The sequence below is a fragment of the Ipomoea triloba genome, chromosome 3 (assembly GCF_003576645.1).
Source record: "Ipomoea triloba cultivar NCNSP0323 chromosome 3, ASM357664v1".
Classification (NCBI taxonomy): Eukaryota; Viridiplantae; Streptophyta; class Magnoliopsida; order Solanales; family Convolvulaceae; genus Ipomoea; species Ipomoea triloba.
In genome coordinates this window covers 27,105,810-27,169,825 of record NC_044918.1, presented here as the reverse complement: position 1 = coordinate 27,169,825, position 64,016 = coordinate 27,105,810, and the positions used below count along the sequence as shown (strand labels likewise).

The following is a 64,016-nucleotide window of genomic DNA, read 5'->3' as shown; positions in this document are numbered from 1 at the left end:
CCCCCCCCCCCCCCCGTAAGCTGGAGCATGAAGGTTTTGAAGGCCCAGCTTATCATGAAATCTGTCAAACAATGGCTTAGGCAAAGCTTTGGTGAAACCATCTGCGATTTGTTTGTTTGATGGAATCCTTAGTAGCTTGATGACTCCTTCATGGACTTTCTGCCTCACCACATGGCAATCTATCTCGATGTGTTTAGTACGTTCATGAAACACCTGATTTTCACCTATTGCAACAGCAGAATTATTATCGCAAAACAAGGCAATGGGACCAGCATTACCTGCTCTCAAATCTGCCAACAAGTATAATAACCACTGAATTTCACATACTGTGGAAGCCAAAGCTCTATACTCTGCTCCAGATGAAAACCTTGATATGGTGGCTTGTTTCTTGGTTTTCCAAGATATGAGAGAATCCCCCAAGTAAATGCAATAACCTGTCACAGACTTTCTGGTTTCACTGCAAGTAGCCCAGTCTGAATCAGAGAAACCTTGTAACTTAACTGAAGAATTGGAAGCATAAAACAATCCTTTTCTAGGAGAGCCCTTGAGGTATCTTAGGACTCTATGTGCTGCAACTAAGTGTATGTCTCTAGGTTTGTCCACAAACTGACTCAATTGCTGCACAGCATATGAAATGTCAGGTCTTGTGTTTATCAAATATAACAGTTTGCCCACCAATCTTTTGAACAGAACAGGGTTTTCAAGCAATGTGCCTTCTGTATTGTTGAGTCTTTGTCCTGTTATGCATGGTGTTTTTGCAGGCTTGGCATCCAAGAAGCCATTTTCTTGTAAGATTTCCAGTGTATATTTCCTTTGACAGAGATTGAGACCATTGGGAGTTCTCAGTGCTTCAATCCCCAGAAAATAGTTGAGCTGACCAAGGTCTTTTATCTTAAAAGATCTATCCAACATCTGTTGCAGGGCTTTGATCTGGTTAGGATCTGTTCCTGCCACCAGAATATCATCTACATACACAAGCAAGGCAAGGAAAGAGTTACTTGAAGCTTTAGTGAACAGAGAGGGATCAGCTGTGGACTGTTGGAAACCATCATCCTGTAGTGCTTTGGTGAGCTTAGCATTCCATTGTCTGCTGGCTAGCTTTAAGCCATATAGGGATCTTAACAGTTTGCAGACTTGGTTAGGGCTGTCACTTTTGAAACCAGGAGGCAAGACCATGTATACTTCCTCCTCTAAATCTCCATGCAAGAAAGCATTGTTGATGTCAAGTTGTTGGACATCCCAACCTTTAGCCACAGCCACAGCTAGGAAGGTTTTGATGGTGGTCATCCTAGCTACCGGAGAGAAAGTTTCAAGGTAGTCCACTCCTAGTTGCTGAGTATAACCCTTGGCAACTAGTCTAGCCTTGTGCCTTTCTATGGTACCATCTGCTTTGTGCTTGACTTTGTACACCCATCTACACCCAATGGGTGATTTTCCAGCTGGTAAGTCTGTTATTATCCAAGTATTGTTTTGAACCAAAGCCTCTATTTCCACTTGCATAGCTTGTCTCCATGCTTCATGTTGTACTGCCTCATTATATGATTGTGGTTCATGTGTGGAAGATATGGATGACACACAAAATCTATAACTGGGAGATAAGCTGTCATAAGAAATAAACTTGTTGATGGAATGGGGGGAAGTTCTTCTACCTGATTTATCCTCCATCATGGAGTGGCAGTAATAATCATGCAATCTAGGAGGGACAGTCCTCATCCTTGTTGACCTCCTTGGTTGTGATTGGTCCAGATTCTGTGGGGGTTGACTAGCATGAACTGTGTCAGCACATGTCTCACTATCTGATCATCACTTCTATCATTCTCAACAGTTGCCACAGGGCTGGCAGGATTCCCAATCTGTTCTGAATAATTGTATTCTTCAATGGAAATAGGAATCAGAGGCAGAGATGGATTGAAAATCTCAGGTGGATCAGCCTATGTATGTTCTTTGAAGGGGAAAATGTGCTCATAGAACCTGACATCTCTGGAGACAAAAATAGAATTGTCAGTAAGATCATATAAAATGTAGCCTTTCACATTTGCTGGAAACCCCAAAAAAAAACACATTTCCTTGCTCTTGGCTGCATTTTGTTTCTTCCTTGTGAAATAGTTGCTCCAAAACACAAGCATCCAAAGGATCTAAGCTCACCATAATCCACCTCTCTTCCTGTTAATAGCTTGTGAGGAGTGTTGCCTTTAAGAACATTAGTTGGCAACCTATTAATGAGGTAAGATGCATGCAACACACAGTGGCCCCAAAACTTAGCAGGTAAATCAGACTGAAATTTTAGAGCTCTAGCTACATTCAAGATGTGCTGATGCTTTCTCTCTGCTACCCCATTCTGTTGGGGTGTATGTACACAAGATTTCTGATGTACAATACCCTTATCATTGAAAAAATCATTCATCAAAAATTCACCCCCATTATCTGATCTTACTGTCTTGATTTTAGTTGAGAAATGAGTACATACATAATTGTAGAAGCTTTGAAATATGGACTTCACTTCTGATTTGTTTTTCATTAAGTGCAGCCAAGTGAACCTACTGCAGTCATCAACAATAGTCAGAAACTAATGTTCTCCCCTTAGGGATGCCACAGAGAAAGGACCCCAGATATCCATGTAAACCAAGTCAAAACATCTCTCAGCTCTAGAAGTGCTAACTGGAAATGTGGACCTCTTATGCTTAGCAAAATGGCAAGTTTCACACATGAATTCAGATTTTCTATCAAAAGAAACATGTTTTATTCCATTCAAGAGAGGTATCTTAGGAACAGGATAATGTCCTAACCTGTTATGCCACAACTCTATTGTCAAACTATTACAATACATTTCATCAACTCTATTAGTATTTCCAGCTTTCTTCATGACAGGTGGATTACTGATCAAGTATAGACCATCCTTCTCCTTAGCAAAACAAGCCATTGTTCCAAAAGGTCCCTGAACATCACAAGAGTCAACTTCCATGATAACTCTACAACCTGACTGTTTGATCAGCTTACTGACAGAAATAATGTTGAAGTCAAAAGAAGGAATGTATAACACATTTTGAAGCAACAAATTCTCATCAATTCTGATCTGTCCTATGTGAGTAACAGTTACTGCCTCTCCATTAGGTAGTTTAACAGATATTCCATGAGTTTTATGACATATTTCAAAATACTCTAAGGAACATGCAATATGGTCTGTTGTTCCTGAGTCCAAAATCCATACAGTCTGTGAATTCAGAACAGCATTAATATGAGCATTAGAAATGAAACTACCTTCACTGTGAACTTCTCCAGATTCTCTGAAATCTGGTTTGATTCCAGAGTTTGAAACTGTCATCACAGCACTGCTAGAAGCTTGATTTCCCTTGTTCTGATTCTGTAAAAGGGACAGCAGCTTCTAAACTTGATCAGCAGACAGACCTATGTCACTTATTTGGCTCACAGAGGCACTTGATCCTTGCTGTACTTCCTGTTGTTGTCTGTTCTTGGCCTTGTAGCCTGCCACCCAACCGGGTGGATATCCATGTTTCTTGTAACATTTCTCGATTGTGTGGCCAAGCATACAACAGAATGTACATTTTGGAACATTTTTCCCTCCATTATTAACAAATTTCTTCTTAAAATTGGAGGATGACACTGCTACAACAGACTAATCCTCTCCAACTTGCATTTGGCTACTTTGAACAGCATTAGACTGTACAATCTCTTCACATTTCTGACTCATAGAACTCTTGATTTTCCTCTCAACTTTTAAAGTCATATTAAGGACCCTTTCCATGTCTGGAATGGGCTCCATAACCAGAACTCCGGACTTAATACTTTCATATTCTTCATTTAGACCTTCTAAGAATCGGATTATTTGATCCTCCTCTCTTTGTTTCTGCATTCTACTCATTAGAGTGCAGGAGCACCTAGGAGCGCATTCGCACAAGAGCAAAGGCCTTAAGGCATTCATTCATTTGTTGCCACAGTGCATTGCTCTTGGTGAAATACTCATTCACAGTCATAGTACCTTGAGTATTTCTAAAAATTTCACTCTGAATTTCAGAAATCTTATGAGGATCAGATTGCATGTACCTCTTTTGCAGCGCATTCCAGATGTCTGAGGCCTTGTCGAAGTACATTACACTATCGGCAATGCTAGGGCTAAGAGATTTTAGGATCCACGAACAGACGATTCGGTTGCACCTTCTCCAAGACGCAAATCTCGGATCGTCCTCTCCTGGATAAGCAATGGCTCCGGTGACAAATCCAAATTTGTTCTTAACCTCTAGCGCAATTCTCATTGACCTACTCCAAGAGGAGTAGTTGAGCTCGGTGAGTGGAGGTGAGACGAGGCCAACATTCGAATTCTCCGTTATATGAAGATATAGAGGATCGTCAAATTCCTCACTTCGCTGGTGATTCTGATTCATCGGAGCTTGAGTCGATGATGTTCCTATCCGATCAGCTCCGATTTCATCGCCGTCCGTCTCTGCTACCAACGCCGCCGCGTAGCTCCGGCCGCCGCGGTGCTCTGATACCATGATGAACTAGGCGGAGAGTAATGGAATGAAGGAAAGCATAGTGAACTTAGCAGAGAGTAAATGAAAGAAGAAAGAACTTGGATTGAATATTTTGTCTGATTACATTGACTTTGACGGAGCAACTGCTCCTTTATATATGCTGTTGTAAGTTGGTTGAAACTAAGGAAAAGACATAAAAGCCCTTTGCTTTTGAAACTACACGTATGTTACTTCATCAAATTCGAGGTCTTGGCCGACGACTAAGTCTTGGGCGAAGGAGGCAATGATCCAGCAGGTAATTTAAGGGTAAAGTGACGCTGGAGACTGGTAAGAGCTCCAAAACCAAGTCTAAGCCACCCAAGCATCCTCCCCAGAATCGCCAACCTCCAACTACCGAATGGACAACCACGTCTCGAGCCAGTGGCTGTCAGGTCCCTAAGGCTCATGCGAAGAGTCACGGGGGTAGCCAGGTGAGTTCAAGAGGGAGAGCTAAGTTTTCTAGTAAAGGTGGTTTTGCTGGTTTTTCATAGGGTCCTAACGTCACTAACTGGCGTGGGCATTTTGATCACCAGAGTGTGTTTCAATTTGGGAATAGTGAAGCTGCTATGAACAGCAGTACGAACCTGAACTAATCTGGTCCGGGTTGTTCTTCACGTTTCACGCCCGGGGATGGCGGTGACCAAACCTCCCATTTGGCGTTGGTTTCTCCATGAAGATCATCTCATGGAACTATAGGGGCATCGTCAATGGCCGTGTTAGGAAGCATGTTAAAGAGTTTCTGACCACTCCTAGGGCCGATGCCATTTGTCTCTAGGAAATTCGTGATACAACCCTGAGGTTGTATGGGTTGCTCTTCTTCGAGTCAAGAGCTAAACTCCAATGGCTGTGCTTCGAGTGGCAGCCCAACTCCAAATAACTATGCTTTGAGTGATAGTCTAACTCCAGAAAGGGAATGTCTCCAGACATAATCCATTAATTATATTCTTCAGTGCCTTTTTCCATTTACATAGATAGCTATTTATATATGATAATAAAACTATACCCACAACCCCATTAACCATCCACTATCCAACTACATGCTATAACTACCCATGAAGTACCTAGAATAGTGATTATCCCACCATATAATAATAATAATAATAATAATAATAATAACAATAATAATAATAATAATAACTGCCGCAACACCACGAGTGTATCAATTCGCTTGGCTAGAGCGAATAAAAGGGTCTCTAAGAACACGTTTATGACGGTTATTGACAAAATGCGGAAAAAATTGAGCACGTGGAAGGCTAATTCCCTAAGTATGGCGGGAAGAAGAACGTTGGTTCAAGCTTCGCTTGCAACAGTCCCAACTTACTCCATGCAAGCTATGGCCTTCCCGGTAAGTAGTTGTAATGAGATTGACAAAATCTGCAGGAATTTTTTGTGGGGGCATGACGACAACACAAGGAAGATTCACACTGTCAATTGGTCCGACATCTACAAACCGCGAGATGTGGGGGGATTGGGGCTTAGAAAAGCTCATGACTTTAACCAAGGTTTCCTTAAGAAACTAGTATGGCAAATCTTCTCTAATAATGATAAGCTCTGGGTTAAAGTTCTCCGGGACAAATAAATACGTCAAAGAAGCAGACTTCATTCACCTCCCAGCCGGCGTGAACAAATCATGGGGGTAGCAGAGCATTATTAAAGGGAGAAACACATTGAGGGACGGTCTCAAATGGAAGATCGCGAGTGGAGACTCAATCGACTTTTGGCACGACTGGTGGATGGGCAGTGGACCACTCATTTCATCCACTCCTATTATCATGCCGACATCTACGGTTAATGCCAAAGTGAGCGACTTCATTTTTGAGCAAAAGAATTGGAACATCCCCGCGCTGGAATGCATCCTTCCAGCCAACTATATTAATGACATCCGAGTAGTGCTTATCCCATCACCAGTTCACAAAGAAACAAACTTGTTTGGCCTCATTCAGAATCAGGTACGGTCTCGGTTTCTTCCGCTTTCTCGTTTATTGCAGGTTATAATGAAGAGGAGACGTCCATGCTTGGATCTGGCAAGTCGACTATATAGAAAAATTCAAATTCTTTATATAGAAAATCTCAACCAACGGATTTATGGTCAATATGGAAAGAATGCGATGTGGCTTAACAGAGGTGGCCCATTGTCCAAAATGCGGCGTCGAAGAGGAATCAATGGATCACCTGTTCAGACATTGTGAGTTTGCCATACGTTGCTGGAATCTTGTGGCTCCGCCTCCCGGGGTATCAACGACTACCCATCTCCCAATCATGCAAGGTGCATAGAACAAGGTTGCATGAATAATCTCCAGTGCGATCTTGGAATCAGATGGAAAATTTTATTCCCGTACATGCTTTGGAACCTCTAGAAAGCTAGAAACAGAAACAGTGTCACCTTCAACAACATTCATCTCCCAGCAAGCGAAGTCGTGAAAAGAGCCGAGGGTGAAGCCCACGAGGTGTTGCGTTATCTGATCAAACGGAATGGCCCCCTTTCAGCGAAGCTGATTTGGGTTGCTTGGTCACCACCCCCTCCTGGTTTCGTGAAGCTTAATACTGATGAAGCAAGGTAGGTAAGCTCAGGGATGGCCAGCGTAGGAGGCCACATTCGCAACCATAGGGCCAGTTGGATCGTTGGCTTTTCTTCCAACATTGATAATACAAACAGCTTCATCGCTGAGGTATGGGGACTTCGGGGAAGGCTCCTGGTTGCGAAGAACCGTGGGTTTGAAAAGGTTTGCATTGAAACAGATTCCGAGGCGTTAGTTTATGCGCTTGACAAGAATCTGAGTAACTCATCGGACTCTAACACCTTGGTTTTGGACTGTCACTACAAAAAAACACGGAAATAACGGCGGATTAATTCCGTTGCTAATTTAATGACGGAATAGAGATGGATTTAATTATTTTCAAAAAATCAAAAGTTAGCGACGAAAAACGTTTGTCGTTAAATCCGTAGCTAATTTTAGCGGTAAATTGCCGAGCATAAAATTGCGACGGATTTTTGGCAGACTGATTAAATGATGTTATTTGCTAAGGTTTAAAGCATCTATTTTTTTTACAACGTAGCGACGAAATAGTGATGGAAAATGGTATCCGTAGCTACGCAGCGAATATAAAAATGTCACGGTTGTATGTGGATGTTGTTGGCGGGGCAAAAAAAAAAACAGCGTATTTATGGCTTAGGGACTAAGGGATCCTCATTTATCAATGGAAATAGTTGTAGTTCATCTGCTACCTCACAACTTCATCAAGATGCAATGAAAGAGATGATGAACCAACAGTTAGAGACTATGCGAGCTGAGATGGAGGCTAAACTACAAGCTGAGATGGATGCTAAACTACAAGCTGATAGAAATCAAATGCAGACTCAAATGCAGGCTCAAATACAAGCTCAGATTACAAGTTTGATGGATGAGTTGCGTCGCAATGGGATACTATCCACTTCTATGCCACCACCTCAAAATACTCAGCAAGCTGAACATTCTGTTAATTCAAATGATGAAAACCTATGAGAGGATTAGATTATGTTTATGAGTATGAATGTTATTGTTTCTAACGATGGATACTTGGTACTGTTTCTAACGATATTACTTTACTTTTGTTATTGTTTATGAGTACGAATATTTTAATATAATATATTTTACAATTATATTATTGATATATTATATTATAAGTTTAATGCAGGTATGTGATATTAATTAGCGGGTATATTTTTTTTAAAAAAATTTTACAATTTACCGACGGATAAATATTGTAGTAAATCCGTAGCTAACTATCTAATAAAATAAAGAATACTAACGTAATAGCGACGACAAATTCGTAGTTAACTTTAGCGACAGATCATTCCGTCACTAAACCGTAGCAAATAACATCAAATTCAAATAATAAAAACGAATTAGCGACGACAAATTCGTAGCTATTTCCTCGCAAAGTTCGTCATCAAATTGTCGTCGTAGCAGTCTAGCGATGGAAATGATGTGAGTTTAGCGACGGATATTCCGTCGCTATACTTAGCGACGGAAATTTCCGTCCCGACTCCTTCGCAAAAATCAACGTCGAAATCGTCGCTTGAACGAATATAACGACGGATTATTTTAACGTAGCGACGGAAATAAATTGCGTCGCTAAATTCTAGCGAAACCCATTTTAGCGACGGACGATTTCCGTCGCTAACCAGTTTAGCGATGGAAATTTTCGTCGTTATTTTCGCGTTTTTTGTAGTGTGTAAATATCTCATGGTGGCCTTTCACGAGACCCATATCAATCATGTGTTTCGTGAAGGTAACCAGTGTGCAGACTGTTTAGCGAAACTTAGGCAAGACTCAGCCTGGGGAACTACCCTATGGGATGATCCTCCTAACGGTCTGCGAGAACTTCTCGACCGTGACGTTCATCTATTCGCTACTAGTAGGTGGCGATAAGTTTCTCGCTTCTTCCGGGACCTGTGGTCCCTTCCATTGACAAAAAAAAAAAGAAGAATATAAATTATGTTTCTAACTCAAAACACATAAATTGTATGTGTTAACATTGTGTGTTTGTAGTATACAAATTGTGAATTTTTAAAAGGTAAATTGTAAACATTTAGTATGTAAATTGTGAACATTCACATTGTGTGTCCCTAATATACAAATTGTGAATTTTTAAAAAGTAAATTGTGAACATTCAAAATCCGGGTCTACAGAATAATTTGTCATTAAACTATAAATAGGTTCAAGTTGTTCATTCCTTCTTGGCCCAATCTATGTGGCCCAATCCCTTTTGGTTAATTGGTCTGTCCGATCAGCTTAGTATACCATCCATCAATTATTATCACTTTTGACAAAATGACAATATATATGGACAAAAATAAAAGAAAAGATAAAAAATAAAACATTAAACAAGAGTTTGTAGGTGTGAGTATCATTTTTCAAAAAAGAATAATGTAGTGTTACAACTGAAAATTGAACAGAGTCCTGTCCGATCCTGTGCATTACAAAGAAAAACATAAAAACAAATGAACACGTACTAAGGATTAAAAAATCTAGAAAGAGTTTATTATCGAAATGGTCCCTCGACTATTACGAAATTTTTAATTTTGTCTTCAACAATTTTTCGTGTTCAATTAAGTCTCTCGACTTTGAAAATTTTAACCAATTTGGTCATCCATATATTTTGTCGTTAAACATCCGTTAAATCATGACCAAATTGGTAATTTTGTTATAGTCAAAGAACCAAATTGGTAATTAATTTTTCATTGAAATGGTCCCTTGACTATAGCAAAATTATCAATTTGGTCCCGATTTAACGGATGTTTAATGGCAAAATAAATGGAAGACCAAATTGGTTAAATTTTTCAAAGTCGAGGAACTTAATTGGACACGAAAAATTATCGAGGACAAAATTAATAATTTCACAATAGTCGAGGGACCATTTCGGTAATAAACTCATCTAGAAATATACAACAAGAAGAACATGAGTTTATTGAGCTGAAAGTAGAGTTAGGTGTAGACACAAAATGAGGTGTTGTCCTATGAAATGATTATATATTGAAAATTAAACTTGCATTTACATACCGGCCGGCCTGCTCAAGTTTAAACGTACTGTAAATTTGGATTTGAAAATCTATTTTGCCATATAACTAACGAACTATTGGGGGTAATTTCACAGTCTGGGACCTTACATATAAACGTACACTGCAACTACGTGATCATGATTTCCTCCTGAATCAGCTTTGTAAGATGGAAGCAAGCATTATATATATTCTCAGAATAAAAAATTTGAGAGAATTTCTGTCCCTTCAGCACACTTGTCATGGACTCGCTTTATATTATCAACTGATTTGCAGATTCCACTGCAGCTCCAATCAAAAGATGCAACGCATGTATTCCCAGATTGGAGTTTCCATTCACATTCTGCAAATTAAATACAATTCCATATCTGATGAGTGAAATACAATTTAATTTGGTAGAGGAGAGGAGGCCATCCAGCTGCTAGGGATAGGGATAGGGATTGGGATACGCAAATTATATGGTGGACCATGGTCCACAATGCATTGTGGACCGTGGTCATGGCTGATACTGCAGTTGTGTTGAAAAGATACTGCAGTTGTGTTGAAAGGACACTGCAGTTACGCGGAACAAAGGTCGTTCATCCGTTTAACACAACTGCAGTATCCGTTCAACACAACTGCATTTACAGACTGATGAAATGGTCTCTGTTCCGCGCAACTGCAGTTTCCTTTCAATACAACTGTAGTATCCGTTTAACACAACTACAGTATCAGTTCAACACAACTGCAGTATCAGCCATGACTCATGGTTCACAATGTATTGTGGACCATGGTCCACGGTATAAGGACTGATTGGGATAGGGATAGGGATTGGGATAGGGCGGGCGGAGGATAAATTCAATTCATTAATTAGCATACCTGGCGGAGTTCCACAGCACATGTTTCGATCATCAATGTGCTCAACATCAAGCCCTATTAGCCATGCACCAAGTGATACATCTTCATTTGCATACTTATGCAGAAGAAGCCTGAAAACACAAGTTTATGTTAATACATTGCATTACTGCCTGGCCTGCCTCAACTACTCAAAATTTAATCCTTCTTATTCAGATATTATATATATTCAACACAAATTAAACAAAATACATATTCGTACTCATTGTCAGAAATGAACTTTGCGAGATCGTTAGAGATAGCATATATCTGTCCAGTTGCATGTCTGAAGTACTTATTTCCAGTATCTCCAAATTTCCAGTACTCAGGTTCATGGTATTTCACATTCCTACCATACCATTAAAAAAAATGTCAAGATAGAAAATTTACAAACTCCAAATTAAAAGAGAACTAGCTTAGCTAGCTACTTCAATTCATAACACAAGATTTTCAACTTGGAAGTGTAAAGTTTCAGATGAAAGTAAGTACTTTCTGTAAAGAACTGGTCCAGATTTCATACATCCAATATATATCCTGGGTTTAAGACGGTGCCGCGAAAGGGTTGTAGCAAGTGTACCTTCCATCAAAATTAATAGTTGACAATTAGTTTCTAAACTAAAATTTTTAGATATATAAAGAGTAGATCGAATTGAATTTATTAGCTGATGCTATAAAACTGAGATAGATAAAATTAAAAAGAACACACAAATACGTACCCAAGTTGACATGAACATCATCATCAACCTTGACATAGAACTCAGCATCCCATGTTGCAAAGGCAGTGGACATGAAAGATTTTGTCTTTGCAGACAACTCATGATACCCTTCTATGTGCTCCTGCACAAACGAGACAACCTAATTTAAGTTGGTTGGTTGCATGTGCTAATACTAGATGCTTCTTCAAATTAAAGACCCACTTACAAGCCTAAGAACATCCTTATGCTGAGCATCTTCCAGATTAATTGCTTGATCTAAAACGCTATTCGATGTCGCACTGCATATATGCATCATATCAAAGAGTATATATATATGGCTAAAAATATCATAACAGACTTCCCAATCATCCACTTCCATATATATATATGGCCCTGTTTGGTAAATGGCTGTTGGCTGATTGGGTTGGCTGTTTGGGTTAAAAGGTATGATTTGTTGATAATATTAATTGATTGTAGAAAATTGTTTGATAAATTAGCTGTTAGCTGATAGCTGTTTGGTATAATTTCTTTTCTCAAAAAGCTAATTGAAAAGGCTACTTTGAGTAGCCTTTTGAATTTTAGCATTTTGGAGTTAAAAAAGCTTATTAAACAAACAACTAATAGTAGTCAAATAAGCTAAAATTAGCTGATAGGCTGATTATTTACCAAACAGGGCCATATGTCATCATATATGATTCATGAAGCTAGCTGAAGTTCAAAGAAAAATGTATGTATGTATACCTGTGGCCTATCATAAAACGAACAACAATTCCCTTTTCTTCTTCTAGTTTAAGCAGCTTCTCACCTAGTAAAAACACACACACACAGAGAGTTATTGGTAGCACGAAATGAAATAAAAGCAATAGGCGGGCGCAAACTCCACCACCTTGAGGCACCCATGTCTGTCTAAGAGAATCGCGCCTCTTTCTGCTACTGAAGGCCGTGTTTATCCCAATAACCATAAAAGCCTTCTTCTTCCTCTTCTCGGTTTCCTCAGAATTATTTGAACTACTGACATTAGCAGCCAAGCTTTTAGATGTTTCCACATTGTCAGAACTACTCTTATTCTTAGACAAGGGCAGCTCCATTTGAATTTTGGCAAATGAATTGTCTGATGAGTTTCTGATAAATTAAACAACAGTAAAGCACGCATTATATATATATATTGGATCGATTCGCTGTTTTCTTTTCAATACAACCAACTAATTTAATTTCTCCATTAAAAATCGTGAATCAAAAATTAAAAAGATGAGAAGAAGAAGGAAAGCAAAGTTTTGATCATATCCATCCTCCATACAGCTTATATATATAGCTTGAAATGAGGCCGAATCGGAGATTTAATTAAATTAATAATACTCACTCAATGGATTCAAGAGCTTTGCTGTGTTCACCAATTGCACTCTCCTTGTCCTGAATATGAATAAAATTAGACGTACACTTGGAAATTAATACATACATACCAAAATTAGAAAAAGCTAAGGGATAAGCTAGGGTACGTAGGGCGGGGCTGGACCTGATGATTCAATTTCTTGTCGCAATCGTCGACCTTCTCTTGTCTAGCCCGCCGCCCAAACATGATCCGCCCGTCATTCAATTTAGGAGGAATCCACACTCTATAAAGGAAGGATTCATTTCGCCAGTTTCAACAAATAATAAATTAATTTGCATGAAAATATATATACACGTAAAAACAACAACAACAAAAATATAGTCAGACCTACCTGCTGGAAAAAAGCATGCCGGAGGCGAAGCTGAGGATGGATAAAAGGAGGATCCATTTAGGGGAAACTTTGCCGGTTCTGACGGTTCGGGTCTTCATATGAATTGTCGGAAGGATGGTACGAGGTTAATTGGTGTGTTTCAGACTCAGAGACACAGCGCGGGAGATTCTCCTGGGCGCATGCGCATGCGCATTTATTTATTATATATAATGTGAAAGGATGTATGCTTAATTAGCTTCTTGCAATTTCTATTCTATTCATTTTCAATTCTGAAAAGCTGATGGATAGATAGATAGATGTTTGTTGCCTCTCCTGCCTCCGGCCTGCAGGCCCTCACAATGTTAAAAACATGTTTCATGTTACATACGGTTGGTCAATCGGTCTCATGGTGAATGGTGATGCCTACCATCTTTTCCGATCCAGGCCAGTTTAATACTTTGATTTTTGGGTCTGTTAATTAGTTGGGAGAAAACAAAAGCATTACTCATCCTATATTTTGAAGTTGATACATTAAAAATATAATTATTGTACTATTCTAATTTTAAATTTTATAATTTTGAATTTAATCATGCATGTAATTCTTATTATAAAGGGAAAATAAATATTTTGATCTCTCAATTATTTCTTAACTGTCAATGTAGTCCATAATTTTTAATTTCAACTAATTTGATCATTGAATCGAATTGTTTAAAATTTTTTCAATTAAACCCTTTCACATATCAAATTGACAAAATTTTAAAAATATGAAAATCACTATTTTGATTTTTGAAATGGTTTAATTGACGAAATTTTAAATAATTTAAGGATCAAATTGATTGAAATTGAAAATTATGGACTACATTGATAATTGAAAAATAATTGATAGATCAAAATGATGATTAACTCTACTACAAATTTAAAAATTATTTAAAAAAGATTGTTATTATTATTGTCATTTGGAAGTCAGCTTTGTTAGTTTGCATTGTGGTGCTTGATAACAGCACAGCAGTAGCATCACATACATGAGATAGATACGTGTACCGTTGAATTATGATTTATCTATTTATAGCACAAGGTACAACACTTGTACATTGTACAAGTTAAACCGTCCTGTAGCCAATTAGTTTGTCTTGCCCGCTCGGAAAAGGAAAATATTGTCAAAATTATTTACACACGTATGTACAACTCAATTTGTATTGAAAAATAATTCTGTTTATAATATTTTAATTTTATTTATCTACCACGTATGTTTACCTACAATGCAAGAATGTTTTAGCCCAATTTTAGAGCTTATTAAAGTTATTACTAGCTATAATACACACATTGCCTAATTAAAAGCCCATTTAAAAACTCAAAAAATGACTTCAAAAGTCATTTTTTAGATTTTTTTTTCCTATTTGACTATTAACGAGAATGAAGATGATGTAAAATACTCATTCCAGTCAAAGGAAAAAGTGACCCACTTTGACAAAAAAAAATTTCTGACTTTTTACATAAAAATATTTTTTGGATTCTTATCTCAATCTTAGTTCTCTCTCTTTATATCTCTTTTAGTCGTATCAAATGCACGAGTTGATTCGCCATTTATATTACTACTAGTTTTATACGCGCATTGCACGAATGGGTTAATGCCCAATGTTTATATTTAAATAAATATTTGAAAGTATATCAATGCAAGATTATATAGGAGAAGTTTATACATGGGTAATTGAATGTCAAATTTTTTTATTTAAATATCTAACTCAAAGTATATAAATCCAAGATAATATAGAAAATTCATTATAATTATTACTAAAATAAATGTTTGCAACCTTGTAAAATTGATAGTCTAAATATTTGGTCTAAAATGATAGTCTAAATAAATAGTACTTTTAATTTGAATTTTTTTAAGTGTTCTTAATTCTCTTTTGAGTAACATTGTCATTGTCTTCATCTTTACTATTTGTTCTCTTCCTTTTTGTTGGTAGTGTGTTATTTGCAATTCGGATATTGTTGGTAGCATAGATGACAACGTCATGCAATGAGATTATGATATAGGAGCTATGGACTTTCCTTTAGGTGTTCTCCTTGGGGTTCATTTGGTTCAACCATTATTGTTGAATGAGTTATTGTGGATAAAGAAATCTCTAGTTTAAGAAAAAAGATTAAATTAATTAATAAAAATTTGAAAATTTAAAATATTATGTATTCCAAAGATATTAAAAGGTAGTTTTTCGCTTCAATTTACTAGGTAATGGGTTATTTGAGTACTTTCATTGTCAACAAATCCCCCAAGTAGTTAATATGATTGGTTTCAATTTTTTTTTTTCATGGTATTAAAGAAATACATAATACTTTTAGTATATTAGGCTGCGTGCCTCCATCCCTGGCTCCCTGCCAATATGGGATTGACAATATGATGTGGCAAATGTCACATCATTTATTTATTACTACATCCGTACCAAAATGGTTGTCTGGTTCGTTTAACGAGATTTGACTGAAGTAATTTTTAATCCAATTTTTCATATTATTAAGTTTAGCATTAATATATAAATTTTATATATTTAGAAACTACATTAAAAGTACTATTAAACACAAAAAATTAAATTTAAAAATAATAAAATATTACTAAAGAAAATAAGCAAAGAAGGAAGAGTTGGTTTGACCAATGAATAATAAATAAGATAGGTAAAATGGGACAGAGGGAGTATTTCTTTAGTGTGCAGAATTTGTGAATTTGCATCTTTTACAATTTTGCAAATCCTGTACAAAAGCTGTCGCAGCAATTGTTGCGGAAGCTTTTGTACTTTTTTTTTATTTTTTATTTTTTTATGTACTTTTTTTTGTTTTGTTTTCTTATTTTATTTTATTTATTTATTAATGTTTTAAAATTTAAAGTGATGTGATATTGAGTTCACTTTAAAAAATAAATTGAATTTGCAGGGATAATTAGTTAATAGTAAATGATTTGCAAATTGGGTGATGTGGAAATGAGACCCATTTTTGAGAGTAAGAGAGATTTTCAGAAATAAGGTCTATTTTAAAAATGTATATTGCATTCAAGGTCCACACAACTATGTAGGGCAAATTATGCTGTGGACCCAGGTCCACCTTGCAAGGTGGACCTGGGTCCAAAACTACGTCGTTTTTGTCTTTTCTTTTCTTTTTTTTTTTTTTTAGTAAACATGTTGCTGAATATAGAGTTGTCCAAAAATGTGTGAATGTAGAGATTTCAAAGTGTGAATGTAGAGTATAGAAATCGTGAATGTAGATTTATGATTGTGTGAATGTAGAGTTGCCCAGAAATGTGTGAATGTGGAGGTTTCAAATTGTGAATATGGAGTATAGAAATCGTGAATGTAGAGTTATGCATGTGTGAATCTGTAATAGAGTTAAGAAGTTCTAGCAACTTGTAGCCCTGTAATGTGTGAATGTGGAGGTCTCAAGTTGTGAATGTGGAGTATAGGACCTGTGAATATAGAGTTTTGAATGTGTGAATGTGGAGTTTACAAATTGTGAATGTAGAGTATAGTGTATGTGAATGTAGAGTATAATTACTAAACATATAATCCTGTAATGTGTGAATGTGGAGTTTACAAATTGTGAATGTAGAGTATAATGTATGTGAATGTAGAGTATAGTGAATGTGAATGTAGACCCAGGTCCACCTTGCAAGGTGGACCTGGGTCCACGACATAACAGTAGACTATGGTCTACACAATAATTTGCTAACCGATAAGGCAATAATTAATCTCATTGAAGTCTAGTTTAATTTGGGCAACCCAACAAGAAGTCCAAACGAAACATATAAAGGAACAAAATGCATAGTGTGTGCAAACTTTGGTAAAAGTTTGGTTAATCGACAAAATTAATTGAAGAATTTTGGTTAACCGTTTTTTAATCAAAATACTTTGGTTCAGTTAACAGTTGAAGGTTTTATAGAATTTCGATTAACGGTTAATTCAGTTCAAAAATATCGGTTAACTGAATTAACCGATCGGTTAACCGAATATATATATATATATATATATATATATATATATATATATATATATATTCTTTGGTTAACTATTATTAAATTTGTGCTTTTATAATTGTAGTGTTTTAATTTATTGTATTGTTTTTGTATTTTTCTTAGGCCATGTTTGGTTTGCAGGAAGTTGTTTTCCACGGGAAGTGGGTTCCTCAAAATCATGGGAAGTGTTAATTCCCATGTTTGGTTCACTGGAATTTATTTTCCAGTGGAACTCAAATTCCTCATTTTTGAAGAAAACAAAATCTGAGATAAACCCTCGGATTTTGTTTTCCGGGGTTGATGGGAAGAAAAAGCTATTTGACTAGACTATTTTACCCTTGTCTTCTTCTTCCCCCTCTCGTTTCAGATTCTGTCTCCCGTTTCAACTCTGCGCCTCCACCTCGTCTCCGCCAGCCTGCGCTTCGCCTCAACTCCGCCAGTCACCGTCGCACCTCCTCTAGTCGCTGTCGCGCCTCCGCCAGTCGCAAGTCCGTGCCTCCACCTCGCCGCGACGCTGCCTCTGCCCTCTTGTCTCTGGCTCTGCTGACTGCTTCGACAATCGGCTGCAGCTCTGCTGCTTTGACGACATGGATGAGTGAAGATGGAAGAAACCTAATTTTATTATCATTGGGCCTCAAATTGAAATAAATAATAATAGGAGTTGTGGGTTTTGGTTTACTGGTTTGGGCTTTAGGTATTTTTTGATAAGGGTAAATCACCGATTTGGTCCCTCAATTATTATCAAACTGTCAATGTTGCCCCTTAACTCCGTATTCATCGATTTAGTCCCTGAAAATAATTGTTTTTGGTCACATAACTCCATCCGGCCATATTCCGGCGAACACTCCGATTTAGCAGGAGTAAAGTAGTCTTTTCCTTTCTTCAATCCTCCCTCCCTCTTCGTAAAACACCAGGACAAAATCTTGCATATGATATCTAGGAATGGAGTCACCAACAAAGGCCAAAGCTTTGCCGCGAACGAGCTCGCTCCCAGAAGTGAAACGAATAAAAAACGGGCAGCTCGCACCTATCGGGCTTCCACCGCCTCCGGGTTAGGAACCCATTCTCTGGTGAAGGTATCGCAGTGGCTGACACTCTCTGCCATCTTAATATGCCGGGGTTCGAGCTTTTGCGGGCTCCTGCTCAGATCTGTCTCGATTTCCTCGATCGTCTGCTGGTTTGGCGGGTAAAGATCGACTTCGACATGTGGGGTTCTGTTGAAGGTGTAGTAAAGCGGGAAGACAGTGAGGAAGATGATGGTGAGGGCGAGTGGGAATGGAGATGGTTTATTAAAACAGACTAAAGATTTTGTTGAAATATTGGTAAAGAACTTCTTTCTAAGTCTCCGAATTTTCTCAGACATATGAGTTATGGAAATATCTGCATGTAATTTTCCCTTAATAAATTCATGGAAATAGACAAATTAGCAGAAGGGTCAGTCTCTTTTTCGTTCTTGTAACCAATCATGCCATCTAGAACAGCAATTTCATCGTCCTCGCTCCACACCCTGGCAAACTCACCAGAAGCCAAACTGGGCAACTTATTCTCCTCTACATTCCCATTTTCTTCCCTGGACTTGAGTTTCTTCCTCGCCGATTCTCTCACAGGGGTCTCCGCCGGCTGCTTTACGAGGGGCTTTGAGGCTGGAGGGGCATTAGAGGGGAGGTTAGGTTTGATTGTGAAGTCAGGGGTGTGTTGGGAAGAATCCGACCCTTCTTCGTCGGATTCAGATTCGAATCCGGATGAAGATTGTGGCTTTTCAACGGTGGGCTTCTTCGACAACAGCGGCAACGAAGAGGGAGGGAGGATTGAAGAAAGTAAAAGACAACTTTACCCCTATTAAATCGGAGTGTTCGCCGAAATATGACCGGATGGAGTTATGCAACCAAAAACAATTATTTTCAGGGACCAAATTGATGAATACGGAGTTAAGGGGCAACATTGATAGTTTGATAACAATTGAGGGACCAAATCGATGATTTACCCTTTTAATAATAATAATAATAATAATAATAATAATGATAAGGGCAAATAAGTCTTTTTACCTATTATTCATTACCATTATAAATCCAACCAAACAACAGAATTTATTTTCCCAGCAACTTCTTTTCCACCAACCAAACAACAGAATTTATCTTCCTGATAACTACTTTTCCACGGAATTTCCCACTTCCCTTCAAATATTTTCCGCGAACCAAACGAGCCCTTATAGATTTATTATTATAAGTATTGATGTGATTGGTAATGTTATTTTTTGTTTATAATTTTAAGGATTTAAAAATTTAACTAAAAATTAGAGAGGACCAAATTGGTAATTTTGCAATAGTCGATGAACTATTTTGATAATAAACTCTTGTTATAATATGAATTAAGGTTCATCTTACATTGTGGGCTCTGGTCCCAAAGAACATTCAAATTATGTATGTGTAGTTAACTATTTTCAAGTACATATTGACACATAATTAACTAGAATATCATTTTAGATCACACATAATTCACAATATGTAAAGTGGACTTGGTCCATGGTATAATTTACGGAATTTTAGTATCGTGGCAAAGAAGAGACAGGTACCGGAACGCACCAATATATGAATTCGTAGATTGATTAAACATTAGAATTTACAAAAGAATTTGTTGTTTCAAATATTGATATTCACATTTGTAATATGTTAACAAATACGGACTAATAATTTACAGACTGAATCGACATAAACAACTATAAAATCCTAGGAGGCGAAACTTCTTCGTTGCATATCGGGCAAACCTATTATAAACATGCAAGACAAAATAAACATCAAATGAAGTTTAGTGATAAATTACATTTCTTTTTAAATAATATATAATAGATATAAGTTTGGGTTTTATAACTTTTATCTCCATTAGATATATAAAATAAAATACAAAAAGACATTAATAATTATAACTACATTAAAAAGAAATTTGCAATGACATATGCCTTATAAAATTATACCTAAATCACTTGTCATATGCCAGGACCAGAAGTACAAAAGGAGAAAATAAAATAAAATTTGTAAAGTATGTACAGTAAAATTATAACTCATTTAAACACAATGCAATTCCAAATTAAGGAACAAAAATCTAATTTTATGATTAGAAATTACCAACCTATTGTGTGGACCAAATAGAGACCAAATTTGTATAGCAATGACAATATTATTATATGATGCGTCAATAAAAAAACACTCACTCATCAATATATATAATACTAAATGATTATCAATTTGTATGAGTCTAATAAGATTTCTACACAACCAATCATTTATTGACATATCAAGTAAGAATCTTTTCGTAGAATAGAAGTATTCCTAGCTACATGGTTGGACATGCAGATCCATCCCGCGGGGCACGCACAAAACTGTAATTGAATAAGCAAGGTGAATACCATATATACCTTCTTGATTTGGAGCCAGGTTGTAATGCATTCACAATGGTATGGATGATCACAAGGTAGGGCAACGAGCTTCTCTCCTTCGACATATTCTAACTGGCATACTACGCACCTGCCATTGTATTCATGCACCAATGTACGTACAATTAAGGTTTCCATGCATAATTATATTATATATTCCATCAATCAAATTGCGTATATATAAGCTTGCATTCCTATTAGAACCACCCTTAACTGCATAAACTACTGCATATGTGCACACAATCTACTATATAAATGCACCACAACTACTCTACTGCATGTATGCACACGATCTACTACATGAATACACCACAACTACTCCCAGGGACGGTGAAAACCCTGTAGTAGTTGTGGTGCGTTTGTGTAATAGATTCTGTGCACTTATGCAGTTCTCACGCAATCATATAAGGCATGGTTCTTATTTCAACGCAACTATATATATATATATATATATATATATATATAATCAAATAAGACCACCACTTTCAATGAGTTCATGAGACTCTTCATAAATGCACACAAGCTATTATACACGGATACACACAGACTATATTGTTTCCAAGCTGCCCAGCATGAATGAACACAGTGCACCCTGTATGCATTCGTGTAGTAGCTTGTGTACATTTACAAAGGGTCTCACAGGACTCACGAAAACATGTGAATGCACTTGAAAGCATATATATATATATATGGAAAAATTTATTTTTGGTCCTTTACTTATACCCGTGGTACAAACTTAGTCCGTGAGTTATATGCGTAACCATCTTTAATCTTTTAGTTATACATAGAGTGGCGATTTTAGTACTTGGAAGACCAAATCAGCCACTTTAATAAGTGACAAATTGGTAGTAGAAATAGTCTTCGAGGAACTAAAATCGCCACTTCGTGAATAACTTGTCCTGCTATATATATATATATAGGCTAGGGTACAATGAGATCACTTGTTTTGGTAAGATCGTGAAACAGATCTTGTGCATCCATGTAATATTTTTTAATGGTCTAGATTATTGATTGACACACGCACTCCGTTCGCACACATTTAATCACCGTTCGCACACACTTCAACTTTGAATCTTAATCAATCTAGACCATTAAAATATTTTTGAGATCAAATCTTGTACATCAATCTTAAAAATTTTAATGGTCTAGATTGTTTGACACGCCCACTGCGTTCGCACACATTTAATCACCGTTCGTACAGAGTTAATCACCGTTCGCACACATTTTATCATCGTTCGCACACACTTCTAACTTAGAATCTTAAATCAATCTAGACCATTAAATTATTACATGGATGTACAATATCTGATCTTACGGTCTTACCTAAACAAGTGAATCCTAACTCTCTCTCTCTCTCTATATATATATATATATAAAAGGTGCAGCTATATATGATGAATCATCTATCCATGTTAGCTAGGTTAGAACGAGCGTATACACGTATAGTACTGACCGATCAACGAGGGTTTTGGAGGCGAGGGATTGGAAGGTAGAAGGATGCAAAGACTTGGTAATTTCTGCTTCTGATAATCCTCTGCTCTCTACTCCAACTAACTCCCCCAGAGCTATCAACTCCTGTCAGTAGTTTATCTCATTTCAGAAAACAATAATAATGTATACAAGCCAGCTCCTAGGTGGGTATAGTATGGTTTACCTCGTAAGACAGCAAATCCGGATCGATGTCATCCTCCTCTATCTCCTAATTAAACAATTCCGGCCACCATATATATTTTTGAAAACATTAATTAGTCAACTTTCTTATATCTATCTAAATGGATAAATACAGATAAAAAGTTACGTTGATACAAATTACATAAGGAGTATATGTTAACTACATCAATCCGAGACATATATTAAAAATTGGTTATTTTATTATTATATAATAACATTTTTATTCAAATATAATAACATTATACGTATGTAATGATATCATATTATATAATTGACAAAGAAAAAGAATATAATTTTATCAAATAAAAATATATTTATAATAATATCATAATCCACGATATCGATCAGTAGAATTTGTTGAAAATATATACGGATCCTAAAAGATTAGGACAAATGGAGAGATACCTCATAATTGCTGTAGTCATCATAATCAGTATATTCTCCTGAGAAGAAACCAGGAATAGTAAAAATTAAAATAAATGAACAAGCTAAAAGTTCCACAACATAATACAAGAAACAAAGAAAATTGAAAAAATGTAAGATATTTACGATATCATTTGGTTTGCAAAGTCTTACCTACCTTATATTTACAACCTTGAAAATTTTTTGAAAATTTAATTATTAAATTTCTTTAAAAAAAAACAAATTCAAAGCAGTCTATAGTTAATTAAGTGGCGAAATATCTTGATTAGAGTTTGGGTTTTGAATGAAGTATTTGCATGTTTATTTATGTTGTTTGATTCATTGTCTGGTTGAATTAATTACCTTCAATCCCAGATCGTAGGGAAGAAGCTTGAAAACTATCATCAGAATATTCACTCATATCTTCGTCACCCTCATCATCCTCGCTTCCATCAGTTTCGAACATTGCAAGCATCACCGATGTCCTTTCCTGCACGTACAATTACCATTATTATATATTATATTGCCACACCAATATTACTTAACTAATCCACACCACATATCTTGTTAGAATTAGAAGTTAGTTTGTTGAGATTTTTAGTATTTTCTTAGATTTAATTGTTATTATAATAAATCTATAAAACGTCAGAACAATTATATAAATTTCTTAGTTTTATATTAATTCTCTTCTACTATATTTTATTTATCCTTTCCTGTAAGTGGTATTATTAGCCACCTGTCAGACCCTATTTAAATATATATATATTAGGGGTGGGCACTTCGGTTCGGTTTTACCGTACCGAACCAAACCGAACCGTACCGAAGTGGTTCGGTTCGGTTCGGTATAAACCGAAAGAACCGAATGGTACTTAATATAGAGAAACCGAACGGTTCGGTAAAATCGAACCAAACCGAAAACCGTTCGGTTTTTAAATAGATATAATAAATAATAATAATTAATATTGATCTGTGATGAGGGGATGATGGATGAACAAGATATTACTTTACAATTTGGATTGCTATGTTAATTTTGTGTTTGAATTGTTTTGTTTTTATATAATATTTATATTTTAGACTTTGGATTATGCGAATATGTATTGTTTGGCAGTGTGTTGTTTGAAAAATTAGTAAATGTTGAAAATTGAACATCCTAAACCGAACAGAATCCTGAAGCCAAATAATTCCGAGCCGAAACCGAACCATTTCATACCGAACCGAACTTTATTGTAAAACCGAATGGTATCATTTTTTGTAATACCGAAATACCGAAACCGAAAAAAACCGTACCGAATCTCGAAGTGCCCACCCCTACTATATATGTGTGTGTGTATATATATATACACACACACATACACCATAAGGATATCCGCATTTTACCGAATAAACAAGAACAATTTAACCTAATTTTGGTTTAGTTTCATTTGAAACAATTCTCTTGAAGGTATTGGTAAATACACAAGGTAAGGTTCAGGTTCAAATTCTAACGCTTTGTGTTTAATTATACATACATGTTGGAGAGTAATATTCGTGGATCTATTATATTAAACGTGGGTATAGGTTTTAGTAAAAAGAAAAGGAAAAATGAAGAGAAGAGATAAAAACCGGAAAACCTCGTCAAGATGATCGTGGAGTTCCCTTGATGTTGTTTTCCTCTGGTCGTCGTCAGCCATGGATTAGGTGGACTCGATCGATCAAAAGAAGCTAGCGACGCGAGCTAATTAATTAAGGTTCCTAGCGATTGGAATGAAGATCGATGGAGTTATGTTTGAATTGTGTGAGGATCGGATGTTCCCTTAGCTTGTAGAAATGATGGATCGGATCGGATCGGAGATAAAGATGGGATTTCAGGAATACAGAAAAGGCGGCGGCGGTGGGGGCTGGATATGATATTGGAGAAACTTGTGGATAAGGAGAAAGTTAAGACAACTTTAATTTGACGAAAAGCAAAGGTAGAAATGCTAATTAAAGACGTCTTTGATCGGCTGTGCAGATTCCATTAACGTTACTTGATTGGTTCATCCTCAGCTCATTTAACTTAACTTCCGTGCGTGTGTGAAACAGTTTCAGAATATTCCTTCTTCACCACACTTTTTTTTGGTTTCTTGCCCCATTGGATAACAACTTCTTGCCAATGCTTTTCCCAATAATCCAAACTTTTTGAATTAGTCCGTATATTTTTTAATCCATTATATTGTTTTTAGGCAAAGTACTACTTTGTACTCATTCTTGTTTAATCCATTATGTTTCAATTAAAAAATTAAAGCACATGCATCATATCAGAAGTATATATCTGTTCGGGGTTTAATTTGGCCGGTGTTCTTAGACGACTCTTCCTCTGTCAATTCATCAAGTGCTTGCAAAGGATTGTTTGGATGTTTTCTGATGTTTGAGAGTGCCAGTTATAAGAATCAGGTAATTTATTTATTTATTTATTTTTGGAGTCGCGCCGTCTTGTCATGAATAAGCAAAAACGGATGATCATGAAATTTGTTTAAATGACGTACGGTGCGGTCAAAGTGAGATTTCTGGTCATTGGCACGCCTTCTTGTAATGTATCCATGTGAAAAAAGAAAAAAAAAAAAAAAGATTAGACAAGTTAACTAAGGGCATCCTTATCAATGGGCTTATTTCACGATTTTTGAGCGATTTTTGTAAGTGTAATTAGGAAAGAGAACGTGGGAGGAGAGAAAAAAAATAAGATTTTTTTTTAAAAAATAAAAAAAAGCTGAACAATCCGGCACGCCTAACGCGCCTGAGTGGGCGCTGCTATGCGCGAATCACGCACAACATCCGTTCATCCCCCATTAATGCCCAACTCCACCTGTCAGCCATGAACCCCAATTTTGCAGGACCTTCCCAACCTTCTCTCTCCACCTCTCTCTCTCTCCTCCATGTGAACTTTGAATCTGACAATAACTCCAAAATATCCTCTGATGGCCTTGCTCTAATAGTGATGGAAAACCCACTTTAATTGAGAGCACAAATTATATCATAAATCAATATTCATCACGTATATTTTGAACCCAACTTGATCCAAATTATGTACTTATAAAAATGTAATTATCATAATATTTATATTAAGTTAACATATCTACTATACTAATAAGAGCCAATGAGATGTTAGTATTGTTATGATTATTATTATTATTGTTATTTATTCTATACACTTGTATTTGTGGTTGTAACTTAGTCTACGGTAATAGTCCTGTAGAATAGGAGAAGTTAGTGTCATACTCAAATAGGACACTCACTTTGTGTAATTGGTTACTGAATGAATTGTGATTCCTACTCTAATCTGGTATCAGCTAGCGATAGGTTAGGGGCTTCTCTTGTTTTCGTTTCCTTTTCCCGTTTTTCCTGCCTCACTTCCTTCCGATGGCCGCATCCAACCCTGACCGTGCGATCACCACCGTCACCCCAGCCACTCCCACCAATGCTCCTCCAAACATACCGAACCCTCTCATAGCAGCCCACCATTTTGTATCAATTAAGCTTACGAATCACAATTACCTCTTCTGGAGGACTCAATTAATTCCGTTTCTCCGGGGACAAAATTTGCTCGGCTTCATCGACGGCGGCACTCACTACAAGAATGAAGACATTTAGTGACAAATCTTTTGTGACACTTTGTAATTTAGTCACAAATAATACACTTTTTGTGACCAAAAAAATAATTCGACACTATTGTGTGGGATAATTGTGATAACTTTTTTTTGGTCACGAATAGTATGCTAATTGTGACAAGAAAGTATTTGTTATGAATAAGTTGTCACTATTACTAGAATAATAGTGTCGTAACATACATTGTCACTATTTGTTGTCACTAAATGTATGTGCATTTTGGTGGCATTATAATTATGGCGGGAACGACTGTAATTGTGACAAAATATAATGTGGACACAAATTTTTATACTTTTTGTGACAAATAGTTATTGGTCACTCTTGTTTATAATATTTGTGACAACTTTTTTTGTCAATAAAAATACAATTTGTTAGTATCATTAGAAATGAGAATCAATTGTGAGAAAAAAATACTATTGTCACTAATGTTGTCACTTTTTGTGATGAAATTGTTAAAAAAATATTTGTGACGCTATATAATTCCGTAACAAAAATTACTAAATTGGGACCATAATTGTGTTGATTTCAAGTTTTGTCACTGATTTATGATAATTGTGACGTGTACATTAGGAGTCATCCCTTCGTACAATTTTTGTACAAGATGGTTGTATAAAATATATAGGCCCTGTTTGGTAAAATAGTTAACCTATCAGCAAATTTTGACTTATTTGATCACTATTAGCTATTTGACTTGGTTAAAATATCAATATAAGTATTTGGTTAATCAACTTTTTGTAATTCCAAAATGCTAAAATTTAAAAGGCTGCTCAAAACAACTTTTTCAATTAGTTTTTTGAGAAAAAAAATTAAACCAAACAATTTTCTCCAATCAACTAATGTTATCAACTAGTTATATCCTCTAACTCAATCAGCTAACAGCTATCAACTAACATCCATTTACCAAACAGGGTCATAATATACAAATTTTATACATAATAAAATATTGATTAATTCGACCAAAATTAATTGAACAATTAAAGTATTGGTTTGGTTGATTAGGTAACAATTTTACTTACACAGTAATTCAATTTTAAATTAATCAAATTATTGAACAAGTTTAGTTTTTTGTTATTTATGTACATTAACAAAAATTAATTACTTAAAATATTAAATATAGTCAAATATTCCTTATTGTTATATATTATTTCTTTAGTAATTATTTAGTAAATTTGGAAAGCAAATGATAAAAATATATTGGTGCCTCTCTTTTTTAATCATTTAAATAGAATTTACCTCCAAAACTTAAGCAAAAATCGTATCTCTTCATCTCCCTCCGAATCCACAACTTCCAATACCAAATCCCATCGCCTCCAAATCTCCGCGACCACCCCACCATCGCCTGTCGTCTTCTTCGTACACTGTCTCCCCGATGACGTTAATCGTCCGCCGCGAAGACAGCCGCTGAGCCATCGTCACTGGTCCAAGACATCAAGCACCTCTCCGTTCGCGTTCTCCATCTTCGTCACTACTCCCATCGACGCCTGCCACTAACGTCGCCACCGCCACTGTGGTTCTCAGCCGCCGCCGACGCCATCTTGCTCCATCGCCACCGTCGCCAGCTTTCGCGATCGCTAATACGGTAAGTTTTTTTTTTTTTGGGTTAAAAGTATTTGTTTTATTTATTATTGTGCTAAATATCATATGTGACTGGAGACTATTTAATTTTTAGGTTGAGGCGAGTATCTACACTGATAGTTTATACTTTATATGAAGGCTTGCTGCTCTGGTATATTACTTAACAATAATACTGTGGAGTATTACTGTTCTGTACTGATGATCTGTTTTTTCTGAAATTATGCATTAGTATATTAGCAAATGCTTACTGATGGTGTTTGGGCATTTCCCTATTTCAATTTGATGAGTTGATGGCTAGAAAGGATACTCTTTTATTTTATGAGGTGGTTTTGATGGCTAGAAAGGATACTCTTTTATTTTATGAGGTGGTTTTGGATGTGTTAATATCCAATATGATATACAAAGAAGGCACCAAGATTATAGAAATTGCTTGGAATCCTGTTTCTTGACCAACCAGGGAATTATGTCTTGTGTTGAGAATATGCATGCTTATATTAGATATCTCATAAGTTGCTGCCTCAGCTATCTCTGTACAACTAGAAGTTGGAGACTAACTTAGAATAGAGGGACAAGCTATTTGACAATTGGCAGTAGTTGAAGCATATGAAGCTACTTCTGTTCAAATGTACAATAGCTGCTGTGTTGATTGGTTCAGTTTATGGTATAAATTTGAAGAGTTGAAATGCATTTTTTGTAATTATCATTTTAAGTGTACTTTTGATGGTTAAAATTTAATCTTCTTATATATAATATACCGTATACTTATATATTGTTGTTTTTTTATTTTATTTACTTTAGGAAAAAATTTAGAAGCAGAAGTTGCAAAACTTAGAGAAATTGCACAAGCAGTTTTAAAGAAACAAGTTGCTGAAATCAAGCAAATTTTTGCTCACTTATCAAGCAATCAAGGGCTTCCAAATATGCTAAGCAATGCATCTCCATCAATTACCTCAAGTGAAGAATAATGAAGACATTTTATTTTAAAAAGTTTTTATTTGGATTCTGTTGTATTTCTTACAATATATATTTGTTAGACAATGAGGTCTCTTTTTATATATATTTTAATTTGACGAGTAACATTCGTTGAATGAATTATTTTATTTCAGTTGGTAATTAAATTAAAACATTTAATTATGACAAGATTTTGAAATAAATAATTATATATTGTGTGCATTATTTGGCTAGTATTATTTGAATAATTGTGACCAAATAATGGTCACTTATAAAAACATCATTTGTTACAATGATTATTGCCACAACAAAGTAATTATCTGTTACTACTTTTTAGGTCACTGATAATCATTTTTGAGTTAAGAATAGTTCTCACAAATAAGTACAACAATTGTGACTAAAGTGTCGTCACAATAAAATAATTAATTGCAACAATTTTAGTTGTCACTGTATCAATTTTTTGTAATAACATATTTGGTCACAAAATGTACTTTTATTGTGACCACTATTGTTATCACTCAAATACTACTTTTAGTGTACGTAAGCATTGTCACAAAAGGCTTGAGTAATTGTGACGACTTTTGAAAAGTCGTCACTATTACAATAGTGACGGAGGATATAGTGACGACAGGTGACGACTTCAAAAATTGGTCACTAATTTCAATAGTGACCAAAATTGATAGTTTTGGCGACAACTTCTATTGTCACTAAATGTGAAATTTCTTGTAGTGGCTCCCTGTCCTTCTCCGACGATCCCTGCTCCGGCGGCTGAAGGCTCCTCCACTACCCCGGCAATCCCTCCGGCGGAAAACCCAGCGTATCACGCATGGGTTCAGCAGGATCAGTCGCTGCTTTCCATGCTTATATCGTCACTCTCCGACGAGGTGATGCCCCTCGCCATTGGCCGGACCACCGCCAAGGAGGTGTGGGATTCCATCACATCGGCATTCGCTTCATCGACACGAGCCCACTGCTTGAGTCTCCTCGGGCAGTTCCAAACACTGCAGCAAGGTAATGCGACACCAGCGGAATACCTTGGACGCGCACAGATGTTGGTGGAGGCGCTCTGCCTCGCAGGCCGCCACCTCTCAAAGGACGAACAAATTCTGTACGTCCTTCGCGGTCTTCGCCCGGAGTATAGATCGGTGGCTAGCTCGCTGACCGTCACGGGCACGGAGGTTACCCTGCCGCAACTCGCCGACATGCTGCAGGCTTAGGAGTTCATTCAGGCCGACGATCACATCCCGGCGGGCAACTCGCCGATTGATGGCCATGTTACTGCCTTCTATGCAGGCCACGGCAGACATGGCGGTGGCGGACAGTTTCACGGCGGTGACCGTAATTCACCGAACACTAGAGGTCGCCACAGTCGCGACAGAGGCGGCAATGGTCACGGAAGGGGTGGCGGACCACGGTGCCAGATCTGCCGTTCGCATGGGCACTCTGCGCTAAACTGTTTCCGCAGGTACGATGAGCGACCGGCGGCGCACGCGAACGTTGCAATCTCCGGCGAAATCAACTCCCCTGCGACTGCGGCAGATGCATGGATTCCCGACACTGGTGCATCCGCACACGCCACTCCAGCCGCGGACATGACGCAACAGTCCGAGAATTATGACGGAGGCGATGTTTTGAGAGTGGGTAACGGCACAGGTTTGGAAATTTCCCGTGTTGGACATGCGACAATCCCTTCTGCGTCTAAACCTTTAAAATTGTCACAAATTCTTCATGTTCCAAATTTGTGTTTACCATTATTGTCTGTTCATAAATTTACTACTGACAATAACGTCTTCTGTGAATTTCATAAAGATGTGTGTTTTGTGAAGGATTCCAATACCCGGGAAATTCTGCTTAAAGGTTCGGTCAACGGGGGTTTGTACAAGCTACTTATCCCACGTGTTCATTCCGCTTTTGTCACCTCTCGGGCCTCGTCGGATGTTTGGCATCAACGGCTAGGTCATCCTCACAGTCGTGTCCTCCAGCAAATTCTGAAAACTGTTCCGGTCACTACAAATAACACTAGTGCTGCAAAGTTGTGTTCGGCCTACCAACTCGGCAAGTCATCCCGTTTCTTATTAGATAGAGTAGATAGCACTAGTGAAAATGTTCTAGACTTAGTGTATACGGACATATGGGGTCCGTCTCCAATAATTTCGCATTCTGGTTGTCGTTATTTCGTTTTGTTTGTAGACGATTTCTCGCGTTTTACTTGATTTTATCCGCTTCGGTTAAAATCTGACATTTATAAAACGTTTGATTTATTCCGGGTGATGGTAGAACGACGGTTTTCGCGTTCTATCAAAGCCATCCAATCTGATTTAGGGGTTGAGTATCGTCGCCTACATAAGGTTTTTGAATCATTAGGCATCATTCACAGGCAATCATGTGCCTATACACACGAACAAAATGGTCATGTTGAGCGTCGGAATAGGCACATTGTCGAAACCGGTTTGGCCCTACTGGCTGAAAGCTCAACACCCTAACAATATTGGGATTATGCCTTTGAATCCGCAACTTACCTAATTAATTGTCTCCCTTCCACTGTCAAAGTGAGCCGAAACCCGCGGGTTGGCCCGCACCCGTCCCACCGTGGGGCGGGTTAGGGCCACAAGAGAGATGGACCGCGAAAATGCGGGCCTAACGGGCTTAGCCCGCTAAGGCTAACGGGCCAACCCCAATTTAAAAAAAAAAATTAAATATACAAATGTTACACAGCAAGGCAGTACACTGCCTTGCTGTGTAACAATATATATATATATATATATATATATATATATATATATATATATATATATATATATATATATATATTACAAATTTAATTTTAAAATTATTAAACACAAAAAAATTAATATTATTTGTAGACTTATTTTTTTAAACTTTGAATTAATATTAGTATTTTTAGACTCTACTTATTTTTTTAAAACTTTGAAGCAAATAAATAAATAAATAAGCCTGCGGGCCGGCCTGCGGGGCCCGCGAACCTGCGCGGGGCGGGTTAGGGTTGTATGAACCCTAGGCTGCGGGCTTGGCGGGCCGGCCCGCAAAAACCCGCCAGACATTAGGCCCGCGGTGGGGCGGGCCTAATGGGGCGGGCCGGCCCGCTTTGACAGTACTACCGGTTACATAAAACAACACCGCCATACACTTTCTTTCGAGTATTCGGTTGCACATGTTACTCATATCTTCGTCCTTATAATCAGCACAAAATGGAATATCGGTCTACTCCATGTGTCTTCCTAGGTTATCCTGTTTCCTTTAGGGGATATCGTTGCATGGACCTCACAACGGGGAAAATCTTTATCTGTCGTCACGTCCGCTTTGATGAAACCACTTTTCCCTTTGCCTCTCTACAGGTTAATTCTGAACAAAGCACTTCAGCTTTACCATGGGGAGTCAGCCCCGTACATATAGGTTCACAACCAGTCTCCACGGTTATTCCACTGGCTCCTGAACCCCCTCCGTTGTCGATAGAGGCACCTCAGACATCAACCACAGCACAGAACCCTCCTCGGGCTAAATCACAACACAACTCTCATGTCATGAGAACTCGGCGTAAAACACAGGGCACTGATGAGCAATTCTATGCCCTCACAACGAGCCTTGACCCGACTTGCTACTCTCAGGCTGTGGGCCACCCACAGTGGCGTGAGGCTATGGATCAAGAGTTCAATGCACTACTCCATAACAACACATGGTTACTAGTACTGGCTACGCCCCAAATGAATATTATTGGTTGCAAATGGGTATACCGCACCAAACGCAAAGCTGATGGTACTATTGAGCGTCACAAAGCTCGACTAGTAGCTAAGGGATTCAATCAAGTTGCAGGTGAAGACTTCTTCGACATGTTTAGCCCAGTAGTGAAACCGACTACAGTACGGATTCTCTTTGCTTTAGCAGTTTCGAACAATTGGACCTTAAGACAGCTAGACGTTCACAACGCTTTTCTTAATGGGCATCTGTCTAAGACCGTGTATATGAAACAACCACCGGGATATGAGGATCCATTGCATCCCGGTCATGTCTGCCATTTACAGCGCTCGCTTTATGGCCTGAAGCAGGCACCATGTGCCTGGTTTAAACGCCTACATAACTTCTTAACTACTACAGTATTTAAATCTTCAAAAACTGATGTCTCGTTGTTCTACTATACTCTTGGAAACTCCAAGGTTTTCTTGCTGGTTTACGTTGATGATATCATCATGATGGGCAACGATACTACTCTGATTTCCACACTGTTACACCGACTGTCAACTACTTTCAAGATTCGAGATCTGGGCACTCCAAGTTTTTTTTCTCGGAATTGAGACTGTGTCGGTAGATGGTGGTTTTATGTTGTCACAGCGGCGCTACATGAAGGATATCCTCATACGTGCGGGAATGGCTGATTGCAAGCCACTGTCTACTCCGGCAGCCATCTCACAATCCGCTACGCCGTCTTCTGACTTGTTTGATAATCCGACTCAGTATCGCCGTATTGTTGGGGCTCTTCAGTATCTAACAATCACTCGCCCTGATCTTTCATATGCAGTTAATAGACTCTGTCAGTTCACGCATTCTCCCACGGTAGATCACTGGGGTCTGTTGAAACGGGTTCTTCGTTATGTTAAAGGGACTCAGGATCATGCGCTGCGTATTTCTACTTCGGCGTCTACTGAAATACATGCTTACTCTGACTCTGATTGGGCCGGTTGTCCGATTGACAGAAAATCCACCAGTGGCTAGTCGGTGTTCTTTGGTGACAACCTTGTTTCCTGGCTCTCCCGGAAACAACGCACTGTTGCACGATCTTCTACAGAGGCTGAATACAAAGGCCTTGCGGATGTCTAGGCTGAGGTTACTTGGGTTGTGTCCCTACTCCGGCAAATCTGCGACCTTATGGTGTGATAATCTTGGGACGACCTACCTAGCGGCCAACCCGGTGTTTCATGCGCGCACCAAACATGTTGAAATCGACTAGCACTTTGTCCGAGACAAAGTTGCGTCTGGGGACTTTGTTGTCAGTTTTGTGTCTACGAAGGATCAGCTTGCGGATATCTTCACCAAACCCTTACCGGGTCCGAGGTTTCAGGATTTACGAGGCAAGCTCCATGTTGCTTCTCTACCACCTTGAGCTTGAGGGGGTGTGTTAGTATTGTTATGATTATTATTATTATTGTTATTTATTCTATACACTTGTATTTGTGGTTGTAACTTAGTCTACGGTAATAGTCCTGTAGAATAGGAGAGGTTAGTGTCATACTCAAATAGGACTCTCACTTTGTATAATTGGTTACTGAATGAATTGTGATTCCTACTCTAATCTGAGAGTTAGACCTAAAATGGGTAGAAAAAATGTCGGTCAAATTATTTAATCAAATGGATGGTTCAGATGAATTATTTAATCAAATAGATGGTTAAGATAATTCAGATTAATATTATTAATAGAGATTACCTAATTTAACCTTACTTTTATGATTATTCGTTAAGTTTTCCGTTAAACATTATCTTCTCCGTTAATATTCCGTTAACTTTTAACTTACCCATTAATTTCTATAAGAAATGTCTTAGGTTCGAACCTCATCTCAATCAAATTTGACACAATTAAGTTTCTCACTCTATTTTACTCTTATTAAATTAAATAAATTAGTAGCTACAACAAAAAATGATACATATGTATTTCTTTAATTTAGAATTATGTGTCTACAATACCTTTATTTGAAAAAATTATTCATTATCAAAAAATTAAATTAAATAAGAGAAAATAATTTCATTAGTTATATTGTCTTTATTTTCTCTCATGCAAAGATTCTTTACATTCGAACTTATCAATCGATATTCATTATATTGTCCATTATCTTATTTTTACAATATCTTGTAATTAAATATCAAAGTTATAGTACAAAATAATGTTATATATTTATTTACCAAGTATTTTATTAATACTATATATGAAAAAAAAAATTAAAATAATTTGAAGCTAATTATATTAACTACTTGGGGATTGGTTGACAAAGAGAGTACTCAAATAATAACCCAACAAATTGAAGTGGAATCACTCTATTTTACTCTTATTAAATTAAATAAATTAGTAGTTACACTAAAAAATGATACATATGTATTTCTTTAATACCATGAAAAAAATAAAAAAGAATAGTTTGAAACCAATCATATTAACTACTTGGAGATTTGTTGACAATGAAAGTACTCAAATAACCCATTACCCAGCAAATTGAAGCGAGAAACTAGCTTTTAATATCTTTGGAATACATAATATTTTAAATTTTCAAATTCTTATTAATTTATTTATTCTTTTTTCTTAAACTATGGATTTCTTTATCCACAATAACTCATTCAACAATAATGGTTGAACCAAATGAACCCCAAACAGAACATCTAAAAGAAAGTCCATAGCTCCTATATCATAATCTCATTGTATGACATTGTCATCTCATTGCATCTTTCTATACACTTATTGCATGTAAAGTTTCAAAACTCATTAATGCATGTAAATTTCAAATAATTGAAAGTTGTGAAGCCACCAGTAGCCTAAACCAAAATTAGCATCACCTTTCACACCCAAATCCAAATCCATCCACACCATCATTAGTGTCACCAGACCACAGGCCATAGACCACGAAAACAAAGCAAAACCGACCAATATATTATACTGGAAACAACACCATAACAAAATAATTCATTTTTTATACCGTAGTACACTAAAAAATTCATGTTGTAATACACTAAAAACTTCAATTTTTTTTATTTACAATTTTGTAAATACTTTAATTTAAAACCATAATAAAACAAAATTTAAATCTGTCCATGTTTCACCCAAATTTGGTCGCCTCCACCAGCTACCCCGCCGAACAGCTCTCATCTGCGGCTCTGCCCATGCGACCTTCAACCCCAGCGCCTTCCATCTCCCCGTTGCCGCCACGAACGCCGTCTGCACTTGCTCCGACGTCTGGGCCTCCGCCACATTCTCCGTCGACCCCATCGCCTAGTTCGTCACCATAGTTTCGTCGCTCCATGTTATCACCATCATTTATATGAACACCCATTTCTTCTCTTTTTTTTCTTTTCCTTTTCCGTCTTCCTTCAGCGTTCAATTCTTCTTTCTTCTTTCTACCTTTTCTTTTATTTCTTCTTTCCTCTCTTCTTCTTCTTCTTCTAAAAAAAATAATAATAATATTAAGAAAAAGAAGAAAACGTTACCTGCCATTAGAATTAGAAGATACAAACAATTTATATAAATATAATCTAATAATGTGGTAGCCCAAAAAAATCTAGAATGCAGTGCTTCCTCATTCTCTGTTGCGTTCGGCCTCACACATCTTCACCCACCAACTTCCTCTGTTTCCGGCTTGGTATCGTAACAATGAAATGGACACCATATCTTTTTTCCTCCCCACGTCCAAGATATACACCGTCTAAAACCTGTTCATATGTACTTACCATAGTTTATGGAAGCGATCCTCCATCATTGGGCGTCCCCTGTTCTTCGCGGCGGCAATGGCGGCGACATCAGCAAAGCCTATAGCAGCGGCGTTCGACGGCAGCAGGAAGTCCTGGCGGCGCTGGCCTTCCCGTGAACCTCCACCGCGCGACTTCTATTCTTCCGGCAGCAACTGCAACGTAGCTCCATACCTTCTCCGTCCAGGCGTGGCCAGGGGCAGTGGCAGCGGTAAGAAGCAGCGACGTGAGCAAGCTTCCTTCTCCAGCGTCTTGGTGGTGGCAGTAGAAGCCTTGCTCGTTGATGATGGCAATGGTGTTTCGGCAATGGAGTTTCGACGGCGGTGGCTGGGTTCCCCGTCTCCGGCTTGGGCTTCTCATTTGGCTTTCCTCTCTAGTTTTGCTATCTCATCACCTAATTCAAAAATGAATTTTGTAGTATTGGTTGTGATATGAGATCTATTTATACTGTTGATTTAAATGTAAATTCTGATTTTGAATTTAAACTAATTTGTAACTAATTAATGATAGTCTTGTAGATTGTAAAGGTTATTTGCATTTCAAAAAATGAAGTATTGGAATTTGTAAGTATGCTTTGTTTGTTGCAGAAAAGTGAACACAATAAATGCATTCATACTTGCAATCTAGTTTGTACTAATAATTTTACAGATTTCTCAAAACTACGTAGTTTTGATTGGGCGGGAAAACGAAATTTTTTTATTTACCAGAATCTTGTGGCTTTTATATATATATATAGATATATAGATATATAGATATATAGATATAGATATATAGATAGATATATATAGATATATAGATATATAGATATAGATATATAGATATATAGATTTCGTGTATGAGTCAATTTAACAAGTCACAGAAAAATTAATTCAAGAAGAGGTGAACGACGGTATTGAAGAAAAAGATTATGCTACGGTTCCACGGTTATTATGCTAAGCCAAGGAATATTAAATTGAGCTAAGGTCACAATTTAATATATTGAATGGAAGTTCTAATCTCAAAGAAGACAAATTAATAAGAAGAGGTCACACTATTTGGAAGATGTGACTGTGTATTGAAAAATATATCGAGGAGGTTATGCAATTGGAAGACGTCACACTATATGTATTGAAAAGAAGAGGAGGTCACAATATTGGAAGAGGTCATGCTATAAATTGAAAAGAAGAGGAGGTCATGTTTTTTATTAAGGAAGATGAAATTGTATTGTGGGTCTTGGATGTACAATTTAGCTAAAGGTTCCAACTGTATTTTTAAAAGAATTATTTATCTGAAAAATTAATCAACTAGAAACAGATAAATAAAAGCATAAAAACAATAAAGCAATAAAAGGAACCAGACACCAGAATTGTTTACGCAGTTCGGAGCTCCACTCCTACGTCTGCGGGGCACTTCACGTCAGCCCAATCCACTAGATGATCACAAGGGTTACAAGGAGTCACAACATCCATTCTACACTAATGGTTACAAAAAGTACTCCTAGCTAAGCCTTCCTCATCTTCAAGCTGACACTGTGCAAGTCATCAAGGTTCACCAACACGGCCGAACCTTCAAATAAGCAACCAAGCTGATAAGAACACGTGAAGCCAAACCATGAGTTTGAGCTCTATTTATAGCCAAACCATTAACCAAACTTTCCTCAATTTTTGCAACTGAAATCCACTCAAAATAAGCTTCAACCAGAAGTGTAGATCTGAGCAAAAAAAAGTGGATCATGAAGACTGAATTCTAGTTTGAATAAAACTGTCCACTGGACTGCTCACTGGCGCTGCTCCAGACTGTGCGAAGAGAATTCTGCCTTTAAACAAGGGAACGGACAAAACTACCTAATAACACTTAAACTAAGGTTTTTGACTAATAATTAAGCCAATTAAAGGTGGCCCAAATGTGTATCATTTGTACACTCTCACCCTTTGACAATTATTTGTCAAAAACCTAAACTACAAATATACTTTTGAGGCAATGGAATATGTAACCAAATTTCATTAAAATAGGCCTTCAAGTATATTTGTTTACAATGAATAGTCTATGAAGCAAAACTATAAAAACATAGCGTATTAGATGAACCTGACATAGGCTTCTAAAGATCTTCAAGAGATATTATTCTCAATTCAAACAGGATCAGACAGACCATACCAATAACTGGTAGTAGATACTCAAAATGATTCTGACGGTCACATCAACTGACCCATTTAACTCATATATTTCATACTTCAAAGATAATCTACTCTGAGAATGAATCCAATATAATAGAGAAAACCAAGTACGTACCAAAACCAGATATCCAACCATCAACCATACCATGCATAAACAAAGATTATTTCATAAAATTCCAAAAACTCCAATAAACAGCTCCCCCTGAATATTTATTCCCCCTTTTTGACAAAGGAATTGCCAAAGATGATCATCTAGAGTTAGGACTGGAAGCTGACGAAGTGCCCAGAAGATTTGTAGTCACAACCAATTCCCCAAATTATCCATATCTTATCCATGCATCACTGAGAATCTCCATATTCACCACTTGGATAAAGATAAATAGCCAATCGCATTCATCAACAAGAGAATCCATCAATTAGTAGAGTAGTCCAGATAAGTTGATAATTCAAAAGACATGAGGATCCAAAATAATATGATAATCCGGATGATTAACCAAATAATATGATAATCCAAAGATATGAGCACTGGAGAATCCAAAATAATATGATAAGTAGATAACCATGCTCCCCCTCAATTTATACGTCGAGACTGTTTCATAATATCATCATAATATCTTAGCGCTAGTTTCCTTGAAGTTGTAACAGGAACCTGCATAAGTAAGATAGAAACGAGAAACCCAGAACTAGAAGGCAATTCAGCAATTAATATAAAGAGTACTTATAGTCACAAATGCAAACCAAATAATAGGGTCAAATAAAGCAGGAAAATTAGCACATAAACCAGTAAACACGTTCAGATAAAGCAAATTTAGGCACAAAACCATAACAAGTAGCACAGAAAGCACACACACAAAGTCACATACGGTCATGACCGGACCAAACAGGTAACACAAATAAAGTCATAAAAAGAATATTAAAATCAGATTCAGACATCAATTCAGAGAAACACATAGATTCACTCTGGCACGGATACAAGCAAATCAAGCAAAACAAGTTCAGTAACAGATAAAGCGAGCACAGTCCAGAAAAAATAAAAAAAATACCCAGATAGAATCAAGAAAAAAATCAACTTAGGCACATTTTAAGAAAGAATACATAGCACACGAGAAACGTAAAAAAACATCAGGAAAATTAACAAAAAGAAATACCTAGACACATGTATTGAGAAAATACCAACTAAAGAATAAATAAAAGCATAAAAACAATAAAGCAATAAAAGGAACCAGACACCAGAATTGTTTACGCAGTTCGGAGCTCCACTCCTACGTCTGCGGGGCACTTCACGTCAGCCCAATCCACTAGATGATCACAAGGGTTACAAGGAGTCACACAACAACCATTCTACACTAATGGTTACAAAAAGTACTCCTAACTAAGCCTTCCTCATCTTCAAGCTGACACTGTGCAAGTCATCAAGGTTCACCAACACGGCCGAACCTTCAAATAAGCAACCAAGCTGATAGGAACACGTGAAGCAATGTAAAAAACCAGTATGAAGTCCTCTCGTAAATTCTGGGTTGATAGAGTAATTAAATCGGGATAAATATTGTTGTTAAAAGTGTAATTAATCCTATGAGTTTGAGCTCTATTTATAGCCAATCCATTAACCAAACTTTCCTCATTGCAGCTGAAATCCACTCAAAATAAGCTTCAACCAGAAGTGTAGATCTGAGCAAAAAAAGTGGATCATGAAGACTGAATTCTGGTTTGAATAAAACTGTCCACTAGACTGCTCACTGGCGCTGCTCCAGACTGTGCGAAGAGAATTCTGCCTTTAAACAAGGGAACGGACAAAACTACCTAATAACACTTAAACTAAGGTTTTTGACTAATAATTAAGCCAATTAAAGGTGGTCCAAATGTGTATCATTTGTACACTTACAGAAGAAAATCTACTATTTATCAAAAGGAAGATGTATGTCACGCTTTTTGCGCAAATTATACTGTGGACCATGGTCCACAATGCATTATGGACCATGGTCATGGCTGATACTGCAGTTGCGCGGAACAAAGGCCGTTCATCTGTTCAACACAACTGCAGTATCAGTTCAACATAATTGCAGTATCAGTCATGATCATGGTCCACAATGCAATGGTCCACGGTATAACGACTGCGCTTTTTGTGAGGAGAAAGCCACAGTCTTGTTCTAGAAGAAAAAGCCATTCACGGTTTTGAAATGGAAGAAAAGTCACGATTTTTGCAAGAGAAGATTAACAAAAGTTTTTTATTATTTAAGACAAGGTTTTCATAATAAAGCAAAGGTCTTAATCAATGAGCTTAGTCTCTTTTAATCTTGAGCCACGGTCGAAAGAAGTAACAGATTTATTTTCCAAGAAGCTCAGGCGTGATCAAATGAACTCAAATGAAGAAATTATAAGATGAAAATTGAAGAGACAATGAAGCTGATCAACTGTGAATTTTTAGAAGACTGTTGGAGGCAGCCATAATTCACCTCCAATCTACACCCTCAGCTACACTAATTTAAGAGAACCTTATCAATGGGGTTATTTCACAATTTTTGAGGAGTTTTTGTAAGTGTGATTAAGAAATAGAAAGTGGGGAAGAAGAAAAAATAAAATAAATATGATTAAAAAAAATTTTAAAAATTTATCAGTCAGGCGCGCTTGACGCGCCCACCGGGCGCTGCTGTGCGCGAAACACACACAACATTGATGGATCTCTCCTGCCAGTGTACTGTTCCATGAACTTCATTTGCAGAGGAACTTCATTTACACTCTTTCCTCTTATCTCTCCTGCCAACTAGGACTCTTCCCTGACATAAACTCCTTAATATTCACTGGTGCCCATGCTCTACGCTCTCTTCACTATTTTCAAGGAAGATAACTTGTCAAATCAAGAAAAATCTTACATGGTCAAAAAATATTATCCTGACATCTAATCAAGCAAAGCTAAATTTCAACACATCAAATCACTACAATCAGATCAAAGTTCAAATTTTGAATTTGAAATTGTTTATCAACCGACAATTTCAAAACTACAATTATAAAAGGAGATGAAAATGTGAAGGAAGAAGAAGTTACAAAGTTTTACAAGTCTTATAAGAGCATTACTTATATGTTCCAAAAATCCCGCCTAAGCACCGATTAATCGGCACATAGGTGCTAGGCGCTGGCCGGTCACCTAGCTTATCACCATAATTGGTGGTCTAGGCAGTTGACCGGCTAGGCGGGCCGACTACATCGCCTAAGCGTCGCCTAGGCGCTGACCGACTAGGCCGCCTAGGCACTGACTAGGTCGCCTAGTCGGCCGATTAGCTATTGTTCCCTTTTTTTTAAAATGGGCTATTTCACTATAAAAAAACATCATTTTGAGAGAAATAACCCTAACATTTTCAAACTCTAAATGTTCTTTAGATTAATATTTAATATTTTAGTATTAAGTATTAACGTATTAAATAGTTTATAATTCTCAAGTCTTAAAAATTTAAAAAATTTAGATAAATTTTTAAAAAATAAAAAATAAAATAAAAAAATACACGAAAGGCGCCGATTAATCCGTGCCTAGTCGCCCCCGAGTGCCCGATGAGTGGTTAGCAATTTTTTCAACTATGAATTTACACAAGAGAAAAAGGGCAAGTAGAAAGTTTCAAAATTCCTTCTCACATTCTTCATCTACATAAGAGACTTATTAGCAGTACTCATTGAGAAATTCTCCAGAAGTCTCCAAGTTGGAAGAAATAATAAAATATTATTTTTACAACAAGTGATGTCTCTTCCGTGGGTAGATAGAGGATAGTAGCACAGAGTTGTGAAATCCTGTTCTTAGTGTGGGCTTTGTGATCAAAGCACCAAGGTTGTGAGATTGGTGCTGGCTTTGTGATCAAGGCATGCGATCTTGAAGTGGGCGTGATTAGTGTTGACTTCGTGATCCAGACACTAGATCACTAATTCATTGTATCTTGTACAAGAGTGGTGGATATATGAATTCATCCTATAGATAGGAGTAGAGTGGAGTAGAATGATTACATCAATTTCAAACCACTATAATTATATTATTGTGTTCTTTACTACTTTCATTTATTTACTCCTTGCATGCACATTCGCACGTGAAATACAGACCACTCAATCACCACACAAATATTTATTCATTTCGTTGTGCACAAGACACTGTTAAAATTATCAAGTGTTTTAATCTCTACCGTCTATCAAGTTCGAATTATTTCAAATTATTTATAAAAGTCTATTAACCCGTCTAGACTTTTATCCTACTTTTTCGAGACAAACATATATACATATATAAAGTACACACCAAATACAAACTGCCCACTACTATTTGCTTGATTGTTATTTTACTCCACACACGACAAATACTCTCGAAACGGGAACAATGACAACCAATCTAAGAACGAATCCAATTTCAAAGGAATTGAAGTATTTAACTACTGTTAAGAAGGTAAGGCTTACTTGGTTGGAGAGTATGAACGCATTACCAATACCACTCGTAGAGTATGTACGTATTATATTAGCCATACCAATGGCTTGTCAGGGAGAGTTGATGGAGAACGACAAACTCGTGTAAAGTCTACTGATGAATGGCGCTTCCTTCTTCCCTTCCGTCTTCGTTCTTCCTTCATAAAGTTAGGGTTACAAGTTTTCAAATTGAAATTTCTCCTTTTGCATTAATTTGGAAAGACAATTTTGGAATGATGGATTGATTGACAAAAATTAAATATTTATGGGCTGAACTAGACAAATTAAAATTTGAATAATTTTGGACTGAAATTGAAAACTTTTAAACTCATGGACCGAAATTAAAAATATCCAATAATCATTTTATATTCAACATACATTTATATGCAATCAATAGTTGGGAATTTGGAGCACAAAAACTTGTAATAAGTATTAAACTTATAATTAATTAATAACAGTTACAAGTAAGTACATTTTAGTAAACAAGATACAATATTTCTTGAATTATAAGTTAGAAAAAGAAAAACAGAAATACAATAAAATTACATATATTAATGCAAATTGAACAGGGATGAATTCAAGCTTAATCATAATAGTCCGATCCATAAACAACTATAACTATATATATACAGCTTCCGTAAATTTGAAGGCATTTTAATTTAATTTCACACCACTTGAGTTGCCCCAATGGCAGTCTTCCCGAATTGCGTAGCCTCGTAATCCGGCGAGTATCCATGCCTGGTCGCGTCGTAAACCTCTCCGTCACCCCACAAAGCATACGCCTCCTCCCCGTGGACGGCGTCGTCTCCGATCTTCAGTTGCTCTTCCGACATCCTCAGGGGAATTATCAGACTTATCACCACGCATATGATGGAGGTGACCACGATGTTCCAGCCGATGACGAAACCGCCGCCCACTATTTGTTTCAGGAACTGGACCCCGCCGGAGCCGCGGTAGAAGCCGCCTCGCGAGTTTGTGACCGGGAGGAAGAGATTGCAGAGAACCGGCTCGGCAAATAGGCCTGTGAGACAGCCGCCCAGTAGGCCGGCGACGGCGTGGGTGTGGAACACGCCCAGCGTGTCGTCGATTTTTTGGAGTAAGGTCCATCGCTTGTGGATGATCATCATCGTGAACCAGGGTATGCTTCCAGAGAGAATTCCCATCAGTATGGCTGCCCATCCTTGTACCAAACCTGTTTAATTTGAGGTAAGTTACGTTATTAGTTTGAACTTGATTTACACTTGTTCCATGGTTCAAACTTCAAAGTGAAGCAATAGAAAATACTAATGTTAGGAGTTTTTCAACTTAGGACAAAGAGTAGGACTGCACATATTATATTTATACTCACACGACCTGTTGCATGGCTCTGATACTAAATTAAAGCATATGCTTCATCTCAACTAAAAGGCTAAGCTGATAGTTGGACTGCACATATTATATTTATACTCACATAACTATTATCCATTTTGAATATACAGTATATTATCTTTTTGTTTCATTACTAAAAATCCAATCCATTCTGACCTGACACATATTTAACCACTTAAAATGTGCTATTTTTTGAACAAATAATACATACCTGCACCAGGAGTGATGCAAACAAGGCCAGTGATCATTCCCTGAACGGCTCCGATGACGGATGGCTTGTTGAAGAAAATGACGTCGAGACAAGTCCAGACAAGGAGGCTGGTGGCGGCGCAGATGTTGGTGTTGAGGACAGCCATGGAGGAGTCGATGTTTGCACTGTAAGGGTCGCCGCCGTTGAAGCCGGCCCACCCCATCCATAGCAGCCCTGCACCGGCCAACATCAACAGCACGTTGTTTGGTGGAAACCTCTCCCTGTCGTTCTTCGATCTTGGCCCCACCTACCATCAAACGTACAATTTCATTCAATACTTATATGTTAACCAAAGTTGATAATTAAGGAAACAGGATCAAGTTTATTGCCAATGCTCTGCTCTGGGATAAACTTGCTTTAATCTCTACCCTCTGCTCTGCACATCCCTTCTATGCTTTTAGTTTGAGTAAATTCCACCAAAGGTCCTTTAATTTGAAGCATTATCAATTTTAGTCCTCAACTTAAATTATCACTAATAGTTCTTTGAGTTTGAGATTCTGGCCCTCTAAACTATCACTAATAGTTCTTTGAGTTTGCTGATTGGATTGACTGTTTGGGTTAGAAGGATTTGTTGATAATATTAGCACAAAGAGAGGCTCGAACCCACTCCTTTCCACATGGAAGTGTACACCGGATGCCGCTTGACCACAAGGTCTTTGGCTCAAAACACACTTATTGTATCTAAATATACATATTATGTATTTTGGATCATTTAGACGTGTACAAAAATTCACTTACACGTTTTTTTTACAGATTTTTTTTTAGTTTCATAAGTATGACCCAACTGTACGGCAAATTATGCTGTGGACCTAGGTCCAAAACTACGTTGTTTTTGTCTTTTTTTTTTTTTTAATTAGTAAACATATTGCTGAATATAGAGTTGTCCAAAAATGTGTGAATGTAGAGTATAGAAATCGTGAATGTAGATTTATGATTGTGTGAATGTAGAGTTGCCCAGAAATTTGTGAATGTGGAGGTTTCAAATTGTGAATATGGAGTATAAAAATCGTGAATGTAGAGTTATGCATGTGTGAATCTGTAATAGAGTTAAGAAGTTCTAGCAACTTGTAGCACTATAATGTGTGAATGTGGAGTCCTCAAGTTGTGAATGTGGAGTTCTCAAGTTGTGAATGTGGAGTATAGGACATGTGAATATAGAGTTTTGAATGTGTGAATGCATAACAATGGTAATGCATAACAATGGTAATATAGTTACTAAACATATAATCCTGTAATGTGTGAATGTGGAGTTTACAAATTGTGAATGTAGAGTATAGTGTATGTGAATGTAGACATAGGTCCACCTTGCAAGGTGGACCTGTGTCCACGGCATAACAACCCCAACTGTACCGATCGGGTAATTTCATAACTGTGGAAATAAATTGATAAACTATAGCATTTGATTTTAAATGATACGTATAGCTTAATTTAAGAAAAAAAAAATTATTTGTGATTGAAATATAAAATACGTTTTATAGTATTGGGTATTATATTCAATCTATCATACTAATACCTAAATAATCCAAAATACATAATATGTACATTTAGATACAATAAGTGTGTTTTTAATTATAATATAATTTTTTAGGACTCATTTAAAAAAAAAAAAAGATGAATATTTGTAGTAGTTTTAGAGAAGTTGGAGTACATATTATAGTAATTTTATAAGTTGAGGACCAAAGTTGGTAGTATCTCAAACTCAAAGGACTATTAGTGGTAGTTTAGAAAAGTTGAAGGACTTATTATGGTAGACTTGTAACTTGAGGACTAAAATTGGTAATGCCTTAAAGTCGAAGGAACTTTGGTGGAATTTACTCTTTTAGCTTTTACTGATCTATTATTTATTGTCCCAAATGATATATGACTGACTAGTGATCTCAACTAATTAGGTGCTGCCAACATACAATTGAGGCAGTGAATCGCAACAAGGTGCTTAGCTCGTAGCCCTAAATTACTGTTGCGAACAACAATTCTTTTGCTGATTGTTTGCAGTAATATATTTAGTTTAATTATTTTATTACTCGTAATAATTATATTTTTAATTTTTTATAAAAATTTATGTAACTAGTAAGTATATTTTTAAATATCACATTTAAACAATTTTGTTACTATAAATTTTTTATTCAATATTGTTTTGAATTTTTATATGAAAAAGTTTTTCTTGTAAGTGCTTAGTATGTAATAGTGTATAAGTAATTACATCCTATAACTATGAATAAAAATAATGAATTTAAGAATGTTGATGCAGAGGAAATAGATATCGAATGAGAGTTTTATGAAGAATTTTACTATATATTAAAACATTTTAAAGAAAATTATAAATAATAAAAATTAGTGTTATTGAAAGTTTGTAAAGATGTATCTAATTTAAAATTTTAATGACTTTTGTAGACTTTTTAAAATTAAAAAATTTATAAAAATTAATAAAAAGTATTTAATCTTAATATTTACTTTGATAGACTCTTATAAAGTTAATTAACGAAAATTTAGAGAGACTTTACAAAAATCTATCATTTTAAATTAAAACTCTACAAAAGTCTATCATTTTAAATTAAAACTCTACAAAAGTCATGATTGAATACGAGACTAATAATTTAGTCATGATTTGATTTGGTCACTTACATACTTAAATTTAAAGAACAAAGCTATATTTCTCAAATTATTTACACTAAATATTTATCCCAAAATTATATAGCTTACATTTAATTTGAGAAAGTATTTAGTACAAAGAATTTGAAAAAAAAAATAGTATTACCCTTTAAAATTTTAACCATAACATAATTATATCATTATTTTTATTTGAGCATATATTTCTTCTCCCACACACCGAAATTAATCCAATTTGTGTCGAGTAAAATCTCAAAGATGGCGAAGCATTCTCTCATGGATTTTAAGGTAATAATATTTTTAAGACTCTAACTCATCAAGACCTCTGATCTTGTTAATGCTGAAATAGATATGCTACATCTCATTCACACTTCTATCGTAAATTATATTGTGGACCAAGGTCTATCATGTACATTATATTGTTGACCTTGGTCCAGATTATGTATTATAGTTAACATATTGTCTACCTTTAAGTTTTTTTATCGACCGTTCACATATATATTATGAGTAGTAGGTAAATAAATTGAAAGTACATAATATGTTAGTTGTGAATAATAATTTGGAGCAAGGTCCACAATGTGCATGGTGAACCCTTGTCCATGGTAAATCGAATGCACTTCTATATATGGTTATTAGATTTTTTTTAAGATACAACTAAAAAAAATTAAGAGTGACTCTCGTATGAGATCTGTGAGATGGATCGTGCCAATATGAAAATGTAATACTTATAATGCAAAATGTAATACAAATCAGGGATAAATTATTTGCTACTTATAAGGAAAAGTGTAATATAGTACTTTTGAAGAAAAAATGTAATACTTTTACATTTTGATTTAAAAGTATTACATTTTCTTCAAAAGTATTACACTTTCTCTTATAAGTACTAGCTACTTTATTCCTAATTAGTATTACACTTTTCAGTATTAGTATTACATTTTCATTTTGACTCGACCTGTCTCACGGGTCTCACATAATTTTTTGCCAAAAATTAAAGTTGAAGGAAAAATAGTCAAATAAATCCTCCAACTTTACACAAAAGTGTAATTAGCTCCCTAAAATTTTAAAAAGGGTAATTAAACTTTCCAACTTATATTATCAAAAAAAAAAAACTTTCCAACTTATTAAAATTGATCAAATAAGCCTAATTTACCAGTAACCAACACGTTTATGATAAATATGACATTGTTGTCCACCACAAGCCGCCTGTTGACCAACGCCGATTGCCGTTGACCGCCATCGCTAAAAAAAAAAAAATTACAACCAACGACTGAACGGTTGTCGGTCGCAAGGCCTCTCCGGTAATGGAGAAGGCGACCATCTGGGTCGCTAGAGAAGGCGACTGTGGTCACCTTTTCATGTTGAGAAGGTGACCATCTAGGTAGGGATGGCAATTTCAATCCGCCCCGCGGATAATCACCCGAATCCACCCCGCATGGATCGGGTTTTTTTGGGTGATAGTGGGTGGTGGGTCGGGGGTGGGTCTTAAAAATTGAAATCCGCGGTGGATCGGGTTGGATTCGTGTTTTATGTACAAAACCCGCTTAGCACCCCACCCGACCCACCATGTGTGCATACATATATATAATAGTAAAATAAGTAGTACTAGTATATATATAATTATAAAAGTTTCATTAACTTTGGGTAACTTTTTACTATTTTTATATCTAAACTACTAAATTTATTTTTAAAAATTAACAATTTATTTATTATATTATAATATTTCTATTATTTTATATTTTAGTATAACTAATGAATTTTGTTGTTTAATTATGTGTAAGTAATTTTGATATTATTTTTTGAAAAAAATAATAAGTTGATAAGTGGTGGGTACCTGTAGTGGGCACCTGCACCCGGTGGGGGTGGGGATGGATTTTAAAAAATTCCACCCAATGCGGGTTTGGGGTGGGGGTGGGTGAAGAAAATGAAAGGTGGGTCGGGTGATGGATGTAGCCCTCCCCGACCCACACCCGACCCATTGCCATCCCTACATCTAGGTCGCTTTCAATGGCAACCATTGGCTGTCTTTTGAGAAGGTGACCGCGCAACCACAGTTGCCTTCTCAACGTGAAAAGGCAACCCAATGGTCACCTTCTCACGTTGAGAAGGTAAGCGACCGATGACTGTTCAAAGTCGCCGATGGCCGATGTTAATACTCTTGATCGAGCATCGTTGGAATAGGTTGGATTATTGTTGGAATATAGTGACCTGTTATTACATGTCACTAATAGGATTTTGGGTTTCAATGCATCAAAATAGCATGTTTATTGACTTAATTAATTGCACATTTTAAAAATTTAGGGATCAATTGACTTTTCGAGTAAAGTTTATGTGCTTATTTGACCATTTTCCTAATATTGAATTATGTCGATATACGATAAACAATTTACCCAACTTAATCATTGTCATTATTATTATTATTATTATTATTATTATTATTGTTGTTGTTGTTGTTGTTGTTGTTGTTTGTGTAGCTTAGCTTGCTTGATTGCGACTTCACAAAATTCCACCTGGTTGCTCCAATTAGAAGTTTCGAACCAGTAGTCAAACAAATAAAAATATCATAATTAGATTATTATTTTTATATGATCACATATTTCTTCCGTCAAATACCCTAAAATCTTACACACCAAAATTAATTCAATTCGTGTTGAGTAAGATCTTGAGAATGACGAAGCATTCCCTTGTAGATTTTAAGGTAATTATTTTTTCAAGGCTCTAACCCAAGATCTCTGGTTAATGTTGAACTACATCTCATTAACACTTTTATCACAAATTATATTGTGGATCAGGATCTATTATGGGCCTTATATTATTATTGACCTTGGTCCAGATTATGTATTATAGTTAACATATTGTCTACCTTCAACTTATTTATCAATCGTTTACATATTATGAGCAGTAGCCAGTAGGTAAATAAACTAATGGTACTAACATGTTAGCTATGAATAATAATTTGGATCATGGTCCACAATGCATATAGTGAACCTTGTTCCAAGGTAAAATGATTGCACTTCAGTGGGTATTAGATTTTTTTATTTATTTTTTTTGGTATTAGATTTTTTTTTTTAAAATACAACTAAGAAAATTAAGAGTAACTCTCCTCTGATACCATCTCTATCTCCTTATTTGTGAGGTGCGTCGGACCAATATGAAAATGTAATACTTATACTGAAAAATGTAATACTAACTAGAAATAAAATGTTTGTTTTTTAATGTTTGTTTTTTATATAACATATAAGGGAGAGTAAGATACTTTTGAAGTTTCTCCCAAAAGTATTACACTATTATTATTTTTTTGAAAAATTATTATTATTATTATTTGTTTAGCTTAGCTTGATTGGGACTTCACAAAATTCCACCTAGTTGCTCCAATTAGAAGTTTCGAACCAGTAGTAGTCAAAAAATGTTGCGGAATTTAGTTTTGTTTGTATAAAGCTAGAGCATTCGCAGGGGAAAACCATTAAGTGGGCGGGAAGATCCAATACAAAGCTAGTATTTGGTCAAAGTCCACTTAATACAGTGTGTGAGCATATTTGCCGGAAATATAAAAAGGAAAAAACAAATAAAATGTACTTACCCAGTAAGCGGCTGTGATGCCGGCTATGCCGGAAGAGAGATGGATGACGTAACCGCCGGAATAGTCAATAACGCCCCAGTGAAAGAGAAAGCCGCCGCCCCACAGGCTGAACGCCCCCACCGTGTAGGAGAAGGTTAGCCATAACGGCACAAACATCATCCACGCCTTTATGTTCATCCTCCCCAGCAGCGACCCCGCCAGGAGTATCAGCGTGATCGCTGCGAACACGCACTGGAACCACACCTATTCCCATCCACGTATATATATAAGAGTTAATTCATTTCTTGGTCATAGTATTCCATTTTTAATCCTTTTTTATTAGAACATTTATTTTTAGTCTTAGTATTATTTTGACATGATAATTTTTTATTCTTTATCAACAAATCAGTTTAAATATTATTAAATACAAAAGACATTTCGATTTTCAATTATGAATGTTTTCAAAAATTAAACATAAAAAATATAGTGGTTTAACATACTTTGTATAGAAAAGATTGAAATGTCTTTATATTTAACGATATTTAAACGATTTTGTTGATGGAGGACCAAAATTGATCATGCCACAATAATACTATGACCAAATGAGGATGTTTTAATAAAAAAAGACTAAAAGTGAATTGTATAAAATAAAAGAAGATGATTTGTAGTAAAATAGAATAGAATAAATTGATTGTGGCAGGCAGGTACTTACCATGGATGCCATGGGGTAGAGCGGCGTGGCCTCGGCGGTCTCAAGGTCGCCGTTGCTGAAATAGTGGACGGTGGCGGGAAGCGCCGCCTGCTTGATGAGGAACTTCTGGCCGAGAGCCGGGCCGGCTCTGCCCCAGAACGGGAGGAGCTTCTCGCCAAAGGACATCTTATATGCCCAGGTGACCCAGCAGATGATGACGGCGGCGAAGGCGTAGAGCGCCATGAAGGCGGAGTTGACGGCCCATTTTTTCTTCACAATGCTTCCGTAGAGGATGACTAGGCCGGGGACGCTCTGGAGCCCAACCAAGGTTGCGGAGATCATCTGCCATGCGTTGTCTCCTTTGTTCAACCACTCCGGCGACGTCGATGTGTTGTTCTGGTATGCCAGTGGCACCACCGCCGCCGCTGCCATGATTACTAAGCTACAACCGCAAAATGCAAATTTCTAGTTTTCCAATTCACAAGTGGAGTAGTTAATATATCGGACGGGCTGGTGGTTGCATTGTATTTAGCTAGGGAACATGGAGAAGATGGGAAGACTTTGACTCTAGCAGTCTGGCCACTAGAGGAGACTTTTTCATAGTTTTTTTTTTTTTTTTTTTTGAAAATATTATGTGGATTCATTATATTCTTTACTCCCAACTTTTACTTACTTAAAATCTTGATGACCACACTTTTATTAAGGACTCTTATCAATATTTACCACACCAGTAACTAAAAATGTAATAGTTATTTGTGAACAGTGATCGTGATCCACAAAACTACGTGAACCACGATTCAATATACATATTTATAACTCATAATGTACATTATTTTAACATATAATGTACATATCTATCACATAAGTTTCATTATTATAATTCATACTGTACATTATTACATTATGTGAACCACGATTCAATATACATATTTATAACTCATAATGTACATTATTTTAACACATAATGTACATATCTATCACAGAAGTTTCATTATTATAATTCATACTGTACATTATTCTAACACGTAATGTACATTATCTTATCCCAGAAGTTTCATTATTCTAACACATATAATGTAAATTATTCAAACACATAATGTACATTATTCTAACTCATAATGTACATTATTTTAACTCATAAAATTTAGCGACACTGTTTTGAACGGTAGTCCACACAATAATTTACCATAAGAATAAGGAAATAAGAATTAAGAGTACATGTAATGTAAAACAATTCTTTTTGTCTCGCTAGCTCCTCTGTTTTATATTTTTATTTCACATTTTTTGAAGCAAACATAAAATTAATTAAGATAAAAAATGAGAGCATTACAAAGAAACGAAGAAGGGTGGGAAAACCATTGTATGCATTCAGTCATAAAAATAAATCCACGAGTAAAAGATGGGTCAACCCATTCTAGCATCAAATAAAGAAATAAGAGTTCGAGAAGTATCTTTCTTTAAGGCCTGTTTGGTTAGATGTAGTTTGGCGGGAATTGCAATTCATTGAATTGTAATTCAGTCAATTTCCAAATTATAGTGTTTGGAGGGAATTGCAATTCCCTCCAAATGTTGAATTGCAATTCATGGGGTACCCCCATGAATTGTAATTCGGTGGAGAGGAGGGGCAATTTGTTGGTGTAAAGACAATTTTGCCCCTCCTCCCATACTCTTTGTCTTTTTTTTTTATTTATAATTTGAAAGAATTATTATTATTATTATTATTATTATTATTTTATTTTGAAAGAATTATTATTATTATTATTATTTTGAAAGAATTATTATTATTATTATTATTATTATTATTATTATTTTTGAATGAATTATTATTATTATACTTATTATTATTATTATCAATATTTTTTGAAAGAATTATTATTATTATTATTATTATTATTATTATTATTATTATTGTTACTACTACTACTACTACTATTACTACTATTACTACTATTACTACAACATCTACCACAACATAAGGGTATTTTAGTTATTTTGTCGCTTCTTACCTTTCAATTCCATGTACTCCTATTTCTGCATACCAAACACTGTAATTCCAATTCATACTTTATTCATTGAATTGCAATTCCACCGAATTACAATTCTTTTCCCCCCTAATTCCCTCCTCCCAACCAAACACCCTGTATAAACTTTTGCAACAAGGGATGTCGGCTTTTGAATCAGTTTCCATGCCTATTTAGTGAGCATTGCCACATTGAACTCTCATAAGTTTTGGAATCTTAACCCTCCCCATTTTTTAGGAGGACACAAGCTTTGCCAAACTTTCCACTGGATGCCTTTTCTACCTCTACGCTCATTTCCCCACCAAAAACAATTCAAGTTAGGGCTCACTCGTTTGAGGCCCCAGCGAGCGATCATCTCCCACTAGCAATCTAGCCGCGCCTTACAATTTGAAGTAGGAGAAGAAGAAGATTCTGATTCAAGAATTGTTGGTTCAAGGAGGAGTAGTGCAAAGAAATTGTCAACAACAGCTGGAAACTCTCTATAAAGGAATGGACCTATGTGCAAGGTTTGAATTTTGTGGTGTAGCAATCTGGAAATGGGGAAAGGACTTCCAACGCAAACTACAGCCACGCATTGAAGCAAATAGAAGAGAAATGGAAACCCACAGAAACAGAACTGACACACAAAGAGTTCTCAAATTCCGGGGCTAAGTGGGCCGCCATCGGTTGTTGTACACCTTGTTGAAACATCGGGGGAACTCCTTGGGGAAAATTTTGAGCAAATTGTTGCAAAAGATTGGGATTCATTTGGTTTAAGAGATGTTGCATCCCAACCCCTTGCCCTTGTTGTTGAGGAGCTTGTTGTTGATCTTGCCCATAACCTTGGGGTATGCCACCTTGAAAGTAAGGAAATTGTGCTTGTGGCATCCCCATTCCACCTCCAAAGTAGGGGTTCATGTTCGGATTCGCCATGTATTGCGGTACGGTATTTGAATGGGAGGTACCGGCACTTGAGGAACATTTTGTTGCCCTCCTTGGTTTTCTTAGTGGTGCTCCCCTTGCCTTGGGCTTTGTTGTGTGCTTGTTCCATTCGGGGAGATTTGCCCCGGGTTGCTCGTATCTCCGGTTTCCATCTCTATCTCAAAATTCTCAAATTCCTTGAGCCAACCGAGCAACACCCTATTTTCCTTCCTTATGTCCCTCAAGAGATTTTGGTTAAGGGGAAGCAAGTTCACTCTTCCCTTTGACCTTGTGTGCATAAACCAAGAGGGACACCTATCAACAAACACCAAACAAAACACTTGGAAACAACTTGGTTATGGGTTAGTGCAAATAAAACAAAAACAAAAATAAAACTTGATCTTCTAAGGATTACCTAACCTTAATGCTAGAAAAATAAAGGTAAAAACTCAATACCACCAAATTACCAATCCCCGGCAACGGCGCCAAAATGTGATGTGGTATAAGCGGGGGTGTGAAAATGGGTGTAAATGTCGAACCACGAGGATTGAAATTTATGTCACGTAAAGAGTAGACACCTAGACTCTAGTCACCAAGGTCTTGAAATCTATAAGGATCCAAGCAAATCATTTTAAGGTTCAAGGTATGACAACTAAAAGGTATTTTTGGAATTTTGGATATAAGGGAAAACAAGATTAAATTAGAAGTAAATTCTATTTGGGAAGATGGGTTAAACTAGGTGTATTACTCTATTGATGCATTAACACTTAGATTGGGGGATGAACAATGACCCTAGGTTCTTAAGGCTAGCACAAAGAAATCCAAGTTTCCACAAGGATTAGAACAAAGGTTGTCCCATTTCCATGGTGTACCAGCCTAAATTCTTGAAGAACAAAAGCTATTTAGCCCCAAATCTACCCCTATTTCCATTGAAGAGAAAATGGGTTTGAGATTGGGTTGGCTCAAGTCTTCCATCCAACTTCCATTGAGATGAAAGACTTTCCAAAGACAAACAATAAACATTGATCACTAACCATTGAAAGATAGAAATAAACCCAATTCAAACTTAAGAACCCTAAATGGGTGTTCATCCCCTTTTATGCAATAATCACATAACAAGCATCAATAGAAGTAATAAACACCTAATCTAACCCATATATGAGACTACTCACTCATATCTAGGGTAAGCATAGCAAGATTGAGCAAGGAAATCATAAATACGCAATAAATGTAAAGAAGAGATAGAGAAAAGGAAATGAGAGTTTTACTATTAATGATGAAGAAAAGTTGTTGGAATCCATTCCAAATCCACCAAAAGATGCTTGCAAAGTGTTCTACAATGTAGATCTAGGATATTCTAAGCTAAAAAGTGGCTATGGAAATATTAGAGAGAGTCTAAACTAGCTAGGGTTCGGAATATGACAAAAATGCAGCAAAACGCGCCTAAACTGAACAGTACAGACCGAAACGGGTAGGGACACAGGCGTGTCATGGGACGTTTCGGTCCTCAGCTTTTTTGATTCCGGGCTGGACTGAAACGGGGGCCCACACGCTCGTGTGGGTACTCGTTTCCCTTCATTTTCCAGCTTTTTCTTTGTTCCTTGCTCCATTGTGCGCTCCGCTGCTCCTCTATCTCCTTGAGTGGAATCCTAAGCTACCAAAAATTGATCCGAAGCCATCCAATGTGCTCCCTTTTCTACTTGTTGCGAAAGAATCGACCTTTAAAACAAAATCACACAATCAAGTAACAAATTTCACTCAAGTGACAATACTTTACTATAAAAACAAATGGAAAGTGGGGTAAAAAGGCATTTAGAAATAGAGTCATCAGCAGTGTAGCTAAGAAACATGTCCGTCGTTAGTCGGGCAATCTCCACTGTCGTGATGCCCCTCTTTCTTCCCGACTGACTGGCTCCCCAGTTGGTCGCTCGAGGGTGCGGCCACTAAATGAGGCGTATTAAATACGCCTTCTAATTTTTGTACTGTGCCGGTTGAAATTTGACTATTCATCTCCCCCGACCCTAATTTAACCGTTGCGTCCAACCGTTGGATGTCTGCAACTTCATGTCTTCTTCTTAAACCCTTTCTTCCTATACTTCGCGCTGGCAAGGTGTTATTGGCCGGCGGCTCCGACGAGGCCTACTTCCTTTCACCCATAAACTTGACTCCCCGTGGCCAAACACTCCACTGGGAACGAGGCCGGTTTGAGGATTTAGGCCAGCCAATAGCCCATCACTCCAGCCTAACCACCTCCAACTACCATCACACCTGATGACTACTCGATCATATCCTATGACTGAAACCAGGGTGGCTGGGCAGCGACTGAAAATCAACCATCATGGAAGCCCTATGACTGTTTAAGTAACAAAGGCAAATGGTTATTGAGATCTTCTAGGTTTAATCCTTATGACTGTTCCCAACTATGGAAGACAACCTCTGTACATTGAAGAAAAGGAAATTACAAGGAAGGAAGGAAACAAGAATACAAATTGGAAAAGAATTGGAAGTTACCTAATGGGCCAAGGCCCATCTATCTCCTATATATTATACCTATTCTCTACAATTGAAGGAGGTTCCCCTACAGAGTTCCCAACCCTAGTTAGTTTTAGTTTATTTTTCCCTTCTCTTTATATTTCCCTAGCATAGTTTAGATTAGTTTTATATTAGATTATTTAATTTCAAGCTTGGAATCTCGGATTGAAGTTGGATTTGTTCTTTATCAGTAAAGTTCTCTTATTCCTTTATTTACTTTCTTCTCAGATTTCTTGCTATGTTTTTATTTACTTTTATGATGCATGAGTAGTTTGCTTTTGGGTTTGGATTAGGGTCCTATTGCTATTCTTGATGCTAGATTTGTGATTATTGCATAAAGGGAAATAATTGTTTACATAGGGTTTATGTTTGAGTTGGATTATATTTTCCTCTTATTGATAATTGATGCGCAGCTTTTATTGATTTGTTTTGGAGAGGATTTCATCACAATGAAAGTTGGGTGAAAGACTCAGCCTAACCAATTTCAACCCAATTTTTCCTACTATGAGAATAGGGGTAATTTGGGGGCTTATAATGCTTTTGTGTTTAAGGTTATGATTGATGCATCACAAAAGTGGGGCAATCTTAGCCTAATTCTTGTTATTGATTACGAAAGTAGCTAACTTGAATTCTTGAGTGCATTGCCAATAAATCCCTTGGTTAATTGTTTTTCCCTAATTTTGAGATTGTTAGAGCATCAAAATTGCAATACCTCTAATCTGACCCCACTCATTTATCATATAGTTTATCGCTTATTTATTTTGCATTATTTTATTTCCATTCATTAATCTTAGTTTGCTTGGATTCTAGTGAATTCCAATACTTTAGTGCCTAGGATTTAATAATTCACACAATACGTGCCATAGCCCCAATCCTCAGCGGAACGACAATTCACACCCATATTTTCACTCACCATTATACATCATCAGTTGGCATTGGTTTAAGTAACAAAGCCAAATGGTTATTGAGAGAAACTACAAGGGATATTGCATTTTCTTCACAAAAAATGTCTAATCAAGCATCCGTGACCAAAATTCTTTCTAGTTTCTCCTCGAACCAATATGGTGAACCTCTAGATTTCTCCTAGGTGAATTGGTGGCCATCAAAAGCTAAATCTCTTAAGCCAATGGTTTCTAAAGCTTTTCGGAATCCATGAATTAACCAATTAGGGTAGGGGTGGCAGGCTTTTTTTTTTTTTTTTTCCTTCCATATGCAAGATGTTGTTGAAATCACCCACGATAGCCTAGGGTAGAGAGCTTAAAGAAGACAAGTCACCGAGAAGATGTCAAGAATCACGTCGCATGTTTCTTTCTGGCTAGCCATAGTAACGTGTGAATCTTCATATTTGAGAGCTTCCTTACAAGATGATTTCAGCATCAATATGGTTACATGAGAAGCTTTTAATAGTGAAATCAATATCATCTTTCCAAATGATGGTTATGCATCATCTATGGTTGATAAGTGCTAAAGATACATCATTTCTAGGGGTCAAATTGGGGTTATTTTGTGCATGTTTTATGTCTTTTGTGGTCTGTTGATGTGTTAATTGGTTCTAAATTGCATAATCGTAGCACATAGACTTATAGTGAGTGTAGTTTGTATTTTGTAGGATTTTGGGGCTGAATTGCAAACATTTGGACAAGATTCGAGGCTCAATTGAAAGATTTCCTAAAGAAGATGCTTGCATGACCACTGTCACGCACGTGTAAACTACACAAGTGAGATTAGCATAAAGTTCCACGTCCACTTGCACAAGCGTGAGAGTTGAAATCGTGACATTAGCAGAAAGTTACATGAATTGATCCACGAGCGTGCAAGGCAGTAAGGATTTTCTGGGAAAATTTTACGAGCACCGTCACGTGCGTGCAAGCATTTGTGAAAGCCAAGCACGAAGTATTTAAGGAAGTTAAGGAGTTAACTTTGTAACTTTAGACTTAGGTTTCACTTTTCACTTCTAGCTACAACTTTGGAATGTATTTTAATTCTAGAGAGAGAAAGGTTCTAGGGTTTTTGGAAGCAAATTAACATCTTGCTTTGGATCTTGGAGTTCAACTCTTGATTGATCAAAGGAACTTGATTGTTAATTGCAGTTTGTGATTGAGCTATGTATTCTCCTGTGAATACTCACTCTTTTACTTCACCATTTCATCTCTTACTTACTCAATTGTGATTATGATTATTAAGGTCATGTGGCTAGAATCTTTTAGGGAATTGGATTAGGACTTACTTGCTATGGTGCTTATGTGATTATAATTGCTATTAGGAAGTCCCCAAAGATGATTGTTACTGGTTTGGGGATGTGAGAGGGCAGTATTCTATGCGTCATGGTTACAGGTTGCTTACTTCGTCTAATGGGGTGGTCCATGAGATATTTCCCTTTACACGCTGGAATGATATTTGGAACATCAAGGCTCTCCCGAAGTGCAAGATGTTAGTCTAGAGAGCCGTGAGAGACATTCTGCCAAGCAACTCAAACTTGGTTATGAAGAGGGTGGATATTAGTGATTTTTGTGCAGTTTGCGGTGTGGGGGTGAAAACTTATATTCATGCCTTTTTATTTTGTAGATTGGAGATTGAAGTATGATAGTACTCCAAACTAGCTACTAGTTGCAACAAGAATTCATGATTTTTTATTCATTGGATAGAGACCTTACGTGCTTTGTGTGATAAGGATCGGTTGGTAGCTTTTGTCTTCATACTTTAAGCATTATGGGAATCAAGAACTTTGGTAGTTTGGGAAAATACATTCTGGCTCTACATGCGTGGCTGTCTATTGGTGGTAGCTCAAACAAGGTTGGCAACTCCCCGTTAACAACTTCTACGGTGGGCATCCATCCTCCCCAATCGAGGTGCGCGTTTGCCATTTTGATGCGAATTTGTCACCCATGACAGGCGGAGCTTCCTTCGCAATTTTCTTGTTGAGGAGAGTGGATGTTCGTGGCATGTATGAATGGCTCGTTGGCTAGTGTGCAAGACCCCTTATGCCCTCGCTTGTAAGGAAGCATTATTGTGGATTAAGGCAAGGGGGTGATGGATGTTATTAATGATTCTGATTGTCTATCTATAGTTCAAGCGCTAAAATAGAAACATTCGAACCGTTCGTATGTCGGCTCTATTTTTCATATATGCATGTGTTTCTTTGATTAATTCTCTCTCTTTATGTTTGATAAGACATATTTGGCGTTCAGCGAACCAACTTGCCCATGTGCTAGCAAATGCAGTTGGCTCTCAGTCTGATTCGTTGTACTGGGACGGTAATCCCCAGACTTTATTTCTGGCGTCTTTTAATTTCGAACTTTCATGTGTTTGGTTTCAAACAAAAAAAAAGGACATAATTACGGCTGTCAATTCGTGCCTAGGCCCACCACCCCCCCCCGCAGTGGGACGGGCTAGGGCTTCAAAAATAAAGGCCCAAAAAAAAGCGGGCCTAACGGGCTTGGCCCGCGCAGGCTGCGGGTCGACCCGCGGGCCAGTGTATTTTAATAAAATAATAATAGTTATATATGTAATATCCCTACTTCCCAGACCCCAATTAACCCTAAATCAGTAAATCCTAACCCAGAGAACGAATCTGCTGGCTGCTGCTCCCTCTCCAATATTAGGGAGATGGATTTTCATTTTTCAATATTACTCCACATTTGTTAACTTTAGATTTTTTTATTTTTTAATATTTAATTGGTGGCCCGCGAAGCCCACAAGCCCGCGTGGGGCAGGCTCGAGTAGTGTATTTCCCAGCCCGCAGGCTTATCCGGCCGGCCCACAAAAGCTCGCAAAAAGGAAAGCCTGCAGCGGGCGGGCCTAATGGGGCGGGCCGGCCTGCATTGACAGTCCTACATATAATAGGACCCCAAAAAGAATGACTAAGTATGTGAAACATAATTCTTTTACTTGAAGCCTTGAAAGTTACAAGCTCGATTCTTACCAAGATCATTTCAGTTTAATTCGTCCCACATGATGGTCATAGTTTACCTATCATTCATGTGATAATTTTACTTTTCAAAAATTTCCTTCCCTTTTACACAACCGCACCCTATCGTCCTTCCTGCAGAAATAACGAAAGACAAACTGCTTTCATACTACTTGACGTAAAACAATGTGCACACAGCTGTCCAAGTCAACCTTAGATTCCAAGTAGACTTAAAGTAATAATTGTTGGATCGTTGAATATTCTTTGTTCTAATTAGTGTAAGATCTTTAAGCATCGTGTTAGTATGAAAATCCAGAAATGTCAATTCACATATGATCTGTGATACTTGTTCACATTTAGGTGGCTTTTGGTTAGGGATTTTTGCATCCTACTATGTGTTTTGATATGTATTATAATATTTGTTCGCCATTGTCTTATTGGATTTAAATCTACCTGTTAATAATTACAAAATTCATTATTTATTTATTTATCTATTTTTTAACAATAAAATAAAAAATAAGGGAAAAGAATGAAAAAAAAAAGGTATAGTACATTGATTATATATATATATATATATATATATATATATATATATATATATATATATATATATATATATATATATATGATTCCAATGAGACCACTTGTTTAGGTAAGATCGTGAGATTAGATCTTGTATATCCATTTAATATTTTTTAACGGTCTAGATTGATTAACACACACACCTCATTCGTACACATTTAATTTAATCACCGTTCGCACACACTTCAACTTGAAATCTTAATCAATCTAGACCATTGAAAAATGTTGAGATCAAATCTTGTACATCAATCTAAAAAATTTTAATGGTCTAGATTGTTTGATACACTCACTCTGTTCGCACACATTTAATCACCATTCGCACACACTTAATCACCGTTCACACACATTTAGTCACCGTTTGCACACATTTAATCACCGTTCGCACACAATTAACCACCGTTCGCACACATTTTATCACCGTTCGCACATACTTCAACTTAGAATCTTAAATCAATCTAGACCATTAAATAATTACATGAATGCACAAGATCTGATCTCACGATCTTACCTAAACAAGTATATATATATATATATATATATATATATATATATATATATATATATATATATGTATGTATGTATGTATGTATGTATGTATGTATGTATGTATGTATGGATGGATGGATGGATGCATGCATTATATATTTTTATATATTTTGATTTCTATTTCTATTTACTACCAAACAAAGTGATAGATTATACTTAAACTCATTATCATTACGAAGTATTTTATTCTCATTAAAATTCCGATTCTAAGTTTGAACCTTATTATACTTAAACACATTCTACTTAAACTCATTATTATTTCCAAATATTTGATTCTTTGTAACCCTCTTCAGTTTTGATATTTAATCTAAAAAATAGTGAACTAGATTTTAACAAGTTCATGTAGGGGAGAAAACATGGATGATGTTAATGTAAAGGACGAGTAAAATTTAGGGAAAGAAGTTGTTGATTTCTTGTATTCCAGATGAAATACTGAAATAAAATAGACTATAAAGAAGACAAATAAGAATTCAATAAAATATTTATGTACTAAGTAAAATTCTAGATGTAGTTTAAGGATTCTGTTCCTCCAATGATTAAAGCTTTAACTTATTTGAAAGATTAAGATGATATATTACTGTGGCAAAAGTTATTGACTAAAACGACTAGTAGAGAATAATTGTAGAATTAAAAAATGTAAATCTTACCTTTTAGAATATTACAAATATTTTTTTTATTTTCGAATAATTTATTTTTATTAAACATAGCATATAACATATAATAACAATCATTAATTTATTATTTTAAATATATGATATGAATATTACCTTGGGGGTGGGTTTTTAAAATCACCCAATATATATTGGAAATATATAAGTTAAATGATGAATGTATCGTGTAATCTAACCCAAATATTTTTAAAAAGAAAAAAGAAAAGATTCTCCGCAAAACGGTATCTTGTCATCTTTCCTACTTTCCACACCTTCGGCTGTTTAAACTATTACTTCACTTGCAAACAAAAAGCTTGACTTTTTATAGGGACGACAACTGTAACCAAGATTCTAATTTCAGAAAATGATTTGAGGATTTTTTATTGGAATTGTGATTTAATTATTATTATTATTATTATTATTATTATTATTATTATTATTATTATTATTATATAGGAAATGCAACTATACCGATTGATATTGTACCTCTTCATCCCAACCCCCCCCTCTCTCTCTGTGTATATATATATATATATATATATATATATATATATATATATATATATTATATATATATATATATATATGGGCATGCGAATAGTGTGTCCAGAGCAACGAACCAAATGTAATTTTAAAAAAAACGACGTGGTTGTATTTTTGTATATAATTCAAACTTTGGTGCAAGTAAATGTATTATAAGTGCAAGCAGCTGATTCAACTTTGCAAGTAAAATCACTTACAAGTACAAGTAATTTATATTGTTAACATTCGTGTACCTAGGTGCAACTAATTATAACGTTAGGTGCAACTAGTTATAATTTTAGATGCACTTAGCATTGATGCTCAGTTACATTTTAGTTGCTCCTGTAGGCTGTAGTACATTCTACTTGCACTTATAATACATTTTACTTGCACTTAGGTGCACTATATAAAAGGACACATGGACACATGTACATACATACGTACGTACGTACGTACATACATACATACATACATATATACATACATACATACATATATACATATATATATATATATATATATATATATGTATATATATATATATATACTAGTTATCACACTCGCGTTGCGCAATTAAACCAATGCCCAATGCGTATTTTTAAATTAGTGTTCCTTAATTGGTTAAAGTAGTCATATAATAATTAAAGAGAAAAAAATGCTAAATTAATAAAAATCAAAGAAATAGTTTCGATGCTTATATATATCTTAATAAAACATAACAAAATTGTAAATAGCTAAATTGCAACTAAAGTAGAAACAAATAAACCACTTACATGGGAGCAAATGGCGTGTCATCATTGTCACTTGTTTGGATACCGGTCCGACCATTTAAAGTCCATGTGTAATTGTATTTGTGATCAAG

General features: G+C 36.4%; 4 protein-coding genes and 1 pseudogene across 5 annotated transcripts; 1 reads left to right on the top strand and 4 right to left on the bottom strand.

Moving 5' to 3' along the window:
* Positions 1–10,262: 10,262 nt before the first annotated feature.
* Positions 10,263–13,609, bottom strand: LOC116014222 (beta-1,3-galactosyltransferase 7-like). The gene is made up of 11 exons (XM_031254234.1): positions 13,358–13,609; positions 13,150–13,249; positions 12,997–13,046; positions 12,523–12,758; positions 12,378–12,441; positions 11,863–11,935; positions 11,658–11,778; positions 11,431–11,518; positions 11,165–11,290; positions 10,927–11,036; positions 10,263–10,411 (listed from the first exon to the last, which is right to left on the bottom strand). The coding sequence occupies exons 1-11, from the start codon at positions 13,453–13,455 to the stop codon at positions 10,263–10,265; spliced, it is 1,215 nt and encodes a 404-aa protein (XP_031110094.1). The 5' UTR covers positions 13,456–13,609.
* A 4,748-nt stretch (positions 13,610–18,357) lies between these two features.
* LOC116013160 lies at positions 18,358–19,392 on the bottom strand (annotated as a pseudogene).
* Positions 19,393–19,904: 512 nt separating this feature from the next.
* LOC116012043 (E3 ubiquitin ligase BIG BROTHER-related-like) lies at positions 19,905–24,827 on the bottom strand. Of its 2 annotated transcripts, XM_031251514.1 has the most exons (7): positions 24,444–24,824; positions 23,197–23,323; positions 22,837–22,874; positions 22,415–22,459; positions 22,214–22,335; positions 20,743–20,851; positions 19,905–20,094 (listed from the first exon to the last, which is right to left on the bottom strand). In XM_031251514.1, the coding sequence occupies exons 1-7, from the start codon at positions 24,501–24,503 to the stop codon at positions 20,047–20,049; spliced, it is 549 nt and encodes a 182-aa protein (XP_031107374.1). In that variant the 5' UTR covers positions 24,504–24,824; the 3' UTR covers positions 19,905–20,046. The 2 variants fall into 2 exon arrangements, with proteins under 2 accessions (XP_031107374.1, XP_031107373.1); XM_031251513.1 differs by lacking the exon at positions 19,905–20,094 and having other exon boundaries at positions 20,485–20,851; positions 24,444–24,827.
* Positions 24,828–33,363: 8,536 nt separating this feature from the next.
* On the top strand, positions 33,364–33,708 carry LOC116013159 (uncharacterized mitochondrial protein AtMg00810-like). The gene has a single exon (XM_031252809.1). The coding sequence runs from the start codon at positions 33,364–33,366 to the stop codon at positions 33,706–33,708; it is 345 nt and encodes a 114-aa protein (XP_031108669.1).
* Positions 33,709–43,495: 9,787 nt separating this feature from the next.
* LOC116014040 (ammonium transporter 3 member 2-like) lies at positions 43,496–51,944 on the bottom strand. Its single transcript, XM_031254027.1, has 4 exons — positions 51,516–51,944; positions 50,825–51,067; positions 44,602–44,887; positions 43,496–44,214 (listed from the first exon to the last, which is right to left on the bottom strand). The coding sequence occupies exons 1-4, from the start codon at positions 51,924–51,926 to the stop codon at positions 43,688–43,690; spliced, it is 1,467 nt and encodes a 488-aa protein (XP_031109887.1). The 5' UTR covers positions 51,927–51,944; the 3' UTR covers positions 43,496–43,687.
* Positions 51,945–64,016: the final 12,072 nt, after the last annotated feature.

What these genes read in the sequence shown, in the direction of transcription:
- LOC116013159 (XM_031252809.1), top strand. Translation starts at nt 33,364, where the DNA reads ATGGCTGATTGCAAGCCACTGTCTACTCCGGCAGCCATCTCACAATCC.
- LOC116012043 (XM_031251513.1), bottom strand. Translation starts at nt 24,503, where the DNA reads ATGGCTGACGACGACCAGAGGAAAACAACATCAAGGGAACTCCACGAT. An exon ending in TCCACGATCATCTTGACGAG is followed by an intron (nt 23,324 to 24,443) that starts GTTTTCCGGTTT and finishes TTGTACGTGCAG; the next exon opens with GAAAGGACATCGGTGATGCT. An exon ending in ATGACTACAGCAATTATGAG is followed by an intron (nt 22,460 to 22,836) that starts GTATCTCTCCAT and finishes TTGTTTAATTAG; the next exon opens with GAGATAGAGGAGGATGACAT.
- LOC116014222 (XM_031254234.1), bottom strand. Translation starts at nt 13,455, where the DNA reads ATGAAGACCCGAACCGTCAGAACCGGCAAAGTTTCCCCTAAATGGATC. An exon ending in GGCATGCTTTTTTCCAGCAG is followed by an intron (nt 13,250 to 13,357) that starts GTAGGTCTGACT and finishes CTTCCTTTATAG; the next exon opens with AGTGTGGATTCCTCCTAAAT. An exon ending in AAGTTCATTTCTGACAATGA is followed by an intron (nt 11,037 to 11,164) that starts GTACGAATATGT and finishes TTGTGTTTTCAG; the next exon opens with GCTTCTTCTGCATAAGTATG.
- LOC116014040 (XM_031254027.1), bottom strand. Translation starts at nt 51,926, where the DNA reads ATGGCAGCGGCGGCGGTGGTGCCACTGGCATACCAGAACAACACATCG. An exon ending in TCTACCCCATGGCATCCATG is followed by an intron (nt 51,068 to 51,515) that starts GTAAGTACCTGC and finishes GGATGGGAATAG; the next exon opens with GTGTGGTTCCAGTGCGTGTT. An exon ending in GCATCACAGCCGCTTACTGG is followed by an intron (nt 44,888 to 50,824) that starts GTAAGTACATTT and finishes GTTTGATGGTAG; the next exon opens with GTGGGGCCAAGATCGAAGAA.